This window comes from Vicia villosa, linkage group LG6, assembly GCF_029867415.1.
Source record: "Vicia villosa cultivar HV-30 ecotype Madison, WI linkage group LG6, Vvil1.0, whole genome shotgun sequence".
Classification (NCBI taxonomy): domain Eukaryota; kingdom Viridiplantae; phylum Streptophyta; class Magnoliopsida; order Fabales; family Fabaceae; genus Vicia; species Vicia villosa.
In genome coordinates this window covers 128,465,377-128,537,465 of record NC_081185.1, presented here as the reverse complement: position 1 = coordinate 128,537,465, position 72,089 = coordinate 128,465,377, and the positions used below count along the sequence as shown (strand labels likewise).

The window sequence follows — 72,089 nt, the reverse complement described above, 5'->3', positions numbered from 1 at the left end:
TTATTTTTCATTACAATGTCACTTTGTTGTATTATATTATACTAAGGAAAATGAGCTTTCTGTGCAATTGTACTATATTCTAAAACATCTCAACATTTATCTATGTGATTATAAATATGTCTAATAACAATAGAGTATTGTTACACCTTATGCCTTAAGAAAGACTAGAGGGTTGAATTGAGTATTGTGCTTTAAACAATGAAGTATGGTTTTTAAAGCTTGTTTGGTGAAATTTTCATGAACTGATCAATCAATATGCAAATAACTAAATCCGACTGTTCCGTATTTGTTAACTTATCACCCAATGAATCTTCAGCAGCACAGTGGCAAGTTTTACGCCTTGCTAGTAATCGGGGGTTGCGAAATTGATTCTTGTGGGACCATGATTTGTGTTTTTTTACATTTATTGATTGCCCGCCATGATTTATATTTTTACATTTATTTACTGTATTTTCTTCCCCAGAATAATCTAGTCAAGCATTTAACCTCCACAGAAATGGTAAATTTGAAGTCAAATTAACCACTAGACCAAAAAAGAAAAAAGTATATAAAATTTTTAATAATTTCATATATATGTTTTCCGTTTTTCATGGCCCCAAAAATAAAATCAACCAAGCTCAGCCACTTGCATTTAGCAAAAATAAAACTAAGGATGAAGGTCCAACCAACAACTAAATTGAATTTTGGATACCAAACAAAATAAAATACAGATGACCTACTTCAGTTTCTATCCAAACCACACAAGTTTAAAATGCCAAAATATTGCAAAACTTAGCCCGTAATCCGCATTAAAATATGAAACATAAAACAAATCATGTAATTAATTTGAATTATAACTAACCAGTAATCCTTCTTCCAATGCTAATCTCCTTGCCATTTCAATTGCTTCAACATTTGTAACCTGTGTCAAGATAATTGAATATGCAAAATAATCTACATACGTTAATAATGAAGATGAAATATTATAGCAATAGCATTGCACAAAGAAAATAAAGAAGCCACCAAAGCAACAACTAAATAACTAAGATGAATGAATAACAACTTAATCATATGAAGATGAGTACAGACAGAGTATCACCAAAAATAATGCAAAAGCAAACTATATGCCCAAACAGGTTTGTCTGACCACAAATAAAATGGCAAGTTTGCAATCGAAGGGTAATCAGTTTTTCCATCTACCTTGACAACCTCATCGAGCAGTTTGACATCCAAAATGCTTGGTATGAAACCTGCAGCAAACTCTCCGATACAGTCAAAAACTTAGAAAATATGTTTCAGGTGGATATGAAGGGAGAAAACATGAAATAGTAAGAGCAATTATTCATAAATTTTGGAAAAGATCCATACCTGGATTGTCTCCGGAGATTATACTTCGGTCTGCAGGCTCCACCCCAACCACCTAGTTAAAACCATATATGGCACAATTTAATGCTTGATGAAGATACTAGAGCAGATAAGGCTTCACTTGCACTTTTAATTGAGAAGCATGCAGAAATAATTGTGAAACAGATGTCAACTACATCCAGTTATGTTGCATAATTGGAATCTTTACAATAAGATGTTGGTCAATTTATGGTTTGATTGAATGTATGCTACAAATATAATAGCCATACTAATACTAATAGTCTATGTACTTTTGGATCCTCTTTCTTCCTTTCCTCTCCCCCATCCAAGGGTCCCAACACAGAAGTACAAAAACATGGAGCCAAGTTCCTAGAGAACTAAGTATGAGAAATCTATTACAGAAGTTATCATCACTCTTGATTCAAATTCAATAAAATTTGTGTAAAAATTCCTTTTAATACAAATAATGTGCAGATTATGGAATTTGAATTCACAGCCTGATATAGTGAATTCATCCTGATATAATGAATCCGGTGCTGGAGAGCAATAAGAATATCATTCAATTTGAAAGAGCTAAGTGCATATAAAAGAATAATCAAACCTTTATTTCTTTGTTCATCAATTTCAGATACCGTCCTGTGCCTGTAACAGTGCCTCCAGTTCCAATAGCAGCAACCAATACATCAACATTACCCATGGTATCCTCCCATATCTCTGGCCCTGTAGTTTCGAAGTGGATCTGTAATTTAGGCATATAAATCTCAAAAACATGTAAATAAATGTGTTGCAACTTCTATTAAAAGGTGAAGATCTCATTTAAGATGGATTGAGAATTAACCTTTGTATTATTCTTATTATCAAACTGTCGAAACATGTAAGCATTGGACGTGTCGTAGACAATTTCTTCAGCTTTGTCAATGGCTCCTTTCAGACCCTTCTCGGCATCAGTCAACACAACCTCTGCCCCAAACGTGCGTAAAAGAATTCTCCTCTCAATATTAACGGAGGCAGGCATTGTGACTATCAGTTTATACCCCTTAGTTGCTGCAACAAAAGCAAGGCCAAGTCCGGTATTTCCAGTTGTTGGTTCAACTAAAACAGTCTGCACAAATTCAGAATCAGGAAGTTAAGGAAAATCCAAGGTTCAACAGCTTAGAACAAATCATTACATCATATAATACAAGAATTTTTTAGATACCCAAAAAATATTCACAACATACCTTTCCCGGCGTAATTGCTCCATTCTCCTCGGCATCAGCCAACATGCTATACCCAATTCTGACATTTTGAACAATAATATATATTAACAGATGATGTATCTCCAGTTTGATGGTCAAACTAAAAAAGCAAATTGCAAAATACAACTCTTCTATCAAATCAAATAAATAAATAACAAGCTTCACTTGAATCAAAATAAAAAATAATTGGACAAATTAGTGCTCTTTAATGTGGAGAAATTTCTTATGATACATGTAGTGATATATATGCAAAGAGCCCACTAGGGGCAAGGAGACCATGCCGCCAACAAGGGGCGATGGAAACGTACCGCCCACAAGAGAGATAACCTCGCCCGCGACACTCTTCACTCGCCCAATATCGGGAAATATGGGAAATGACATGTGTTGGTCAGAGATAATCCAGAAAAAGAGTCAAGGGAATAACCCACGTCTCCCTAGAAAATAGGGATTCACCGGTCAACTACCATTCCTAGGTGGGTGGTTTCTATTTTCGAGAAACCCTAAATCCAAGCCCATAAGCCTTTATAAATTCCTCAACTCTAGGATTGAGGAGGATGTTCTAAATTCACCAAGAAATACCCCTAAAATACAGAGTTTCTCAATCCTCGTGAGCTTGCTCTCACCTCAGACCTCACAGAAAACACTTCAAGCAGAGCTTCTCACCAGTTCCATAACTAAAGCACTCATAACACGCACTCTCACCAACATACTCGATTAGTTCCTTCAATTTATTTTAAAAAATGAGCTCTGAGACGAGTTGAAATGAAATTACCTGTCCTTGACACTTCTGCAAGGCTCCATGGATTCGAGTTTAGCAACAACGTCTGCTACACATCCTTCTGTAACGTTATTCAGATATATCATCGGTGTATTCCCAATCAACTGCATTACATTCAATTTTTCAAATGTAAATCAACTATAACTGCCGAAAATTAGTGTTTTTGAAATAACGAATTATTGAAATTAAACGAAATGGATGTAGTTTGTGAAGGTAATTTAAGTACCTGAGTGACGTCTTCGGCAATGTTAACGGCTTCGAGTCCTTCTCTGGTGGTAGAGTGGAGTGGCGGAGTGGAAGAAGTAGTGGATACAGTGGCGGTGGCGGAAATTGTTCGCCGGAAATGGCTGTAGGGTTTGATGTTACAGTGGAATTGAGTAGTGAAAAGGCGGGGACGAGGAAGAAGTGTTGTAGGAGGTGAAAAGCATGAACATGGTGATGAAGAAGATGATAGCGCCATTATCGTTGTTGAGATTTATCATGGGTTTTAAATTTTTATTCTTTGATTATCTATTTCATTTTGAATTAGGACTTTGGGCCAAACGGTTGGGCTCCTTTTACACTTTGAAAAATTGGAAACTTATACCCTCTACCCTACAACTTTACCTTCACCCTATGCAAAGAATGCAAAATATAAGTTTTGGGTGATTATATGATATTGCTCATTAACAAGATGATGTTGATCCCTAAGATGATGATCTAACATAAATTATCCAAATTTATTTATTTACAGATATATCTAACCCAACCTGCAACAATTTATATACTTTTGGTTTAGGTATTGGGTATAAATTTTTCAACTCGTAAAACCTGTTTACTAAACTCTTAAATATAGCATTAATGATTTCTTTTTTAATATTATTATTTTAAATAAAATATAAAACTAACATCTCAGTGCTAACCACAATTTTGTCAAAAAAATAGGATGGAAATGAGTCAAGTCGAGTCGAATTTGTCTCATCTCGACTCGACTCATTAAGAATTGGTTCAGCTCGAAATTCGACTTGAGTTTGACACAAACTCTTTTTAAATTTTAACTCTGACTCATTTTAAATTCACGAACAATTCAATTCAACTCGTTAGGTTCATCTCATTAGGTTCAACTCGTTTGATTCACAGACTTATAAGTCTTTTTTTTAATTTAATTTTTTTTAATATATTTGACATTATAAATTATAATTTTTTAAAAGAAAAAATATTGAAATAAAATAAAAGTCATAAGATTAAAAGAAAATAAAGGGTTGAGATTTGGAGAGTATATATATATATATATATATATATATATATATATATATATATATATATATATATATATATATATATATATATATATATATATATATATATATATATATATATATATATATATCGATCGAGTTTACTCATGAGCCTAACAAGTTGAATTATACATAGTTCAAGTTCAACTCATTTAGTTAATAAATTTAGTTTTTTGGCTTATATTCAGCTCATTTGGTTCATTAACTAAGTTCAACAATTTAGTTTTCGAATTGAATTTCAAATAATATTCGAGTTGGTTCGGTTCATTGTCAGCCTTACTACTAGATAAATGAGTTTAAGTGATTCTAAGACTAAGTGTTTGCTTATTATCTTTTGCATCATTTGCAACTTACTTATTTTATGGAAATAACATGTCTTGTGGAATTTTCTACTATTATCAAATAATATGTTATGTGGATGAATCTTATTAGACATGTTGAAGTATGCCTTAAAATCTTTGTTGATGAAGAGAAAGAAAACATATTTGGAGATTACATAAACAAGAAAATTGGAAAATCCAAGTCAAAGGTTCAGAAATGGCAACAAAAATGATCAAAATGCATATGAGCCGCGACGACAGCCCGTGGAGCTCGAGCGGCGGCCAAAGTCAGAGTAAAGAAGTGGTTGGTCGGAGTTCGGCGGTGGATTTTAAGTAGGCGGCGCACCACGACAGTGGGTTTCCGGCGGGCGGTTGGAGGTATGGTGGAGTCTGTACGGTCCGTGTCAGGTTTTTCCGTACGATTTAGGGTTTTTCTGATATTTCAGCCATTTTTCTCGGTTCGCATGTTTTTTGGACTTTTCGCTTCAGTTAATGGACCCATTTGTAAATGGGTGGTGTTTTGGACTTTATTTGTTGGATTTTAACAATTATAAATATGTATTTTATTCTTTTCTTCTGTTATATTTTTTACGTATTGGTTTTTTTTTTTAAAGGTCATCTATTTTGATTGTTATTGTTCTTGTCCCCACATATCCAATTCTTTGATTTGACTTGAACCTGGTCATTTTCGCAACAAGTGGCGCCCACCATGGGGCAAAGGAATGTTGTTTACAAGTGAGCATCATGGTTAAATGGGAGATCGAGAAATTTTCCAAAAACAACAACTTTGGGTTGTGAAAAGTAAAGATACAAGCAATTTCAATTCAAGAGAAGTGTGGTGATGCTTTAAAGAGTGAGACATTTATGCTTGCAGCCCTTACACAAGCACAAAAGACCGAGGTGGTGGATAAGGCTAGGAGTGTCATAGTCTTGTCCCTCAGGAATAAAGTTCTAAGAAAAGTCATCAAGGCGAATATTGCAATTGCGATGTGGGAAAAACTTGAATCTTTGTACATGACCAAGTCTTTGGCTCACAGGTTGTGTCTAAAACAAAAACTCTACTTATTCCAAATGGTGGGATCAAATCCATAGTGGAGCAGTTGATAGAATTTCACAAGATTATTAATGATTTTGAGAATATAGAAGTGAAGATTAATGATGAGGATAAGGCTCCACACTTGTTGAATTCATTACTCATATCCTTTGAACACTTTAAGTATGTCCTTCTTTATCGTAAGGAATGTATTATCACTTTGGATGAAGTTCATACGGTGTTAGGTCAGTGATTTTATGATTGGCAACAATTTTGTTAAAACATGTATTACGGACAGATGTTGAGCAAGATGTCGTGACATATTGATTAGACATCGTATCAGACTGAGTTTTTACTTCTAGAAAGGTATCGAATTTGAAGAGTGAAGATAGTTGGGTCATAGACTTAGGCTGCTCTTATCACAAGTGTCTAAGAATATAATACTATGAAACTTTGAAGCTAGAGCAAGGTGGAATAGTTCACCTTGGTGATAATAAGGCTTCTAAGGTTCATGGTATTGGTATGTTTACACTTAAATTGTTTGATCATCATGAGTTTCTTCTTCACAACGTAAGTTATGTTCAAAAACTCAAGCAAAATTTGTTATTTATAAGTATGTATGATGATCTATGCTATTGCACTAGAGTTGAATGTGGAGAGTTAATGATGTCACATGGTGAAATTATTATTGCTAAAGGGTTTAAAATATGTGGCCTATATATTTTAGAAGATTTAAATATTGTTGTTCATTTATTATTAACTAGTGGAGACTTTCATACAAGAAAGAGCTAAGATATTTGAGGTCAAGGTTAAATGATAGGCTGAAATTTGTTTTAGAACAATGTAATGAATTTTGTAGAATACAAGGGATAAAAATGCTTATGACTGTTAAGTTATTATTGAGTTTTTTAGGAGAGTTGATGTAAAAGCAACTTACTTGGTTGACAGAGAATTTCTTCAGTGGAAGAATAGATAAAACCAAAGGATACATCTTTTAGAAACATAACGGAGAAAATTTAGTTTGAGGTGGAGTTTCCTACTATAGATACTAGTAGTAGTGAGGAAACAGTTATAGAGGTCCTTGATTATCATTTGACTCGTGATAAGATAAGGGGGAGATTGTAACATCTTAAAGGGACGAGTATGTTAGCCTTGGTTGTTATGCTTTGAATGTGGCTGAAGGGTTGCAAAATTTAGAAAGAAGGACCTTGGTTGAATGAGGCATTTTGAAATGTGAAGTCAACAATGGTTGAAGAACCATGCTTGTGGGCTTGTTTAAATACATAGGCCAAAAAAGGTGATTGGAAACAAGTGGATGCAAGTGGCGAGATCAAGGTTCAAGAGTGTCTTGAATTTGATCAAAATTATTGATTAGAGTTTCAATATGGTAGAGAGCGACAAGGTGGTTGATGGATAAATTCACATCACCACAGTTTCAAGTCAAGGTGGTTATTACTGAAGTACGACTTAAAACCTTTGTTGATGAAGAGAAAGAAAACATATTTATAGATAGCATAACCCAGAAAATCGGAAAATCCGAGTAAGAGGTTTAAAAATCGGCAAAAGGTTGGATCAGGAGGTGCTGGAATCGTACTACAAAAAATTGGCTTTAAAAAGAAGATTGAAGACAAGAAGAAAAGCTGCCAATTCACACTACAAAGCTTATGCTGAAACGCTGCACAATTCTCTTTGATTTATTCTTTGTATAGTTGTGTAAAGCAAGTGACCTTTTGTTCGTTAACTTGCACTAAGTGAGATTTTGTTCATATACTTGCTTAACACTTTTGTGTTATTTTTTTCTACTCAAATTTGTGTAATCTGCTTTCAAGAAGCATTTTTGTAAACACAACCTTTGTAATTCAACTTGTGAGTTGATGGTTCCCTAAGTGACATCTTTGGCAATGTTGAAGGCGTCAAGTTCTTTTTTGGTGGTAGAGTACACTGGCAGAGTGGAATCCATGGCGATCGCAGCAATTGTTCGCCGGGAACGAGTGTAGTGTTTAATGTTACCATTGAATTGAATAGTGAAAATGCGGGAACGAGAAAGAAGTGTTGTAGGTAGGGGTGGCAAACGGGCATGCCCGCCCCGTTTAGGCCTGCCCAGCAAAAGCCCGCGAAAAAACGGGGCGGGGCGGGGCGGGCATATTGAAGAGTGCGGGCCTAAAACCTTGTCCCGCCCCGCAAAAAGTGAGGGCGGGGAAAGCCCGCGGGCATTAAACCTTTTAGGCCTAAAAATAGTAAAATTGTATGAAAAAGCTTATGCCCGCAAAAGCCCGCAAAAAAACGGGGCGGGGCGGGGCGGGCACATACAAGAGAGCGGGCCTAAAACCTTGTCCCGCCCCGCGAAAAAATGCAGGTAAAACGGGCTTTGCCCGCGGGCCGGGCCCGTTTTGCCACCCCTAGTTGTAGGTGCTGAAAAGCATGAATATGGTGATGATAATGATAGCGCCATTATTGTTTTTGAGAATTATTCTGTGGCAGAGTGGAATCCGTGGCGATCGCAACAATTGTTCGCCGGGAACGAGTGTAGTGTTTAATATTACCATTGAATTGAGTAGTGAAAATACGGGAACGAGAAAGAAGTGTTGTAGGTGCTGAAAAGCATGAACATGGTGATGATGATAGCGCCATTATTGTTTGAGAATTATTCTATGTTTCTAAAATATTTATTCTTTGATCATCATCTATTGCATTCCAAATTGGGGTTTTGAGCCAAAAGATTGGCTCGTTTTACACGTGCTAACCGGAAGATTTTACTCCTACGAATATATTTTTATCTATATAAAATATTAAAAAATCAAATCAAATCAAATTTACCCTTTAGTTATTCGATTTTCCTATGACAAAAACGATAGTAAAATCTCAAGTTTTACAACTTAAAAAAATGGTTAGAAGGTGAAACTTTTATCACTTGTGGATAATTATCAGTTGAGTTTATGATAATCACACGTGAAAAAATCAATTGGAAGATATTTTTTTTATCCTCTGATTTTCTTATTAGCTTGAGAATTCACAAGATTGAGAATAAAGATGCATGGTAGTGGGTTAATGTTTAATTTGTTAGCCGGAGATCGACTAATATACGAGGATCTCAACTCAAAACCTTGAATGAGATACCCTCTCAGGCAGGGTTTTAAAAAGCGGACCGCAAAAACGGCAGTACAAAAATGGCATCAGCAAATGCCGATTCCGATACCTTCATCATCTTTTTATATATTAAAGAATAAATTATCGTTAATTAATACCGCGACGGCCAAAATCAATATCGCAACATCTGGATAGACCGAAATCGCGAAAGCCTTAATACGACCGCGGCCGTTTTTTAAAACCTGGTTGTCCGGTCACAAACTTTCACCAACATGTCAACACCAGAGACTAAATATCAGCTCAGATATGAACACGGCTTGAATTTAAATATATTTGATTTCTAAGAGGAAGATAAGAAAGAAATGAACTTCAAAACAAAACAAATTTTTAGATTACGAATAACTGTGCAGCTGCTACATAAAAATCTACGTAACATGTTTGCTCGAATGAAGAACAAAAGAAGTTTTCATTGTATATTATGAGTCCTCAAGTATAAACACTACAATGTCAATGTCACTATGAAAATCACAACTATATTGTACTATATAAAAATATTCTTGCATTCTAAAAACAAAATCTCATGTATCATATCACCAAAAATTAGCTGGTGCTGGTATAGATTTACGCCCCATATCTTTATTATTACCATAAAGGGACCTAAAAAATCTCCTAGACCTGTTTGTTTTCAACTTCATGAAAGGAACCTTACGCGAAACAGCTTGCCAAATCATTTGAACAGCATCACTTTCCTTAGAAGGGAACTGAAAATCAAAGAATTTCTCAACCTCTTTCAACCTGTTCCACATTCTTGTCCATTCATCTTTGTCGATACTCCTAATGAAGTTTATCAGAAACCTCTTTTTGAGGGCGTCTCTTGTGCGAACAAATACGCAAAACTCTGAGTAGTCGAGGACGTCCTCGTACGGAAGCTCAATTTGGTCACTGATTATGACAGGGACACAGTGACTTGCAATGGCATCGAATAAGCGATTCGATGATGGTGTGTCGCCCGCTATGTTGAGGCAGAATTTTGAAGAACGCATGCCTTCTGTTGCTTTCCTTACTCCACCTTTTTGTACACTCCCAAATGAAAAATGTACATCTTTTTCGTCTTTCAGCATATAAAACAGTTCTTGCCTAGCATGGCCTCCCTGTGCATAAGAAAAGCTCAAGTTCAGTACAACTAATTGTTTTGTAAGCTAAAAAAGAAGTAACATAGAAAACAACATATCAGGATAATTCTCAAAAACTATATATTGAACCTAAGGTGTATATGTAATGAACCTAAGGTAACATTTGAGAATAGAAAGTGTATGTATATCATATATGTAATGATCTCAAGATCTTTCTTAATAGTTTCTCTTATAGTTTTTCTAAGTCTTCCTTTATCTCTAGTCGTTTGACTTCTCTCCATGTGCTCTACCATACTTGCAACAAAATCTACAATCTTTGTACCTTCTTCTACATGTTCAAACCACCTAAATCTATTTTCCACCATTTTTTTTATTACACGTGTTACTCCAACACTCTCTAATATTGCCGTTTCTAATTTAATCTTGTATAACACATTCAACGCAACATTCTCATCTCTAACCGTTCTGCATAGCATTTGTATAAGCTGGATTGGATAAATATTAAACTAAACTTGCTGCAATCATAATAAGAATTTTGAACAATAAAATACCATATAGGATGAAAATAGCTTATGCATCTCAACTCAACTGAGAGGTATGTTAGAAGCTAATCCAAACAGAGCCTAAATCAATTATGTCTACCTTAAGAATTTCAATCAGAATGTAAAGACTTAATTCTCAATTCTCATTAAAGCTAAGGAAACAACAAAACCAGCATAGACATGAAACAAAAAAAGAAAGAAAAACATAACTTACATCTTTTCTGTAAATAGCTCCTTGGAAGTAAAGCAAAGTTTTCCTGCTATCAAAACTAGATTGATCATCAACATAAGAACCAACAACATGCTTATAAGGCGCGATCACATCTTTCTCGACATTCGCTATATTCGGAGGATACCTTCCAAAATCAGACAATATAAAAGTCGCAGGCCACAGCTTCATTCTAGCATCCAACATACTATTCGGATGATGAGCCAGAATCAAATGATCCCTCCCACCAGACCTTTTCCACTCCTCTTGACTCATCAAATACCTAACCAAATTCTCTTGTAACACCCTGTTTCTACTCTTCTTTTCATGTGGTCCTATTTTGGAAAGTCTGTTATAACTGAAAGAAGAGAAAAACGGCACAAATATCACATCAGCATCACTCGAGTTCCTAACTCTGATTACCGTTCTAGCATTGTTAGGGTAAATTTGCGGTAATTCCGAAGCGAGAATATCTAGTGTTAGCCAATATTCAATACTGTGTTGTAAGTTCAAACCACCAGGGTAATGTGGTATCTTGGTTTTCATGTCAGGAAAAACTTTTTTGATTTTACCGTCTTCATCGCCTTTCCAATCTAATAATCCGAAATGAAACTCCGGAGGTAAATCGTACATGAAAATCTTTAATATATAGTTACTATTGTTATTTGATACGGTGGTGGTGTGGTGGCTGCATTTTACACTTTGAGGTGTTTGTGTTTGTTTGTTGGTGTTAACGAGAATGGCTCTGTTGCTGAAGGAAGATTCGGAGTTTCGCGATTGAGATGAATCGGAAACGGAATCCATGAAGGTGGTGGAGAGAAGGTGAGAAATGGTTTCGGAGGTAGAATCGGAGCGAGTTGAACGGAGAACGAAGAGCCATGACATGATGAATAGCATGGTTGTTGTTGTGAAGAAAAAGCATAAGGATTTTCTTGAAACGACCTTAATGGCAGAAGCGTTTCTCTCTGCCATTGTAATTGCATCACAAAAGTGAGAGATCAGAATTGTTTGTGTTAGTTTCTTAATTGGACCCACATTTGTTTATGAGTGTTTGGGATGTTCAGGCATAGCGTGAGGGTGTGGGGCCATGGTTGGAAAAGGGGGAGTTAGAGAGAAAGAATTGAAAAAGAAAATGGAAATGATGGTTTGTGTGAATGTTTTGTTGTGTGTGTGACAGTGTGGGAAGAGTTGGAAAGGAGGAGGAAGAAGAAAGCGTGAGAATAGGGTCTAACCGTGGAAGCGTTCTGAGGTCTATATGGTTTTAACTCCAATATTCATTTTTCATGTGCTATTACAATAAATGAATAGTCAGCATTACATAAAGTTATTATTATTATTATTAATAAAAAAATAAAAAGGGGTAACGTGAACTCAATGATCTCAAATTGATGGTGGACATTAGTTGATGTAATTTTTTTGAGATATGCTTCTTTGACACCATAATCTAACACTTACACCGTATTTGATACGGTTTTAAATTTTTTAATATTAATTTCTCTTTCTGAATTGTATCTGCTCTAGATTTTATCAATGTTGCATTGATGTCTAGTTTTAAATAATTTTTTAAAATAAAATTTTATTTCATATTTTTGATAAAATATTTACCATATGAAATTTTAGTTTATGATTTCGAATGAACGGTTAATTTGAAATTTTAATTGCAATTTTGATTTTTTTAATTAATATTCGGATTTTGGTCTTTGATTTCTAAATTATTTATTTTTTTATCATTTTTTTTAATTTTAGTGAGTCATCTAATTTTTAAAATCGTAATTTTGATCCCTGGTTATATATTATATGATGTTTATTGACTTAATAAGTTACTGTCATAATAAATTATATTTAATATATATTAAGTTAAGTAGGAATAATATTAAAATTAGGGAAAAAAGGAAATGCACTCACAGTGTAAAGTATTTTTACACTGTCAATCAATGAGAGACATGCATCAGAATAAAGCCCATTTTTTATTTTAAAAAACTGTAATTACATGGCAAATTAAAGCATTTTGATTGGTTGTATGTGTAAAACTGATTTACACTGACAGTGCACTATCTTTAAACTCTTAAAATTAATTTAAAAATTAAGAAAATATAATAAATAATCTTAGGAAGTTCTTTGTAAAAAACTGTAATAAAATTTAAAAAATTAGAAAAATCCCAAAAGTACTATAAAATTACTTGTTAAAGTTACAAAAATATAAATAAAATTTAATAAAAATCAAAATAATCAACAATGTAAATGAGTGGTTTCCACTTTCCAGCCCATCTTCTACATGCATTTAACATGCCACCCCTTTTATTATTATACATATCACTCCTCATAAGAGAAGGAAATGGGGGTCGTGGAAGAATTGGGGTAATCGTCTTCTGAGGAGATATCTTTTCTTTATGTGTTAGAATACGAGAAAAGTTTAATTATATTTTCTCTCCGCTCGTGCGTGGCACTCCTTGTTGGCGGAGCGGCATACCGTCTAACTCCTCTCCTTTATGGATTGGCTACTGGGGATCCATTGTGGCATAGATTGATGAGGCTACCGGCTCTGTTGCTGATTCAAACAACTCGAACTCAACTTCTATTCTTTCAAGAGCAAGAGAAAGGCACTGACCAAAGAGTCGGGCGGGGGAGAAGCTCTTCGTTCCCGGTTGTTACTGTATCTGTATTGATGAGATGCGACAAAGAGATCCGAGTAAAGGTGGGTAGCGGCACTACACGAGAGATTGCCCTACCAGCTAAACAACTTAATTCCTTATCTCGGATCGAAGATGCTAACGAGGCAGGAATCGAAGTGGGGGACAATTTCTATTCCTTCCTCCGATCACATACTACACATACTTTGTTCAGACGGATAAAAAACTCCTATACCAGTGATATATTGACTATAACTCTAAAGGGTGATAGAGGCTCTAATGCTACTAGCGACGGTTACATTTATTTATTTTAAAATTATCCTTGAATAAATTAGTGGGGTGAAACATGAAATTTTCGGGCACACTCTAAAATTTTCAGTATATCTTTTGCAAAAAATATGTTTTTTTTTTAAATTTCCGATAAAAATTCACGAAAATTTTTAAACATCCGATATTTTTTCGAAATTTTTGATAGAACGCATATTTTTTTAAAATTAGTGACTTTAGGTTGAACTTGAGACTTTGAGGGAAACACACCCTCATAACTCAAGTTTTCACCACTAGACCACACACACGCATAAAAAAAAGACATGCTAAATCGTCATCTTCTATCTACTGTAAAATGAGTTTTGGTCATAGTAAAGTTACTTTATTTTCACTTTAGGTATCACTATATTGGCAACAATTGTCTTAACCTTCATAGGATCGCTGATAAAAAATATCACTAATATTTTTTTAAATTAAATATATTTTTGTCTTTATAAATTATTAAAGATTATTTTTTATCCTTATAAATAAAATTGATATATATTATTTTCTACAAAATTATTATGTAATAGTTTTAAACTTTTTGTTAAATTAATGTTTATTTTTTAACGAGGGTAATTAAACAATTTTCATATTTTACAAAAATAATAGAAACTAAAATTACATACATAAAAATTTTGTAAGAATTAAAATATATATATTTTTTAATAAAAATTAAAAATAAAATTAAAAATATTTATAAGAACCAAAAACATATTTAACCTAATATATTTTATCCAATATATTTATTTTACAAAAACTATAATTTAAATATCTTTACTATATACACTCAATTACATTATCATTATCTTCAATGCTCATGCCCAATGTATTTGTTGCCATTTTGTGAAGAGACGGAGCGGGAGAGATTATAAAGGGATCTTATCAATTTTGGTTCTTTTATGAAGAGTTCTATAAGGCATTTTCAAACATTTGGGGTGTATGTGTTCAATGGATTAAATTTACAATTTTGAGATTGTTATTTCAAAGAATGCTATTGTTAGGAAAATAGTCTCCATCAATTTGTTTGGCAATTTATTTAAGTTTCTAGAAATATTTTAAAATTTTATTTTATTATAGTTTTAAATTTTTAAAAATAAATATTAAAATATTATATAAGTGAGTAGTTGTAAGTGGTTACTTTTTATTCTCATGCGAATGTAAGATTCTCACCCATTAACATGGGAATAAATCTTTAAACTTTTATAAATAAATTTTATTCCAAGGAATAAAAAGTGCATATGAATAATTTTTTAAAACTTCAAACAAACCTCACATTCTCGGGGACCTTATTTAAAACCACGAAACAAACACCCTCTTGATGGAAGTATCACAAGATGCATATGCTTATTGTTGGGGAGGTCTGGGGAGCAAGGTCTGGAAGTGTCAATGGATCAAACATATCGATCAAACACCTTAAGGCAATGGGGTATGAGTAACCTTTCTTATAAACCTAATATTTCCTCAATTCATAATCGATGTGGGACTTTAGCACAACTTTCACACTTGAAATTCAACAATCTTTCTCGCAAGTGTGAGTCACCCACATCACTAGGCTTGATCCACTCTAGGATCCACTTCCGCTCTTCATTGAGCCAATTGAACTCTGATACCAATTTGTTGGAACATGTGAAACAATTAGCCTATTTGTAGCATGTTAGGCTAGGTCATGCTAACTCTAAAGTTAGCATTAATGTTTTTAAAATTTGTAAAATTGAATGCAAAAGTAAAGAGTTAGCAAACTTTTCAATTCTTGCTGTCTTGGTAAATCACATAATACATGCTCCTTTGTCCAATATCACTTATACTCGTGCTTTTGATGTGTTTTATACTGACTTATGGGGTCCTTCTTCTAATCATTTTAGTCCTTCTTCTAATCCTTCTTTTAAAATATGCTATTATAAAAAGTTATTTTAAAAAATATGTGAAAAATCTAATTAAAAGGTAAAAAAAAAACATATTAATCTATTAAAAAAATAAAAAAATTTAAATAAAAAATAGGTGGCCAAGCCTGCCGCCTGTCAACCTGCCATCTTGGCGGGGCGGACATGATTTTTATGTCCATTTTACTTGGCGGGCTTGCTCGTCCCGCTTGCTTTTTTGACGGACTTTAGGCGGGATAGACGCGGGGCGGGGCGGACGACTCGTTTTGCCACCCCTACTACAGACCATGTCTTGTAAGCTCCTTCAAATACTGATCCCACTCAATAGGAACAGCATTGACACGCACTTGGAACACTTATTTCTCTTTTCAAAAAGAGGGTTGCTATTCTTACATCCAAAATTTAACACCGTATCCTTACCCCTAATGAAATACAACAATGATATTTATTTCTTTGTATTAAAAAAACTGAAAAATAATTAAATATAGTAAAGTAATCAAATAGTATAAAAATATAGCGTAAGTTGTAAATTTTGGTGGACAACTATCATTTCCATTTCAAAAACGGCCAAGCAAAATGATTTATCCCTTCTCAACAATACCAAATGCTAAACTAACTAACGCCCTATGTTCTTTTTATAAGATTTAATACTACTTTGCGTTTCTTTTTTAATACAAGGATTTAATGGAAAGACACCGACAATGTAAAGCAGTTTTACACTGTCAGTGAAATCTAAACCGTTAACTTTTATAAATGTTTGACTTTTTCTTTAAATAACATTTAAAGTATTTATTTTCAAGAGTTGTGACTTGTGATGCACTAACATATAAAGTATTTATGTTCCTTTTTATTAATAGTTATTTATTTATTTTTTACATATATTTAAATTATTAATAATTTTATTATTTTTAATATCAATATTCTAATTTTTCTTATTATAGTTAATTATTTATTATTTCATTTTATCTATAACTTTCTTTTATTAAATAATGTTATCGATAAATCATTAATTATTATATCATTAAAATTTGAGAGTATTTAAACTCGAGTGAATGTTTTTCATAATACAGTATGTGAAATCTTGCTTATGATAAAAAAAAGATGGTGGAATTACAATTGAATTAAACTCTCTCCTGTAGTCCTCCCTAGTCTTAGTCGTGGTCTTAGATTTCTGTGTGCGACACATTTTCGTTATTTTTAACGTGCGGAAGTGTGCTAAGATTTGGAATTTGATCAGTTCTATGCAAGGACAAGATTATCCGGGGAAGGTACTCAACCATTTATAATTTTAATTATACTTGTTATCAATCTAGAGTAAATCACAAGAAATAATAAAGTTGATTAAAATAGTAAGTTAGTTGGTTAAACATATAGTTTTACAAGTTTATTTTTTCTGGGAGAATTATTTAAGATTTGTATAGAAATATTTAGTATGTATTAGAGAAAAAGATGTAACATGATAAAAGATACATGTGTAAAGAAATTATTCCTATATAGAACAAAATATTGATGGTGTATTGATGAAGCTTATGTAGAAGCTCTCCAGAATGATAGTGAAAGTCTTATGTACGTGGAGAGAAGAATGAACATGCAATGTTAACACTTCAATGTTTAAGTCAAGTGTAATTTGTAAGAGTATGTGAAAATATGTATGGTATAACTTGGATTTGTTTATATATGGTTCGCAGTTGAAACTACTCCTAGTAGATGCGATGTGGACTCCGAGAGACCGTTGGATTGAATCAGATGGCTTGAAATTATCTCATGGCTTGACTATAATGTGTGGCCTTGTGGGGAGAGTCCACATGTTTGTTAGCCTTGAAAGAGAGTATTCTGGCTTGGGCCTTTCGTATTAAGGGCAATCTTGTACGGCCGTTTGGCCATTCGAAATAGTTGCTCTCATGTTCTTTCTATCAAGCATGGAGCTAGGATGGTGAAAAATTAATAAGACCTCGGCATTGGGGAAGAGGCGGTATATGTGTTGAATGGGGTAATCTTGGAAACATGCGCATTAAATTCTTGTCATGTAACCATAATATGTTGTAGGATAAGTCTCCATGTGTCCCTGGACTTCTACGATAGGGAGTGATGTCTTTAGAGTACTCGAGTGTCATTACAAGATCAAGATAAGTTCAGGGTCATTGATCGTACTTTTAGTTTCTGTTATTTTTGGTTAAAGATTGTGAAATCATTGATCGATCTTTATTTTCATCTTCTTCGTTCACCAGGCGCTTATTCTTCTTCTTCTCTAATTTTTGTCTTTTGATCATCATCTCTTTCTCTTTCTTCTTCTTTTATATTTTATTTTTATGATCAGATACACCTCTTGGAGTTTTAGCAACTCAGTTCCCTTATATCTCGAAAGTTATGGGGATACTTAAGATAGTAATATTTATTTCTTTATCACTTTGTCTTCTTTTTGGCTAGTGTTCTAGATATGGTTATCATGGGGAACCCAAAGGCCGGTGTTATTGTTCAAGAGGATGGTGTCTCGGGTGGTATCGATCTCAAAGAAGTTTCCAGGTCTTTTGCTTTCCCAACTTTGAATTTAACCAACTCCGAATATGTGGGTGACTTCAAGAAACAATTGAAGGCACATAGGCGTGCTTTTGTATGTGACCCGACTGATAGTGAAGTTATGTAGTGGATTTAATCATAAATGTGTACTTATACTTATGGTCATTATTTTTCATCTTTTAAAAGCAAAGTGCTAATGCATCGCGAGGACCAACAAAAGGATAAGGCCCCTGAAATCGAAGATCAACTTCTCTGGGTGGATTAAGAAACATTTGACATGTCATCCTTATTTGATGGTAAAGAGATATGGATAACGCTTTTACTGAGGTGGATCATTTATTGATTTCTAGGAAGGATTTGAATTTGTTGATGGTGTCGAATCACCTAACGTTATCTCCAAAAACCAGAATATGTGGTATAATGAGACTCGCTTATTAGTGGAAGCGGCTACCAAAGAGAAGATATGTAACATCTTTTGTAATGGGTGGAAACATCTTATTTATATTTGGTTATTATGTATCGAGGACACATATTAACTTTACCTTTATTTGCTTTGTATAGCAGATAACAAGAGTTGTCTTAAAATAATGCTCTAGAAGCCTTCAGAGGAAGATTTTCTTGAGGGTGGCCTTCAAAACCCAACCCCTTTAGCAGTTAATCAACCAGAGCAACCCAAGAAGAGCAGTTTTCCACGACCCAAAGATGCTCAATCACTGCCACAAAGTCCTTCATGTCAACTTGGTGGAAATAATATTTCAGGCCTTCTTCCAAGGTGGTTGGTGAAGGTTCACAAAAGAGAGGAACGACTGGTGGTTATTGGAATTTTGGCACTTGTAATACATATGTTATTGTTGATGCCCCAACATCAAAGCATGATCAAGACAAATGTTACAACATCCGTTAATAGACAAAATTTATTAAACTTGAATATAAGTATGTAGACATAAATTACTGAGTGATATACAACACTTAACACAAATCACAATGACATGATAGATGTCATGACATCACCTGCTGACAGAACATACTCTTACCAAACCGAAATCATGCAGGATTAAATTGTAGAATGATAAATCACATGGTAAATTGTTAACATAGTTCAGTGAAATGTCACCTACTTTGGAGGCTACCAAGTCAAGAAGGAAATTCACTATGATAACATTAGCTTAAAGCTTAAACAGTCTCAGCTGACATCTTCTCGCTAAATCACTACCTGGTGTAACTTATACATAGAACCCTCTATATATGAGAACCCCTCTCACTTCCTACAACCAATCACTGTAGTGATAAAACAGTCTCAATCCCAGTTACTGCTTCAAAACAAGTCACAATCACAATGAAAAAACTAGTCACAAACCAGTGACAAAACCAGTCACCAACTAGTTACACAAAGACGATTACACTTCCAATAAAATACTTAGTCAAGAACCTTAACTAAGAAAAATAATTGATCTTGCTTAAAAGCTTCAACCAAGAACAATACTCATCTCTATGCTTAAAAGCTTCAAGAGTGAGAACACTAACTTGACAAACAGTTAAGTAACAATCATTCTACCACATGGTATCAATAGATACATGGATGACTTAAAACACAAGAGACTCTCAAAACCTAAGACTTCTAACTTTCCCCTAATTTTACAATTGTTAAAGACTTGGTTACATTAGGTCTAGATCCCTCTTTAAATACTACTCAGCAATCCATGGGCTTCGAAATCTTCACTCAAATATTACTTTATCCACTAGCTGAGAGTTGTGCCAATTCTGCAGAGAATCTCCTTAAATCTTAGAACACAATATTAAGTTTCCTAAATTGTCTCAATATCCAATTTTAGAAACTTATGTACATCTGGAGATTAGATCAATTGTTCCAGATTAAATCTTCTTGAACTGTAAAAATTATTTATTTACATATATCTGAAATAAATTTCACAAAACCAAATCAAATCTGCCAAGATTTAAAACAGCTTGTATTGATGTTCTGGTTCAGCATGTCACAACATCTGTCTTCAATGCAACCTTCACATTCTGCTATATAAGCTTGATCAAGATGTTATGACATCTTGCTCATCATCTCTTACAAACCATGTTTTAGCAAAATTGTTGTCAAACCTAAAACCATGGTACCAACCATTATTCTTTTGGAGACTTCGCCTTTAAGAGACCTCAAAATAGACGTCGAACTCGTAAAAGTTTGGATATGTTTATTATGCATGTATAACCATCAATTGGTTTTGATGATGACAAATAATGTCTGTTGTCAAAAGGGGAGTTGGTTGTAACTATCTAATAGTTCCTAATGATGACATATGATCAAGAAGAAGATATATCAAGTCTCATCAGTTAGATGATTAAATTTCCATTTGAAATGCTAAGTAAATGTTGAATCAAGCAGAGGAACTTAAGTTTCGAAATTGTGAAAGTGAGGAAGTGTAAACACTTGATTGGTTGTGCGCTTAGCACTTTAGGGTGATCAGTTTATTGTAAAAAGGACAAGTGTAATTCTTGAGGTACTAAGACAATCAAACCATTACAAAAAAAATTGAACCTCTTTTATCTTAAAGAAACTACTTCAGACAAGTATGAAATTGATTAAAGAGTATTTCTAATCAATTAGGAAAGTAACTCATTACTTAATTGATTAGAGATTTATCAAATCAATTAAAGTAAAGAGAAACACCTTATAATCAATTAGAAACATCGTTAATCGAGTAAAGTATATACCCATTTTAGTGTTTTTTTTGGATTAGGGTTCACTACAACAAATAACGCTTTTTATGAAGAAACTTTCACCACGTACAATAAAAAACTACGGTTACATGTGATCGGAGCAACTTGTTTTATTTAAAAATAATAATAATAAATCCATTACCTCAGATTTAAATAAAACTGATATAAATATATGCTCATGGTTCAAGGTTCGATTATTAACTTCTGCTATTTAATATTTTATATGGAACCAAAAGGACGCCTTTATTTTTTTTTCCAGATTTTATGACGGATATGTTACCTCGGCTTTATGTAAAACTGAGATAAAACTCCCTAATTTTTTATTATTTTTGTAACCAAAAAGGCGTCTTTTTAATTTCTAGATTTTACATCATCTATGTTACCTCAGTTTTTAGATTAACCGCGATAAATAGTCTTTATATTTTCTATTCCCTCAGTGTCTACCTAATTCAATTTTCAAGCCCTAACGAAAGAATACTTCTTCTCCAAGGAGACATGGTGAATAAAAAAACTCTCTCACCATTAATCTAAAAACTCTTCTCTGCGGTATGTTATTATTGTTTGTGTTGTTATTTTTGTTGTCGTTATTCTCAATTACTTTTGTTGTTCCCCATTACTGTTGTTCTTGTTGTTCCTCGTTACTGTTGTTCTTGTTGTTGTTAAAAGCTTTATTTTTGTACTATTTTTTATTTTATTTTTAGAAGCTTTATGTGATTATGAATCGAAGTTGGATGAAAACTAATAGATTACGTAAAGAGCATGAGAATGGAGTGTTACAATTTTGTGATTTCGCGGAGAAAAAAAACCTTCCTGACAATAATAGGATTTTTTGGTGTCCTTGTATAAAATGCTATAATACCAAAAAAAACATCCAAGAGATTATTTATATTCAATCATTATGGTCGTGATGGATTTATTCAAAATTACACGAAAATGGGTATGGCATGGTTGAAGCAAATGGAAAACTCATAAAAAACAATGAAGTCGCCATCGAATATTTATTTATCCTACGCGAGGGAATGGAAAACATCGAAGAAAACCAAACAAAACAAAGGTCTCAGAGAAAGGGTAAGTGTGTCAGTTACGCAAGGGGAAGGTATTAGCACCCCTCACGTCTGTGGTACTCCACAGGATCCATTCTTGCTAGTTTCTAATCTAAGGGTGTGTGTAACATGCAATGTGCTAAGGGAAAATGCAATGAAAGGATAAATAATGTAAAAAGAAAAGTCGAACAAAATAAAGAAGAAAAAGTTGCTCGCTAGGGCGTTCGTACCCTATGCCTACTTACCTCCAACGTGCAATGGAGAAATCAGAGCGTTGTAGTTCGGCTAACTACGTTTTTTTTCTATCTCAATCCACGTCTCCTACTAACACGGAATCGAGCGCCTAAGGGATCATACAACGAACAAGTAACGTCACAAAGATCCTAGCAAACATCAGGTAAGCATGTGAACAGGCATCACAGTAAGTATGTGAACAAGTATAATAGGTAAGAAGATAAACATGAACATATAGCAAGCATGTGAAAAGGCATCACAAATAAGAACATGCGAACACGAATCGCAAAATATGACATGTAACATGCATACATGAATATGACATGTGACAGGCATCCGAAATAAAATGAGAACAAACATCGCAGATAAACATGTAACAGGCATACATGAATATGACATGTGAGCAAACATCACAAATAAAATGCGAACAGTCATCACAAATAAACATGTAACATGCATACACTCATATGACATGTGAACAGGCATCACAAATAAAATGCAAACAGGCATCGCAGATAAAGAGACATACACGTAATAGACATACATGCATGGCAAACATGTAGCAATAATACATGTCAAATATGTGAACAGGAATCCCAAACATCATACGAACAAGCATCGTAGACAACATGCATATCAGATAACCTACAACAAGCAAGTACATTGCAATAGCACACTATCAAGCACCGCTCGTAAAGCAAACAACTACTGAAGTAGTGACCTGAGGACTGGGGGTTGCTTTAGCCAACGGGGAAGGTCCTCTAAGGCAAACAAGCAAAGGGAAATAAAAGAGGAGCTTTAGCAACAGGGAAAGTCCTCCGAATCAAAACAACTATCATTAAAAGAGGAGCTTTAGCCAACAGGGAAAATCTTCTGAGGCAAACAAGCTATCAAGAGGAGCTTTAGCCAACGGGGAATTCCTCCGATGCAAACAAGTTATCAATGAGAAAATGGGGGAAATAGTAACTTGTGTGTTTGTGCACAAACCATCAGCGTTTGGTCGATGAAAGCTAGACAAATTGTGGGAAACCGATTCCAAGATCCTTGTCCACTTCACAGACTCGACAACAAGATCAGGGGGACAATTCAAAAGCAACGATGTGTAACACGTGCTAACTGAACATACTCGATGAAACATGCGGGGGTCAATTACGAACCCTCTCCGCTTGCTACCATGATGACTTAACGGTGTTGCCTTCAATGAGGTCTTATTGCACCGCTGACACCCTGCCGCAAAGCACAAAGATAAACACACAAAAACATGGCCTCCTGTGAGGACTTCTAGTATGCCCGCCAAGTGGCAAGGTCTCCCAATCCTACTTCTCCTAGCATTTGAGAAAGGAAAAAATGAATGTTTATCCTGCTTCTCATGGCAATGGATGATGCGGGAAAGAATAAAAGGGAAACAAGGAACGTTACCGAACAAATAGTAATCCGTAGTAAGTAAGCAGCAAAAAGCGAGAAACCCGGAAAACTTCGCGTAAGTTGTCATCAATAACAAGACGAGCCAGAAAGTCTAATCATCTGACATAAGCATCGAGCATCGGTGCAAAAGTGAATCACGAGTTAGAATGTGCGTTCATATACATCCGAACAATACACCTGCAAGAGCATAGAAATCTAGATAAAGCAGTAAACAGTGTATAATCGCAAGCAAAGATGATGTCGTGTCCCGCAAATAAAGAGGAGCACGAAGCGGACACATCCGTCAAAAGTCGCCTTCAAAGCCTAGCTTGCACAAGCTAGCAAACTCATTAGAAATAATAAGCAATTGCAACCGAAGTTGCACAATCGAATCTCAAGCTAAAATAAGAGTGAATTATGAAGAAATAAGGGTGGAACATGCATCGGAACATAGACTTAGAAAACAAGACAACAATGAAGTTATACGAACAAGCGCATGAAAAATCGCACTGGAAGCGAACAAAAATGGCACCAATATCATAGAAACATATCAACAAGAATGATGAACCACATATCATGAATTAAATCAACATTTAACAGGTATTTTGAAAATGGGACAGTACCGCTTCACATGAAGAAAACGCTTACAAAATCGCACCGAAAGCGGAATTTAACAACACGGTTCACCTATAAACGCATAAACAAGCATAAGAATGCAACAAGTGAATTTCTAAACATGAATTGGCACACATTTACAAATTCGGGCAGCAAAGACAACATGAATTGAAAGCTACCAAAATCAAAATCAAACATCACATATGAAGGCAACAAAGCATGTATCGGTTCACATTATTATAACACAAAACGGTAAAACGATTATGTCAAAATACAAAGTATGCATGGAATAGATCCGAATCAAACACACACAAGTGCATTAGTATACAATTGGCTAAGCAAACATGAATACAAGTCAAGTACAAGTCAAAGCACAAAATACATGTCAATCAGAAGTAAAAAACGCAAAAATTGGGAAATAAGCGTAAAAAAATCATCGACTCGGAATTGAACAAAAATTACATGGTTGATTGTAAACATGCCAAGGGACTCTAAAACGGACTCGGTTTTAATTAATTCCTCTCGGAAGTGGGAATTTTCGGTCGGTTTCTTCGGCTGGACAATAGCAAAACAGTGGAAAAAATCATCTGAAATTGGCTAAAAAATTCACCAATGACTCCGGAAACATCAACATACTCAAATTACATTAATCGCATTCGTAAAAACTCAAAACGGTTAGGAATTTACGACTAAAATATAATTGAGTTTATGTCAACACTTTAATTCCACAAAAAATAGCAACAAGTACGCAAGAAATATGTATTCATGAATTGGTAATAACAATTAGCTACAATCATGTTCATACAATCTTTGAATTCAAGCCATATGCACAATTATTCAATTCTCCTCAAGAAACAAATTTAATTTATCATCAACACAACAGTATTTCTCAAGAATTAAACAAAGAAACTCAAGTTTCATGAACCAATTTCCAACAATTACGACCCCAACAATTATCTCAAGTCATGTGAATATCATCATCAATTTCCAATTTGTCAACACAACAAGTATCAACACTTCTCAACCATTTTATATCACCATAACAACAACACAATTTGCTTCATGTTCTTAATCTTCATAGCAATTTGCTTCATGTTCACAACAAGTAGTTTCAAGATTTTATTCAATAACATGATTCAACAATTATCTCATTCAAATATTTTCATCAATCAAGAATAATAATAATAAGTGAACCACCATCATTTTCATTAGAACGTTATGACAAACACTTGATGTGCAGGATTTTCAACAACATTATCATAAACACATCACCAACAATTTCACTACTAATTTTTATCATCAATTCATCAACAATAATAGGAAGTATTAAGCAACAAATCGACATCATGCATCATGACCAATTATATTCCACAATCAACAATTAAAATTCAATTTCACAACAAGAATCAAAGCACAATTTATGAACATAAAAATCAAAAATTAAAGTGTCAAGAAATTACCGGATCAAAGACCAAATCAAGGTGCGATGACAAAGATAAGCACGGGGCTGGAATAGCACGAAGGAGAGAAAGAGATACCCGCGAAGAAATCATGAATCGGAGCAAAAGCGGAGGGAGCCCGCGGCAGACCTAGGCGACAGCAGTGGTTTGCCAGTGGTGGTGGCGGCATGAGCGAGGGTGATCAGAGAGAGAGGGAGCACGTGAGTAGAGAGAGAAATCGGAGGAAAATTGAATGAGTTTTTGAGACTTGTGATTTTGTTCTTGATGAAGATGATGAAGTTGTTGTTCTTGATGAACTTCAAAGAGAAAGTAGTGTTTGATTTTAGAGAGTGAAGAGAAAAAGAGAAAGTGTTTGTAGAGAGAAAAAAATAATTGGTTTGAATTTGTGCTGTTATAATCAATTTAGATATATCTACTTCGCCGATTTGAGATTAATTTCTTATTTAAATTGAAATATCCTGTTCAACTTGAAAATAACAACCAATTATTTCAATTCGAATAGTCGCTAAAGACCGAAGATGCAGCAATGTGCAGCACTTCTTCATTGTTACAGAAATTCACTAGTTGCCATGACCATGAGGCGATGCATAGAGTTCAATCTCAATGTCTCATTAGCACACTAGAAGCAATTATTTCAGATTTCAAATCTCAAGAAAGCTATCTAAATGCATTGTGGATTCAATGTTCCCAGATTCTTAACAAAACAAAAATTATAAGAGTTTCTTAATCACTAAGGCCATGGAATGCACTGTGTGATGAAGCCGATCGATCAAAACTGGAACTGCGTCTCAGGAGCGTATTCCAGGGCTTCAAGGTGAGCAGCCATCGCCTTGTTCATTGGGGGAGGACCGCATCTCAATATCTGAAAATCCTCAAAAACATGTCTCTAATAAGTTATCTCCCCTTTTACTTTCAATATGCAGAAGAAAAAAACATCATTTTGTAGGAATAAGCAAAATAATGGAAACGATTTTACCTTAATATCTTGTGCTGGAGGAGGCAAATGTGTTTGAATCATCTCCTTTGATACAAATCCGACACCACCGTCCCATACCTCAGGAGGCTAAAAAGATTACATAACAAATTCAATACAAGAGACAAGAAAAAGCAACAAATGCTAGAGACAAGAAAATAATCGTTCTTACAAGACATAGCAACTAACCTGATTCAATACATAGTAAATTTTGAATCGGTCCGAATAGTTACTAGCAAGCCCGTCAAGTTCTTCCTGCGAGAGCATATAATTAAATTTCCAATAGGCATTGGTCAGTGACAGGAAATTACAAATCTATGATATCGATGAGGATAGTATATATTGCCTCTAAGAGAAACATTTTTCAAATCATTTTTTGCACTAAATATTTTGAACTTTGAAGGTTAAATTTCAATATCTATTAGCAATATCAAGTGAAAGGAAAAATGATATTAGTATATTACCTTCAAAAGAATGTCCTCGTACGTAACATTGGCGTAGATAAGATGCACCTTGGTCTTGTCATTCGGGTTTTCTAAAATTGCTCTAGCAACCTTGAATGACAACAAGCAAACAAATTAACAACATTCAGAACTACAAAAGAATATTCTTCATAACGACGAACAGAAAAACATCATGTCTTAATAACATACTTGGAACATTGGAGTGATTCCTGACCCTCCGGCAAGCATCCCGAATGCTCTAACCTCACCCGGTTGGTACTTGAAACGTCCCTGAAAGCAATTACGTCTTAAATCTCCAACTATCCAAATGACGATTCTTTCACTCAGTATAAAAAAAAGTTCATTCCTAAGTTGAAGAAAATGAAATTTACCTTTGGTCCTTTAACAGCGAGATACTCACCAACGCGCATCTCACGGAAATGATGGGACATTCTTCCTTGTGGATACATCTAATGAAGGAATATTTTAAACAGAATCAAATGATTAAGGGCCAAAACAAAGAATATTGCATGTAAGTTACAAAAAGCGTTATAAAACATAAAATCGATAATTCAGTAAACACCTTGATAACTAGTTCAAAATGTCCAACATCAGAATCCAATGTTGTAGGAGTATATGGTTTGATAACCTCAGCACCTTCACCGTCCTTACCCCTGTTCGGAAAGTAGCTTGTTCATGTTATAAAAAGAAAACATCGGTATAAAGCAAAAACTCCTACTATACTTACCCATACAAAACATAAATATATGGTGAAATAATTAGAGTGACATGAAAAACGGACACGAAACAGGACAAGGCAACAGAACCTGCAACTTATGTGTTGTCCGATTGGAAGGCCCAAAACAGAAGTAGGTGTTGGGAGTGCAAAAGTGAACTTAGCAACATTATGGCTCAGCTGGTCTTTCTTGACAAGTTTGAACTCCTTGAACTGCTCCGGGTTCAAGATACCTATAAGCACATGCATGACATGATTGAATGTTTAAACTATATACAAAAACAACAAAACCCAACAAAATAACATGAAAAAACTTTATTTTTGAAACAGAAATAGATAATCAAGAGAAAACCAGACTGCAATAAACCTAAACCACCAAGCAAAGCAAGGTTGTCTAGTAACAAGAACTTGATGCAATCTCCAACCAAATCATATGAATCAGCTACTAATTTGTCAAAAACATAAACATCCAATTGCACCATGAGTAGAAAAACATGAAAAATTCACATAATTAACCATTCCAATCAAAATCAAAATAAAAAATTCACATGATTGACAATATTATGTTTGGTATATAGAAACATACAATAGCCAATAGCAAAACAAGTTGATAACTACTAGTTTTATGAACAATATTAACAACCAAAACATCATAGGAAAAACAAAAAACCTTATTAACATCAAATCCTCATAAAAAAAATATCAACAAAACTATGTTGGGCGTTGTTTTAATTATAGAACCAAGACAAAAAAATAGACCCAGAATCCTAAATCTCCATAGAATGAAAATTCAACCGACCCATATGAACAAATCAAATCAAAATCAAAGAATCTAAAGTGGGCGAAAGACAAAATTCAAAAAAGGTGAAACCTTTGGACTTCTTAGAGGAAAAGAGATAGACAGCAGCAACCCCAACAGCTACAACAGCCACAGCGACACCCACGAGTATCTGATTTTCCGGTGTTTGTAAGAAATCCATGATTTGAAAAAATGGGTTTGGGATGGGAGTGAAGGAAATGGAAAATAAAAAGAGAATGGGTATTGGGTAGTAGGTGAGGAGAGTGAGGTAATGTGAATGTGTGTGGAAAAAGAGTGAATCTGGTGCAACTACCAACTTCGGGTGGCTGATCAATTCGCCCAATCTATCAATTTTCCAATAAATCTATAATCTATAATATAAGAAAATATCAGTAGCATATTATTTGTTGATCATTTTACAAGTAAGAAATACTAATAAATGAAAAAGAGAATAACGACAATACTATTAAATGAAATAGAGAATAACAATTTTACTAAATTATTTTGAATAACTATAGCGTATTTAAATTAACATTAATGTTAAAGTAAGAAAATAATAAATTAAAATTATTTATTAAAAGGTACAATTAGAAAATTAAATATAAAATTGTCTTGGTAATTTAAAGTGAATATTAGGACAAATTTTTTTCTTAAATGTAACAATTATTTTCGGACATAATTTGAAGCAAAAAATGTTTTTTTTTTCTTTCAACTTACTTTTCACCTTTTACTTTCCAACTTACTTTTCACTTTTTCACTTTTTACTTTTGTTACTTTATTATTATTATTTTTAATAAATTATTAATTAAAATATTTTAATGAATTATTTTTTAATATAAAAATTATTATGATCATTTTAAATGATTTTTAATTTACATTTAAAATTGTATTTAATTTTTAAAAATTAAATTTAGTAATTAAATAATAATAATGAAGAAATATAATTTGAAATAATTTTTATTTTAAAATATAATATTTAGTAAGAAAATAATAATAATTTTAGTTAAAAAAATATTTCAATTAAAATAAATATAAAAATATACTTGAAAAGGTGTGTTATTGGATAAAATACAAAAATGTGTGTCACTTATCGTTAACTTTAATTTATATGATTCAAAATATTACTATATTAATATATGTCATTAATGAAGTTTATACAATTAAAATAATATTTGCACAATTAAATATTAAAAAAATTATTTGTTATTGATGTCATTTCAAAAAAATATGTGTTATCGATGTAAATAGGATATATATATATATATATATATATATATATATATATATATATATATATATATATATATATATATATATATATATATATATGAATTTTGCTATAATAGACCCACTTGTTTTTATGAAGGTCTATTTTAGCAACATGCACCTTAGAGTGCATTTAAGTATTTTTTTTAGTTAAAACTTGCTAAAATAGACCTTCATAAAAACAAGTGGGTCTATTATAGCAAAACTATATATATATATATATATATATATATATATATATATATATATATATATATATATATATATATATATATATATATATATATATATATATATATATATATATATATATATATATATATATATATATATATATATATGAAAATATGTATTACTTATTCAATTGTAACATACTACTATTATTTATAGTCAAATTCTATTGAGTCAGATATTTTTATAAATGATACCTAAACAAAAATAATATTTGTATATGAAAAAAAATCTATTATTAATCTAAATATTTTTATATACAAAAATGGTATTTATGTTCCAAAAAACATTTAATCAAAAAAGGTATACAAGAAAAAAAAAGTATTATTGATCTAAATATTTTTATGTAAATGATAACTAAACATAAATAATATTTGGAAAAAATCTATTAATGATCTTAATATTTTTGTTCTGGACTGGGCCAAGATTCGGCCCAATCTACTTTCGGCCCACTTAACCTTAGAAGCCCAGAATATCCCTGAACCCATAAAGGGCAAACAGTGCTCGTCTCCCCGAGGACCCGACGACACTGGAGCAGGTTATTTGGTGTCCGACATGAGTGCACCCCGCGAGCACCCCACCTGACGAGGACTCATCTCCTCACCTTGACCCAAGTAGGTCAAGCGTGCTCTCCGCGAGCACCTATTTCGCCGAGGACCCTCCTCCTCGTAGGGTTCCTTCATATCCAACTCACCGAATAATACGGAGTCCACGTGGTCCCTAAAAGACCGCGTCTCCCTTGAACTTCGAAGTGGTTGACCAGAACGGAGAGCACTCACGCATCTCCGATATTTCCGCCTAGGAAACCTGGCAGTCTCCTAATTGGGCCTGGGAATCCAGCCCAGTAGCGAGATCATGGCTCAGCGTTGGGGGCTATAAATACCCTCTTTCACTAGAGGGTCAGGTATTCATTCTCTTCTAACCTTTAGCTCGTACTTGTACTCTAATTGCTCGCTTTCTTACTTTAGCATCGGAGTACCTTACAGGTACACCCCCCTTCACTTCTCAAAGATCCAGTTCCGAGCAGGCCTTGACGATCCGTCTGATCAGGTACGATCAATTTTTATATTCGAAAAAAATTTATTATTGATCTAAATATTTTTATATACAAAAATCTACAATTGATTCGGATATTTTTGTAAATAATACCTAAACATAAATAATATTTGTATATGGGAAAAATCTATTAATGATCTAAATAATTTTATATATGAAAAATGGTATTTGTGATCCAAAAAGTTTTCATTCAAAAATGGTATACGGGAAAAAAATCTATTATAAATATAAATATTTTTATATACGAAAATTTACTATTGATCCAAATATTTTTCTAAATGATACATAAACATAAATAATATTTATATACGGGAAAAAATCTATTAATGATCTAAATATATTTTTATATGAAAAATGATATTTATGATCCAAAAAAAATTTATTCAAAAAAGGTATATGGGAAAAAAACTATTATCGATCTAAATATTTTTATATACGAAAATTTACAAATGACTAAGATATTTTTGTAAACGATACCTAAACATAAATAATAATTGTATATGGGAAAATATTTTTATATATGAAAAATAGTATTTGTGATCCAAAAAATTTTGATTAAAAAATGGTATACGGAAAAAAATCTATTATTAATTTAAATATTTTTATATACGAAAATTTACTATTGATCCAGATATTTTTCTAAATGATACCTAAACATAATTAATATTTATATCGGAAAAATCTATTATTGATCTAAATATTTTTATATACAAAAAATGGTATTTATGATCCAAAAAAAATTATTCAAAAAATGTATACATGAAAGATTATTATTGATCTAAATATTTGTATACACGAAAATTTACAATTGATGCAGATATTTTTGTAAACGATGACTAAACATAAATAATATTTGTATATGAGAAAAATCTATTAATTATCTAAATATTTTTATATATGAAAGATGGTATTTATGATTTTAAAATTTTTTATTCAAAAAAGGTATACGGGAAAAAATTATTATTGATCTAAATAATATTTATATACGAAAAAATCTATTATTGATTTAAAATAAATATATTATGTTAGGAAAGAGGTAAGTTTTGAACATAGTAAGAAATAAGTTAGAAAAGAGGTGATTTTGAATTAAAAAATTCCTTTATAGTGATTCTCGTACCTCTTGATTTTCAAAAAGCAATTGTTGAAAAATGATTATGAACAATTGTCACGATTATGAAAAGGTTTACAAATGAAGAAAGGTAATTGAATAATGCAAAATGTCAGTAATTTTTCAAAAGGAGCAAAGGATAATCGATTAGCACCATAGGGGTAATCGATTATCCTAGTTACAACGTGCAAAAAATAAGGAAACATGGAATGGATAATCGATTAGCGTGGTCCCTTCACCAAGGGGTTAGTCGTTTACCCTTATATGAAAAATCAAATTTTCTTCAATCAGAAGCTTGGATAGAAAATCAAAGTTTAACAATGCCACTTTTTGCTATTTTTGAAACAATGCATAGAAATGATTTTTGAATTATTTAATTTGAGAATATAAGGATTATATCATCAAAACATATTGTACCGTAGGTTATCTTGATTAAATTCCAATTTCCATAGCTCAATCAAATTAATTTCGTTAAACCATATCTTTGAATCATCCTTCCTAAGAGACTTGAAACTTGACTTGAAACACTTATTTCATTGTTGAGTCTTTTTCTTCTTAAATAAATTTGTCTTCATCAAAACATCTTCTTAAGAGACTTGTCTTCACAATCCAATTTTTTCAATGAGCCAACACCAAAGCTTAAATTCAAAGGAACATTAAAATAATAAATGAAACAAACACCTTAGCCTTTAAGGAGGGATGGCCTTCCATGACCCGGCCTGCCCCCTAAAACTATAGCTTTTTCATCAAAATAAAATAGGTTTACGTATTTTCAAATATTCATACTTCATTTTTTCATAGCATTACAAACTAATAACTAAATTAAATAGAAGCATTCAACATTAATTAATAATACAACTTTTAAAAATCAAAATTCTAAATATTAAATAATATTAAAAAAACATATGTTATCTTAATAAGGCTAAATATGTAATAAGACTAATAAATAAAAGAGTAATTTAGTGATTTTGAGTAGGGGTGACCAAACGGGTCCAGCCCCTCGGGCATGTCCTTTTTGTCTGCATTTTAGTGCAGAGCAAGCCAAGGGTTTAGGCTTGCTCCCTCTAATATGTGCGTCCCGTCCCTCTCACTTTTTTGGCGGACTTTTACAGAAATGGATATTTACATGATTTTTGTATTTTTAGGCTTAAAAGGTATAATACTTGCAAGCTCGTTGCGTCGCGCCTTGACTTTTAATCCGGGGAGGGTCAAAATTTAGACCCGCACCCTCAAATATCTTGTCCCATCCCCACACTATTTTTTTGCGGCTTTTGCAGGGTGGGTCTAAATGATGTAGACATGCCCATTTTCCACCTCTAATTTTGAGTAGACCTGATGGGGCATGGGAGATATGTGGTGGATATCGACACCTCACCCCCATTTTGAAGATTCGAGATTTCCCCTCACTCACCCCTATTTAAATTGATTTTTTTCCCGTTAAGTTCGTGGTGGTTGCGGTCGAAATTGACTTGGGCCGAATTTTGTTGTCATGCTTAACAAATGCATTATATTTTGGTGTAGTTGGAATAGTCTACTAAAGCTTTATCCATGATATTTGTCATACCCTTCAAATGAAACTTTGTATCCACCACCATTATCCAGTCGAACATATTTTAGGTTCTTCTAATCTTTCAACACTTGCATGAAAGTGCTTAAAGACATATAATACATAGTCTTTAGATTTAAAAATAAAGCGTGTATGTCATAAATCACTAGATGCATCTTCAACTGCATCAGTTTCCTCCTTGCATATCTTTACATGCACAATGTAAAGAATTGGGGACTTTTCTCCTCTACTACCACTGATAACTCTTTGACAATCTTAAGTATGTTGTGGCCATCAAAGTAAGTGTGATAACTACGGGTGTTCAAAACTAAATCGGTCAAATAAAAAACCGCAAAACCAAACCAAATCGAAATCGCAAAAAACTCCATTTGCTTTGAATGTGTTTGGGCCATTTTTAAACAAACCGCGCGGTTCGATTTGTGGTTTGAATTTTACAAACTGAACCAAACCGAATCAAACTGCATTATGTTACAACCACAAAATTCACTTAACCTATATCCAACCCAAACTTAAACCTATTATGCCTTAGCCTTACGATTACAAATGATTTTCTCTTCTCCATACTTAAAGTTTCAGTTTAAGTCTTCTTAAATCTCTCATAGTGGTATTGCGCCTTCTTCTCATCTTCTTTTCCAAGTACATATCACATACTCTTTTCTAGTCTTTCATCTCTCAAGTTCTTTCTTTTTTAATCTTATTATTTTTATTCTACTGTTCTCTTTCCAATTATGTTTTAATGTTCGTCTTCTTATATAATCTCTCCTCTCTTCTGCTCTTTCTTTTTCATCTTCTCTAATCTTTCATCTCTTCTTTTTTTTATTTCATTATAGTGTTTTTGATATTGTTTTATGCTACTATTTTGTGTTTTTATTCCACTTTTATCTAATTTTATTTTTGTATATTAAATAGAAAGTTGTTATCCAAATATGATGAATTTTGTTGTTAATTGATAACGTATAAATGACTAAATACAAAGTTATGTTGTCATTTATATGTGTATGTATGGTTAATAAATTTTTGTAAAAAAATCGAACCAACCGAATCGTCCCAAACCGCATTGGTTTGGTTTAGTTTAGTTTGGTTCGGTTTTATTTCTAAAAGCCAACTGAACCAAACCAAACCGCACACTTTTTTTCTTGTGGTTCATATGAATTTTTAAGTCAAAATCGTTCAAACCGCACTGCTAACACCCCTAGTGATAACCATCAATATCCAAGACTTTGACCTAAATCAAGTTAAGTCAAATATCATGAACATGTCTCACATTCTTCAAATGAAGCTTGCATATGTAACACCTCAAATTTTTTTATCCAAGATATTTACTCAAAATTTGTATTTACTTTTAAAAATGTAACTTTTTTACATATGAAATATCTATAAATTATAAGACTCTTTTAAAAAAATTTATTAGGGCCATTTCCTAGCGGAGTAAAAATCTAATTTCATAGTTCTAATTCATGTATAATTTAAATAAACCATGTAAAAGATATGTCTCCATTTAGTATGACCACATAAATGACAATTACCCAACAAAAAGTGTCTACTCTTGGATCCTCTACTACAAAATTTACATGATCCTATCACAGAACCTCAATCCTAATACTAGATTTGAAAACTTTCCTTATAAAAAGTCAAGTTTCTTTTTGGCTTGCTTGTCGCATCTTTGTTCTTTCACTCTATCCGCTTTATCATTGAAGCATGATCGCCTGAACTATATGCTTCATTTGTGACCTAGAAAAGAAGTAATTCCTTCATTGTGTTTGTGCTTGTAGCTGACATTAGAAATCTTGTTTTATCTTGATTTTACTCACTTAGGTTTTTTCTCATCTTAGGATGAAGATATAGCTAAAAAATGAGATTCACGGTACTCATCATAACATCTTTTTCACAGAGTTTTGATCGATTCGGAGAATTTAAAACTCTATATAAATACCGCATGAAACCATCATCATGTATATGTCTTTCTTTGGCTGCCACTCCAGGGTGAACTCCTCTCACATTTACTTATGTAAACCTCAAACAAGGCACATAAAAAATTGTTTCATAAAGTGGAACTCCCTCAACTTCTACTTCATTATTAATTTAGATGGAACTTGTAACGACACACAAACTCATATTGCTTTTGGCGGTACCTTTCGTGCCACATCAGGAACTTGGTTGCACAACCTTTTTGAATTCATTCCAAATTTTTCAAATATCTTCCACGCAAAACTTTGTGTCATTCACAAAGGTCTTTCGCTAGCTAAAGATATGAGCATTATTGAATCAAAGTGCTACATAAACACATACTTCTGTATCAAATCAAAGTGCTACATAAACACATACTTCTGTATCAACCTCATCATACTTCTGTATCAACCTCATGAGGCCCAATTGAAAAAATGTCATAAACATGTGGTATTGCCCTAAAATTTTAAAGATAGTTTAATTCAAAATTATTCACACTCTTGGTGAAGACAATTAAAGTACCGATTGTATGGTCAAATTCAACTTATTTACTATGGTTTATCTTCTAACTCACACCTCTCCTTTGAAATGACATAACATTCCCATAGCACTATGCATAAGCCTTATTTTTTTAGTATTATAATTTTTCTATTCTTTCCTTTTATTTTAATCTTGTCCTAAAAAAAGTAACAAAACAATCTCAATTGCAACTTGCAAGTGCCCTAATTAGTTGGTTACAAATTACAAGTGACGCAAACAAGACACATTTATCATGGATCAAAGTATTTGCCCCTTCCTGTGGGTATTGGTAATGTGAACAGCTGGAAAAGAAAACCATGGGTGGTTTATTATTAAGTCAAATCAGAGAATCCAATGAACAAAGCAATGTAGTACCTGGATATGCCGTTTGAAAAAATATATTTATATCCAAATTTATATTTATGTAAGGAGAAACTTTAATATTCATGTGTATGTATTTCCAAGATATTAATTTTAAGTGTGTATATTTTGACTATTTTAATTTTGGTTAGTTTGCAAAGACATCTAATTAAGCTATTGAGATTCATAGGCATGCTTCACACTGTTTTTTTTAATTAGATTATTTTATTCAGTTAAGCTATTGAGGTTCGTAGGCATGCTTCACACCCATACACACTATACACTTGAAATGCAAACACTCTTGAAAAATTTAATAAATATTTTATGATAAAATATTATATATACTATGGTTTGTTAATTTTTTTTTATAAAAATCTATTATATATTTGAAGATGTATTGTTGATTAATTTTATTTTATAAATTAAATTATTACAATTAAATAGATAATAAATTATTAAATTTAAAATATTTTTGAATAACTTAAGCTTAATGTAGTATTTATAAAATTTATCTTTTAGTTAGTTTAGCATATGGGTTTAAGGGTGATGCACTAACAGTGTAATAAAGTTTTACACTGTCATCCAATGAAAATATATCATTCTACCATGTCATCTCAGTAATTTAAAAATAACAGTATGACTTGGTAGGATACATGGTCGTGATTGGTTGACAGTGTAAAACTTTTTTACACTATCAGTGCATGATCCCTTTTCTCTTAGCATATTAAATATCACCTCCTAATAAAATTTCTCTGTATATATTTTATGATTGTACTAAAAAAATGTATATTAATATTAAGAGTAGGTTTGATTTGTTAAAAAATAGGGAATTAACATGATAATTTTTCTTGTATCCTATTTAATGCAAAAATTAATTAGGAAACTGAAGAAAAAAAAAACATGTGTTAGGTAGGGGACCGAACAAAAACTGAATTTTTGTCCTTCAACAAACCATAAGACAACTTTTTGTCTCAAACATAAATTATCAAAAACTATAAAGATATCATATTTTATATATTAATAATGAATATTATATAAAAAATTATATAATTGTATTAAATATTAAAATTTATCAAACATAAAAGATGAAAAAAAGTTATCCAGTGCCCCAATTATCAAACACATTATAATACAAAGAATTATCTTTTATTGTTATACTGTTATGTAGTATTTTGTCTAGTACTTATTATTTTGCAAATCAAACGCACCATAAAGTTTGTAATATAAATTGAATTCAATTGATTTTACGAGTTAGTAACGATTTAAAAAATAGAAAAATTCAAATGACATAAAAGATACGATAATTATAGTTACAGTTGTTGAAATAGTTTTAAATAATTTTTTCTTTTTCTTAGTTTATATGCTATTTAAAATTAAAATTATTTTTTATATTTTAATTTATTATGGGCCGTATTGTTAAAATAGAATAAGACATCTAAATGGTTTGGGTCAGCCATCATTCTCAAAATTATATCTGACACCCTTCAATGATGGATGCTATTACTCTAATGTCCTTACAAATTTATTTACGCGTTTATGAGAAATTTCAAGAAATATTGGATTTTTTTAGAAATTTCTGCTGATTTTTTCGAAAAATATGGTTGTGCATTTTTGATAAAAAAAAATATTTGCACTACCGAGAATTTAGGTAAATTTTTGACAGTATAAAAAAAGTTATTTTGAAAAACTTCATACCAAAAATTTATAAATGCATTACCAGAAATTTAGTACCGAAATTTTAACAAATCTATCAACATTTTTGTTCTTGTCACCCTAAATTTATTCATAAATTTATTCATGGACAATTTAAGAATTAAAAAAAAAATTGGAAGCTGCCAAATATAATTTGAAAATTTCTTTAGCCACCTCCCTATGGGGGTCACCCCCAGCGAAAAACCAAAACTACCCCTGCTTCGGAAATGAACTTCCGAAGCGCTTTTTTTTTTGAATTTTTTTGTCTTCGGAAAAGAACCTCCGAAAATGTCAAAACCGTTAATATTTTCGGAAGTTCATTTTCGAAAATATTTCTGCATATACAAATTTCCCTCCTTCACTATTTCATCATTTTTCTCCAACACTTTTCCAAACCCTCTCCAAAACCCAATCAATCTCCATCCATTTTTCGTCCTAAAATCAAGTTTCAAACCGTTGATCACGTTAAAGGGAGCATAGAAAGCTACAATTTCAGGTAAACATCACTTATTTCATTCCCTATTTCACTACATTGATTCAACAAAATTCTGCTGAATACTGATATAATTCGGAAGTTCATTTCCGAAATATGTTACCTAACATATTTCGGAAATGAACTTCCGAAAATAGGCCTGGCAGTAAAAAAAAACAGTTTTGGCCAACTTTTGATAATTTATTCATTTGTTAGGTATGGTGCATCCGGACAACATTGTGCAAGACGATGGAGTATTAGTTCCAGAAATTGTCAACGATAATAACGATCCGGTTATTGACGTTACTCCTATGATCAATGCGGTCGATGTTCGGCAACATTTTACAATTGATCGGAGCTTCGGCGATCGCGAACAATTGCTTGATTGGGTTCGGAAGGAAGCTAACAAAAATGGATTTGCAATTGTTATTTTAAGGTCGGACAACGGAAATAGTAGGCGGAAAGCTTTCGTTGTTTTGAATTGCGAACGGGGTGGTAGCTATGTACAATCAAACCGGGTGCTAAAACACGAGGACACGGGGTCGAGAAAGTGCGGGTGTCCCTTTAAGTTGCGTGCTACTCGGAGGGTTGATGATTTGTGGCGGTTAACCGTAATTTGTGGAATGCATAATCATGCCTTGGATGTCAAGTTACACGGACATCCAATGGCGTGTCGTTTGTCCCACGAAGAGAGGAATCACTACAACACGCTGGGGCTTTAAAAGCGCTTTTTTTGGGCTTTAAAAGCGCTTAAAAGCGCTGTGAAAGCCAGCGCTGGCGTAGGTAACAAAAGCGCTTCTGAAAGCGCTCTCGTAGACCCCCCCTATAAGAGCGCTTTTCTGGAAAAAGCGCTCTTGTAGGCCCCCCTTTAAGAGCGCTTTTCAAGAAAAAGCGCTCTGGTAGGAACCCCTATAAGAGCGCTTTTTTCAAAAGCGCTTTCGTATGTTGCGTTTTTTTTTTTTTTTTTTATGCTTTTTATTATTTCTAAACCTGCACTTTTGGCAGCAATATTTTAGAACCTGTAATTTACTATTTTTTGGCAGTATTTTTTCATGAACCTATAATTTATCATTTCAAATCGATATATACCATTATAATCGATATCGATTATATACAAAAAAGTATTATATTATATACCATTAATGTAAATCAAAATACATATATACATATTTATAAACCAAAACAACTAAACCAATTCACATATTTCTAAACCAAAACAACTAAATGGGAAACAACTTCCGAGTTCTTATGCAGCCAATGTACGCTTCCTGTATTATCTGGAGCTATGTTGTATTGATGCTTTAGTGGAGAACCAGTAGTCACCTGAGCTATGTTGTATTGTGTCACAGAATATGAATCAAATAACTGTACCCCGAACGATCCTGCCACAGAAGACTTAGCTTCGGGGTACATTACTTGATTCTTATTCTGTGGAACATAATCGGCAGGGGCACATTGTGTTCTATCCTTTACCAGTCCATCCACTGTTTGAAGCTCAACCTACAATAGAAAAACGTGATTATTTACACAACATTCACATTCTCAATATTTTCTCTATCAACCAAAAATTTCCTCATCTCCGAACAAAAGACAAAATAGTTAATAAAAATAGTGCTATACCAGAACAGAAACCAATTTATAAGAAATCAATTAACAACCACATGCACATAAAAATAGTTTTTGATAAAAGAACAAGTCAATTGAGCCAACAACCAAAAACCCTAAAAAAAATCAGCCGTAGAGCCGTAGAGCCAACAACCAGAAACCCTAAAAAAAATCAGCCGTAGAGCCGTAGAGCCAACAACCAAAAACCCTAAAAAAAATTCTGTTCATCATCTTCGAAAAACCTCTCCAGAAACTGTAAATACATTGTTCATATTCATCCAACAACAATCACAATACACAGCCGCAAACACTAACCAAAACCCTAATTGTTCATCTTTCTCATACACGCAAACCATTCATCAGAAACAAAACCATTCACAAATCATCATCAAACATAACCAGACAAACATTCATCAAACCCAAACATTTGTTCATCACTTTCCTAATCAAACAAACCCTTCAGAAATTTGAGAGAGGAAGAGAGAATAAGAAATAAACTCAGAAAGGTCTCACCCGGTTTTGGTTTGTAGATTCAGAATCGAAACCGAACTCAGCAACAACACGAACCTCAACTCACCATAAACTCGTGTGTTTTGGATCTGAAAGGAAGAAGAACGGCGGAGGTTGCTCGTGGTGGCTGGCGACGGAGGGACGAACGGTGGTGGCTGGCGACGGAGGGACGAACGATGGTGGCTGTGAACGGCGGAGGTTGCAGAGAAAGTGAGAAACAGTAAATAAAAAGAAAACGAAAGAGAGAAAGTGAGAAAGTGAAAGCGTGTTTTTGTTTTTAACTTTTACTAATAAAGGCTACTAAAGCGCTTCTGAAAAGCGCTCTCATAGCCTGGTCTATACCAGCGCTTTTTAGCAAAAAGCGCTCTCATTAAACCCCCCTATAGCAGCACTTTGAAAAGCGCTCTCATACCCCCCCCTTACCAAAGCGCTTTTCAAAAGCGCTCTCATACCCCCCCCCCCTTACCAAAGCGCTTTTCAAAAGCGCTCTCATACACCCCCCCTACCACAGCGCTTTTCAGAAGCGCTCTCATACCCCCCCCCCCCTTTAAGAGCGCTTTTTTAGCGTGTTTTTTTATTTTGTTTTTAGTGCAACCTATAAGAGCGCTTTTTACTAGAAGCGCTTTAGTAGGGGTGCTGTTAAAGATTAAATTTGGCGTAGTGAATGTGATATCGGACTTAACGATAGTCAAAGTGGCGCCTCGCAACATACTTGCCGATTTGAAGCGTAAGAAACCGGATAGCGTTTCAAATATCAAGCAAGTTTACAATGAACGGCACAATCTCAAAGTGTTGAATATGGGTCCTCGGTCGGAAATGCAACAACTTTTGAAACTACTAGGCGATAACAAATATGTTTCAAGCTTCCGAACCTCCGAGGACAAAGTTACGGTGCGTGATATTTTTTGGACTCATCCCGAAAGTATCAAATTATTCAACACATTTCCAACCGTTCTTGTGATGGATTCGACGTACAAGACCAACAAGTATAGGCTTCCGCTTCTAGAGATAGTCGGTGTTACCTCGACGGACAAGACTTATTCGGTGGGGTTTGCTTTTTTGGAGTGTGAAAAAGAAGACAACTTTACGTGGGCCTTGGGAATTTGCAAGTCTTTGTTAGTTGATCAAGCGGTTATGCCAAACGTCATTGTCACCGACCGGGACAATGCTTTGATGAATGCGGTCGATACCGTCTTCCCGACATCTACCGCTTTACTTTGCCGGTATCACATAACTTGCAACGTGAGAAGCAAGTTGAAACCCGCGGTTGGGACAAAAGATAGGCCGGATGAAAACGGTAAAGTTGTTAAAGCCGGTGTTGTGGTTGATAGGATAATGGCGGCATGGAGGGAAATTTTGGATGCCTACTCCGAAGATGTGTATACCGAGAAATTGGTACACTTTAGGTTATTGTGTGGTTCCCTTAAGACTTTTTGTCATTATGTCGAATCCACCATTCTTGACAAAGTTAGAGAAAAAGTCGTGTGCGCTTGGACAAATCGAGTTAGACATATTGGTTGCACCACGACTAACCGAGTTGAATCCGCACATGCGGTCTTCAAGAGGTGGTTGGGTGATAGCAAGGGAGATTTGTGTCGGGGATGGGACACCGTGAACCAAATGCTTGAAAATCAACACAATGAAATTCAAACATCGTTCGGTCGGAGCAAGACGGTTATGGAACACCGGTTTAAAGGGCAAGTTCTATTCTCCCAATTGATTTACAACATATCTCGAACGGGTTTGAATTTTTTGTTTCATGAAGCTAAGCGGTCGAAGACGACGGGGCCGGATAGTTCATTATGTGGGTGCACGATTAGAAAGACATACGGCCTACCATGTGCTTGTATACTTGCAAAAAAAAAAGAATTTGAATTCACCCATACGCATGGATGAGGTAGCCGACCATTGGAAGAAACTTCGTTTTGATGATTTTGACCCGCCGAAAGAAAATGACTCCAAAATGCACATAAAAGAACAATTGCGAAAGATCGCATTTCCGGAGACCACCGATTTGAAACCGCCATCTCAACCGGTTAAGACTAAAGGTGGACCGAAAAAGTCCAAAATTACACAAGATGACACATCAACAAAACGATCTCCTTCCTACTTTGAACATGTTGATGCATCGTTACCGGAAATTCATGAGACACCTAAGTCCAAGAGTAGTGGTAACAAAGGTGCCCGTATTTCGAAGCCACCTCGCACACCGCCGATAAAAAAATCACCCATTGTCTACATTGATGAGATGCCACTTTTTATGCACAAATATATCGATAACATCGTTGATGTTGGAGGAGACGACAATTGTGGATATCGGGCCGTTGCGGGTTTGCTCGGTAAAGGGGAAAATAATCACACTTTAGTCCGACGGGAACTTCTTGCGGAGTTGACTTCGTATCGGGATATCTACGGCCGACTATATGAAAATCAAGAAAAGTTTGCAAAAATTCATGATTCACTTGTTCCACCACTTACCGGTATCGCTCCGGTCTCGAAGTGGATGTCATTCCCCGATATGGGTCATCTCATAGCAAGTGCATATGATATTGTATGCGTCGATTTGACGAGGTTTGGACTAAGTGAGACTTTCTTTCCACTTCATAGTCGACCGCCATTGGACTCGTCGGGCCGAATCATATGCATCGGGTATCTACGATCGCGGCACTTCGTCCAAGTGTTTTTGAAACAGGGGTGTCCTATACCGGCTACTTGTTGTCAATGGACCGCACATCGTTCAAATAAGGCGGAGACTTGGCCGGATCCTTTTGTTTCAAGAATGGCGGAGTTTGAAGAAATGATGAGCCAAGAGCGCGAGCAAAATAGAGAGCGGTCGAAGAATGAGCCTATTTTGGACTTAGGATCCACCGATTGGTTCGGTGAATTTTAGTTTGTTCCGGATCATTTTTTGTATGTATTGTTGTTTATCAGGTAAAATCGGACCGATTCAATACATGTATAATATAATTATGTTTTATGACTTGCTTGTCTAATTTATGGTTAATGTCAATTCCATATGTTCAATTTAGACAACACACTAAGCAATCAACAAAATGCAAAATTTATGTCTGTTTCTGCATAATTCGGAAATGAACTTCCGAAATATGCTAGTCTGCCTCCTATTTTCGGAAGTTCATTTCCGAAATGTCCCCTGAGGCAGGATAAGGTTTGTTAGGCCATCAATGCTCCAATAAGTCTATAAATACACACTCTTCTTCATCCTCTCCACACCACAAAACACAAATGACACAAACCTACCCCCACCTAGCATTCGTCTACTTTGAAACCGGCTACCCGATGCCGTTCCAATTTCGCTTCTCGCGCGACACGCCGTTTGCGGAGTTGATACCGTCGCTCAACACGCTTTTGCACTATCCCGAGAATCGAAAGGTTGTCAAGCTCGAGTACCGCTCGCCATCGCTTAACGACGAGGGAGGCATTAAGTTCACACCTTTTGAGATCAAGAACGACGAAGATTTGGCGGTTATGTGGACAACGTTCGACCGATTTTCTTCGAAAGGCCCGATCGAGTTGGACGCGGAACTTCTAAGATCGGCGGACGATGTTATCAAAATGTTGACTCATCCCCACCTACCTGTGATCAACAATATGTAACTTTAATTATATGTAATATTATCGTTGTAATCTTCACCCGATTAAATAAAGCGAATTGTTGTTGTTTTTCATTTTCTTCTGTCCAGACATATTTTCGGAAGTTCATTTCCGAATTCCCCAAGGGGGGTGCGTTCGGAGATGAACTTCCGAAACACCACATTTTCTGAAAAAGTAACTTTATTTCGGAGATGCATCTCCGAAATCAATATTTTATATTAAAAAAAACACGTTTTCGGAAGTTCATTTCCGAAAACACCTTTTTTAAGAAAAAAAGTACAGTTTCGAAAATGAACTTCCGAAACAAGGGGTATTGTGGTAAATTCACCAGGGGTGGGCAAGAAGGTTGAGAGGTGGGTGAAGAAATTTTCTATAATTTTGAATGTGACATTTTAAATTCTCATTTCTTGTTTAAAAAAACATAAACTTGTATATGTTATCGGTATTTTTAACTATCATGAATCAGCAAAAGCTAGTTTAGGAACCAACAACATTCTTTTAAGTTTTTTTTAAAATAAAATCTTGGTACTAACCTTTGCTTAATTCAGAGAATTAATCTCATCGTTCATTTGTATCCAAAACAATTTTTTTGCTGATACATAGTTTCAACATAAAACTGTGAAAGGAACATATTCTAAAAATTCAAACTTTCACCAATAAGTCAACCTTAAAAGTTATTTTTTTAAATTTTAATTTGAGAGTTTAGAAAAGAAGGAAGAAGAAAACTTAAAGAAAAAAAAGAAGATAAAATAAAAAGAATTGAAAGATTTTAGATCATTTCCTTTTATTCATACAACAAGAAATTCAAAGGATTTTTGGATGATTTGCTTTCATTCCATTATCTAATCTTATTTCATTCCACTGAAACATTGTATATTCTAGCATGATATTGCAATTATTTTGGTATAATCTTTCTTGTTTTATTTGATTTCTCAATCAACATATATCTTAATTCAAGAAAACCAAAAATTTCATGTATCCTAATTCCCAAAAAGAAATTCTCATTTTTGACCACTTGAACTAGCTTCTTTCAACAAGAAGAGGTCCATATATGCTCCAAACTTTGTGCAAATTTCTTCTCTCTGCCTAATAGCATACTGCTATGGTCAGCATTTGGAATTATGTTAATTTCAACATTTGGAGCCTTCAACTTTAACTCCCTGATGCACTCCATAGGGACAACTTGATCTCTATCACCTTGTATAACATTTATTCTAACTCCACTTTTTGTCAAAATTTTCAAGTAACTATCCATGAATTTTGTTCCTCCACATATCACATTATGCATGGAATTCCAAGCAGATTGATGAGTATGTCTTGTCATGTCTGTGATCAAGAAACTAAGATCCCTGGAAAAAGGTAAGAGGAAATGCATTATAGACTTTATAGCATCAACACTTCAGATTGAAGGCGTGTTCGACGTCTGACACTATATCAAAACATGTAGTTAAACTCAATTATTCAATTTTCTCAAATTATTACTGATGTCAACGTGTCAGAGTCAGTGTCATATTACGTGTCTCTGTCGAGTCCTTAGCAGCTAACTGTAAATATATGGTGTCTTTTACATTAGTCTTTCAATAAATGGCTATTACCTCTTTCGAGTAATGAACTTTAGAATCCACTCCCATATCCTGTGATTTCTGCAATAGATAAGGCAAACAGTTCGACTCAAATGCTCATACCATGACATAAATGAAGATCCTGCTGATAACATTGGCCACAATTTCTTTCCAGCAAACTTTTCAAGTGCTTTCAAACAAGCATCTTTTTCCTCAGAAGAAGAGTATGGCTGCCACCAAAACCACAAGCATCACACACACAAAATATAAAAACACTTATTTTGACTGCATAATGCAAGTGCTAAAAAAAATAACACAAATTCAACTTGATTCATAGCAGTCCAATTCTGAAATCATGAAAGCAATTATCTAGTTTAGGTCTAAGGTACTTACAGGTGCAACAAGGGTAATTGATTTTACACAATTGGTATACTTAGCAGCCAAAGCCAATGCAATTACACTCCCCATAGAGTGTGCAACCAGATGAAAACTACCTAACTCCAATGGTTGAACCACTGATTTCTCAATCATTTCCACATGATCCTTCAAAGTGTACAAACAATCTCTTGGCTTAGGACTCTTTCCAAACCCCAACAGGTCTATGGCAATCAATCTATAGTTATGATTTACATTTTCAGAGAAACATGGAAACACTGTCTGTGTCCAAAATGAGGAAGAAGACATAAATCCATGCAAGAATATCACATTCTCACAAGGCTCATCCCTGCAATTTTCACCAGTAGCTGTAAAACATAAAATTGACCACAATATTAGCTACACATAAGAGTACATAAAAGGGCCACAAATAGGTTAACTCAAACATGGCCCAAGGTTTTAAAAAACGGTCCGCGACTGCGGAAATGACCGCGACAAAACGGTATCACCAGATGTCGATACCGTTATCACCAGTTTTATGTTAAAGAACAAATTGTGATTAATTCACAGCGCGACAACAACAATCAGCATAGCATCAACACTGACCGGAATTGCAAAAGTCTTTACGCGACCGCAATCCGACCGCGACAGTTTTTTAAAACTCTGCCTAACTAGTACAATTACTATACCTATGAAGGGTTCCTTAACAACAAAATGAAGTTTATAGTCATCATCATCATCAGCATTGACCCATGAAAGACAAGAGTCACACCCACAATCAGACCAACTATTCACTTTCCTTCCACCACATTTTCCATTGGAATCTTCCTGTTTTCTCCTAAATTGAAGCAAACCCATTTCTCTGAACACGTTCTTCCTCTCATACAAACTATCTGAAAGACCATCATCAATCATCATAGTCTTGTTCTTCTGTCTCTTCCATTTAGAGCAACAACAAGGAGAGGCCACACCTTCAATACGCTCATCAAGGTATCTATAGACAACACATAAAACAGCATCTAGAAAATCAAAGAAAAGGAAAACAACGTAACATAACAGTGAGTTGAGAACCATAACACAATTTGTCATCCATTTTTTGGGCGAGGAAGAAACTGCTAGCGACATTAGGAAGCAAGATTCTAGTTTAATCTATTTACAATTACTTTTTTATGAAAAAAAAAGTGAAACTAAACATGCATGAATAATGTTAGTTTACATGAAAAGTAGATGAAGGAGACAAAGACTTAAGAAAAGTATGTAAGGAAGAGGACGTGAGGGCATTGGAAAGTGAACAGTTGTAGAATTGCTATTGGGATAGAAAGAATATATGAAATGGTGATTGAGGTTGGGGCACGTAGCAGGATATTAGCCGCATTCAATTCGTGTGTTTGAAGACATTGAGAAATAGCCAACAACATTGTTGTTTGTTTACGTTGTTGTACACGCCTGGCACACCTTTCATCTGTATCGACATCTTAAATTGGTTAACCGTGTGAAATTGACAGTGTAATATCAACCGTTTGATTTCAAATGAACGGTCAAAAAGGCTTATGAAGTTTTCTTTACCAAAATAGAGTACAATTTTTTTTTCAAACCAATAATAATCAGTGTAAGAATATTTACACAATCAATACATCATAAGCATATATTCCTTTTAAAAAAAATTAAAATAAGAGTAAACATATCAAACAAATTACAATAATTGTGTAAAATATCTTTACATGATTCGTCTGTATCTATCTATCTATTAAATTCTATAATACCATTATTTATAAATATTAGATTAATTTTTTTTCCAAATATTATTTGTGTCTTTAAATAAGACTTTAAAAATAGTTTGAAGGAAACACTTTAAAAATTATACGGTATGTTAATAAAATGAATATTTAGTTCTCCCAATTTATTTAGAGATTTTTTTCTTGTTGACTTCTTTGAGAATATTTCAAATTATTTGGCTCCAACTAATAAGTTTATTTGTCAAAAAAAAAAAAAAAAAAACATCATAATACTGTTGAGTGAATTAATCTTCAACTTGCTGTTCAAACTCACTAATCAAAAACATCAAATTTCATTCAAAACTAGAAAAACAGTCTTAATTTTTCTCAGTTCAATAGTTAAATTTACATCTTAGACAACATTAGCATATATACTTGAAAATAAACTTCGTTTGACCATATAATCTTAAATAGTATTTATATTTCTAGAATCAAAATAGAAAAACTGAACATTATAAAATTGGTTTCCATGCATCACTTATTTCTGAATATAACAAGCTAGTCCCCAATGTGAATATGATACTTGTAAACCAAAGGAGCCTCAACAGCGATAGAGAAATAATTTATGTCAAAATTCTCTTACAGATATCAACCATAATGTTTTATTGTAATGTTTTCCATCATCTTCATTTTCCTTTTGTATAATTGCCTGTAAACCTTAACAAGACCATGAAAAATAAATCAAACAATAACGGCACTACTCTTCAGCTACCTTCATTTTCTTTCTTAACAGGATCTGAGCTCACAACTGGAAGATTTCTTCTATACTGCTGAGATGTCAATCTCCTTTCCAATGGTGTTTTCCTCTTACTCACAACAAATCTGTTCACCCCTTTACGCATAGGCATTATTGAGGGAAAATCTTCGTCTGGAATCTGACTGAGCTCAGAAATATCTTTTATCTGAGCAACTCGACGAAACCACCTCTCTGCTTTCGCCTCCTCTGACATGTCTAAAGGATCCGGTTCCCTGACCGCCGACCCCTCTAAACTCTTTCCTGTCCATTCTGTTCCAACACTATGGTTCTCAGATGCCGAACTTGTGGATGACTTCTCTGTCAAATTTGGCACACTATCTTGACTGAAACTCAGGTTTGAATTTCCACTGCTTGTAGCTCCATAGCTAGAGATAACATGATTATTATTATTATTTGAACTCTGATCAGTAGGTTCTGGCCTCTGTTCGGGTCTAGCTCTAGCGTCACTCGACATCTCAGCCGGTTCAGGTACTGAGGATGATTCAACATTGGACCTATCTGTTGAGTCTGTTCCATCTGCCTGTGGCTTGTCCTTTTTGGCAAAGTAATCTGGGGGGAAGGGTACGAAAGGGACAAAGTTGGTATTTCCAGATTGCTCCATGGCCAAACGCCTCTTATATGCCGGTGTTGTCAAGGACCGGTCTTTTTTCTTGCTAACAACAAATCTGTTTTCTCCTTTACGCATCGGCATTATTTCAGGGAAATCATCATCGGATATTGCACTTGTTATATCTTGAACATCATTCATCTCCGCAATCTTTCTAAACCATCTATCCGATTTTACAGCTTGCTCTTTCTCCTTATCCTTAATGATATTTTCAATTGAAGAGTTATTAGAAAGTTGTGTCCGGTCAGTGTCACCAGTACTGGCATATGATGGAAAGGGGGGAAGAGTAGGAGTGTTACTCCCTTTAACATCGTTGAAATGGGAAGTATTACTACCAATTGAAGGTGACCTTTCGCTACTAAAATTTTGCTCAGCACCCATATTTTTATGGTCAGATTGAGGAAGGCCGGTTGAGCGACCTAGAATATCATCCAGAGTATTGTGAGACTTGACTGATTCCCCAGATCTAAAATCCTCAACTCCAGGAGTATCATTATTTCCCAAGTTTCTCTTGTATTGAGCATTGGTCAACCTCCTCTCTAATGGAGTTTTCCTTGTGCTTACAACAAATCTATTAACTCCTTTCCTTAACGGCATTATTTCCGGAAAATCTTCATCGTCTGCCACACTGTTAATATCAGAATTGTTATCCAGTTGAGAAACCTTGTTAAACCAACGTTGAGCCTTTTCTTCATTAGCGGCTAACCTAGCATCAATATTTGAAGGATTATAATTGTTTCCGTTACCATACCCTGGATGTGACGTGGTATCGGTGGAACCCAAAGATATTTGTCCAGGCCTCTTGCAATCACAACGTAAGCAAGTTACATTCCTCCCATAATTATGGAAATCACACCTTAAAATGAAAATCATGTTAATTGGATGTCTACATCAAAGGTAAGAGGGAAAAAGTTTCAGAGGGAGGAAAATACTTACTGAGGACATTCCCATTCTCCTCCCGTCAGTTGTCTTTTTGGCCTTGCTTCCTCGCATTCAAGACATTTAACATTTCTTGCAAAATTCATAAAATTACACCTGCTCAATATTAGAAAAAGGCGATGTTAACTCATCAGAACGTTATATGATGCTTGTAAAACAAAAATAATCACATCATTTGATTTAAAATCACCTTGGGACTCGGAAAAAGTTGAAATAATTAACAAAATTACCTTGTGCAAATCCAATCACCCCTTTTCATTTCAATGTTTTGTCCAGGAGGCGCTGTATGCCCAAATCTACCGGCAGGGATTTGATTTTGCACTGAATCAAAAGAGTTAGGTCCAGGTGCACTATAACTCAGCTTGAAAAGTTCACCAAATAGGTTTCGGACGGAGGATTCAACAAGATTTCTGTTATAGAGACTGTTCCTTTCTGACGAGACCGAGCAGTTGCTTGCGTAACTCAGAAGAAATTTCATTAGATCAACCATATTGGCTTTATTAGTGTCCAAGGCCTGCATATCAAGCACAAATCAAAAACCTCTAAAATAAACAGGTAAAGAGTTGAAATTGGGTGTAAAGACGGTGTTATGTTCCATACAGTATGCATAATGTTTCTTAAATAGTTTAGTATGAGAAGAAAATTTAAACAGATATTCAGGATTTCAGGCACTTTCCACGTTTCTTCATTCCATGCATTTGAGACCCAAGACAAATATGGATTTTAGAAAAGGTTACATAGTCAGAATTTCCAACCACCAAGTGATTTTTTGAATTACTTTCTATTTTCTGGTTCTATACACCAAATGTATTGTTCTGAAGCTAAGGTGTTCAATAAATGATACAAATAATAGGAATGTAAAAAGATCAGTGACGAACTTTGAGTTTGGCTATAGCGGTAAATTTTGTTAAAAAACTATAGCAACCACATTTAGTAAGAGAAAAGCCAACAGAACCAAAGACTCGGTTTGGGAATTTAGAGGGTAGGGAAGAGCTTTAGGAGGAGAGGAAAAGGGATAGAAATCTTTCACCTTATTTGAGATTATTTTTGTAGAGAATGAAAAAAAAAAATGCTCACGTTTTTTTTAAGAGAGTTATAGAAACATTGAAAGGATTTGAAGAACTTAGCTTTGCCCTTCAAATTCCATCTCCAATACATTTTTTGAGTTTCTTCGTATTCGAGAGATTTTGTATTATGAAGAAAAATAAGCCTCCATTTCAAGTTGGAGGAGGGGGACTTGTCTTTTCTTCCTTTTTCCTAAAGTCCTTCTTTCCCCTCCTAACCTCCCAAACATAGCCTAAAAGATAACTTATTGCTAAAGCTAAGTCTGATCCAGAAGATTCAAGATGAAGGAACTAAAAGAAACTGACATATGTAACCTGTAATCTAGATATGTCATACCCCATTCCCCATTACAAAATATGGAAATAAAAATTGCATACAATATTTCAAACATAAGACAAAGAACTCAGAATTCGAAATAGTTATAAATATATATAACAATTTTAAAAACAGACACACCCTAAAATAAATATTACATAGTGGAAAAGTCTGAAGGTTTATGTTTCTTAAACAAACCTATGGATGAGAAATGAAAATGAATCATTATCAGACCAAACACCAATTGAAGGCAAACAAGCTTTACTTCATTGTCTATAAAAACAATATTTCAGCAAAATGGAAATGAAACCAAAAGCTCAGAATCCGATTTTTTACTCCATTTATTCATTCAATTGTTTCAACTATTCAAGTAACAATTGCATCTTATCAAGAACAACATTAACAACCAAAGGCATCAACTAAAACACAAATAAGTATGAACTTATAGTAATATGAGAAGCTAGCAAAATAGAAGAATATAGCAGTAGATAGCACTAACAGTGGAGTCACCGTTGAATACAAAAGACTTCATCTTCGAAACGGAATCCTCAGAATCCGGGAACAGAAAGGGGGTGCCATGTTCAACCACAACAGCTACGTCTCTCATAGAAAGCAACCTATAGAAATCAATTTCAATTCAATGAGAAAAAAACAACAAAAAAAATCATTGAGCAAAGAATGAAATTCAGAAACACAAACCTGAGAAGGTTGGGTCTATCTCGGGCGAAAGCCAAGCAGGAACAGACCTCGGCCTGCGACAATTCAGCGGGAGGGAGAAAGGAATCGGCGGGAGGAATAGTGGATGTGTAGCCGGCGGAGGAGATGTGTGCGAAAAATCTGGAAAATTCGGGCCATGGGTGGTGGGTTCCACCGAGGGAAGATGAAGGTTGGGTGTGAAAGTGTTGGGAGGCTTTGGGTTTGAGTTTGAGTTTGGGTGTGAGAGAAGGAGAAGGAGAAGGAGTTAGTGAGGAAAATGGAGAGGAAGTGGAAGTAAAGATAGCGCGGTGGTGGCGGCGAAAATGGGAAGAGAAGGTGGGAGGGAAGAGGCGGAGGTTGTGGCGGAGGATAAAGATGAACCTTGGGGCGGCGGCGCCCATTTTAGTCGGAGGATGAGAATCTGTTGGTGGCCGAAGCTGCTACTCAATTACACTCTGAAGTTTTACGAACAAAGCACGGAATTTGCCGATAATTTTTAGAATTGATTTTAGTTTTAATTAATATAAAATAGCTTATTTCTCAACATCTTTATTAAAAAATTGATTAAATGAGAAATTATATCTATAATGAGGAAAATCAAATATTTGAATTAAACTTTATACTTGTAAACTAATTTAATGATATAATTTTACTAATTCAGTTATATAATTTAGTTATATAATACTATAAAAAATGTATGTATGATTGATTATATGATATGACTCAAACTAAGAGAAAAGAATGATGATATCTCTTGTATCATTCAAACAAATTTAGTGTATGTATTCATGGGTATTTATACTACTAAAAAATATAATTATTACAATAATGTAATAATTGATATTTATTATTTTTAATTTAATATATTAGATCACTATAATAAATAATTGGCATTATTATTTTAAGTTTGAAATTAAAATAGATATTTTTAAATAATAATAAATAATTTTTTATTTATTATAACATTCCTCCTTTGAAATATTTTTTACGATTCTCTATTAAAGTCTTGTCATGTCGAAGAAAATCTTATGGGAAGAAATGTTGTCTAGTTAAAAACTTTTGAAATATTTTTTACGGTTCTCTATTAAAGTCTTGTCATGTCGAAGAAAATCTTATGGTAAGAAATGTTGTCTAGTTAAAAACTTTATTAGAAAAAGTTTATCTTGAATAAAAACTTTAATAAGGAAAAAATAATGCTCCCCTCAACCGAACATATTTAGTTCTTAAAAGATTTTTAAGGTGACATATTTTAATATTTTGTACGTGTTTTTTAAAAATTGATGTAGTGAATATCTTTGTGAATGGATCTTTTGCATTAACACTCGAACGAATATATTAAACATCAATCTCTGTGTTTTTTAGTTCTTCTGTGAAAGAGAAGAACTTTGGAGGAATATGCTTGGTTCTGTCACTTTTGATTTAATCTTCTTTCATCTAGATAACACACGCAACACTGTCTTCATATAAAATTGTTTGATTATTATCAATTGGTAAATCAGACGCTCCTTGGATATGTCGAGTTATTGATTGTAACCATCTACACTCTTTGTTTGCTTCATGAAAGACAATTACTTTAGCATAATTTAAAGAAATTGCTACAAGTGTTTGTTTTGAGATCTCCATAATATTGCAGTGTGTGGATCTGACAAATATCTTGCATCTGTATTACCAAACAAAATTTGTCTTAAATAACAATCATGTATCCTGCCAAGTTGGATTGAAAATTTTAAGTTACTTATATGATATGGCAGATTGATATATTTCTATTGGATGACAGAAATTTTTTTTTTTTACACTTTAGTGCATCTCCATTAAACCCAATTTTTAAAAGATAAATTCTATCCTTTTTAGTTGAATATCAAATTTCTTACGGTACATTAATTTAAATTTTAATTAATTTTAAAATAAAATTATATAAAAAAATTTAATTACTATGCATTTTCAGTATAAATTTTTTTATATTATCAATATATCATATTCATTCAAATATATTATTTAAAAAATTAAAATAAAATTAAAAACTTTAAATAAAAAATAATATAAAATATTTTTACGCCGTCAATGCATATTAATTAAATTTATATTTAAATATAACATGATTTGATATCATTGTTTCATTGAATGAAAGCATCCATGTATTTAAATTTAAGAGTGTTCATCTTTTTAGAATTGATTTTAGTTTTAAATAAATTTAATATAAAATAATTTATTTTGGACATCTTTATTTATCAGCAGAAACAGAGTATATTTTGAATAATTTTAAAAGCGAAAATGATTTTATTTAATATTTAAAATAATTTGACCAAAATTTTTAGTTCGAATAAAAAATATAGAAAATTGTTAAATGATAAAAGAATTTGAAATATTTTATTAAGTTTCTAAACAACACCAAATATTAAAAATTTTGGAAATTTTATTTCACTTTATATAATACAACATGTTAAATCATTTATTATTAATATTTTAAATTTTACAAGATAAATTTTATATTATTACTCTCAAAATTTTCAAATAATTGTAAATAAATTCTCAATAATTTTCAAAATTTACAAATCAATCTTTTCAAATTTTCTAAAATTACAAATTAGTTTCTGTTTTTCAAATTTTACTCTATCAAAACAAAAGAATTTAAAAATAAATAGATTTTAATTAAATCATTTGAATTGATTAAAATTATTAAAATTTAAAATTTTCTAATTACAACGTCCAAACATATTCCAATAGTTTTTTAGTCAAATAAATTAACCATGCAGCATGAAATTAACAATTGATTTTTGTCCACAGTATAAGTTGGAATTAAACTTCAAGGAAAACACACCAATATGGCTAAAAGCTATTAACCTGTTTTGAAGTCAAACATCCTACTTCTACATGTGATGTGAGAGGGACACGAAGAAGAACAAAAGCCTCCACAGAGCTAGCAAACAGTTGCCCAGTTTCTAGAATTAGTAAATCAACAAAGGATGGTGGTTGCATTTTGCACAAGCTGTTTGAAGGAATATGAGGAAGCCATAACAATAAATCAAGCACATCTAAACCTCAAATTAGATGCTAACTCACTAGTAGTACCCAACAACAATGCCCATTGCAAATGTAATACTTTAGAACAATAAACTAATGGCAATATGTTTCTACATGAATTCTATATAGAGCTGATTATTTAGAAGATACAATCACTTAATGACTGTAAAAGAACTGGTTTAATTTATAGAGTAAATGGTGGCAAAGGAACAAAAACTGCTTAAAATTACATTTGACGCCAAATGATTATCTCAACATGTCCAATTATTTCCTTTTTAAATATCAAATCAAGATTAGATACCACAATTTCAACAGCTTAGGAAAGAACAATAGGTTTGCCACAGAGCTGCTCCAACTCATCTTCTAAAATTTTATATAACTTTGCTTTGTTTCGCCTATAAACCCAAGCTTTAGTATCCTGATCCCAATCAAACCTAGACGGACCACTGCAAAAGAGATGGGAGGCTTTAAGACAGGTGCAAGAGAATGTAGAACTAGTAGAGATCAATATATAATATATATATACAAGTCACATTTTGATTATTATACCTATTTTGCCCAATGTTAGATGTCCATCTAGTTTAAGCAAAGCAGACTAAGAAGACAAGCAAAATAAAATAGCAAAATATCGTCCTAACAAATCAAACTGTATTTCACTTGAAATAAATAAATATAAAAAAGCTTAAAGCCTTAAAATCATACAAAATTCGAAGTATCACAAATTAAAAACAGCTCCAAATAGCAAATACAAAACACCAAACAGAGAAGAAACAGAGCACAGCACAAACACACATACAAAAATAGGGAAGAAGAATGAAATGTGTAGAGAAGGAAGAGCATTTGCAGAAATGAGTGGAAAAAGGAAGATGAATGGCTTTATCAGAGAATTAGAACACCTAGCAACCTCTCTATAGAACTGAAAAGAAAGCCCTGCAAATAGAGAATGGAAAACGGATAGATCACATAAACGGAGACCCCGCGAACAGAACACAGGACTGTTGCGCAGAGTTGCAAGAGGCTTAAGTTTACATGGCTAACTTAAGTGACTAGGTTTTCTTTTTGCACAGTTTTTGTGCATTCTCACAAAGGTTTTTACATAAAATAAGATAATAACATCTCTTAATGCAAAGGATTAAACCGATATTTTAATGAAATTGCAAATATTAAATATGATACTCCCTCTCCTCCGTGATCTCAGATTCAGTTTACATAACAGGTGGTGGGTACTTTCCTCCTAAATAAAAACATGAAAAACGAACCATGCCATAAAATATATCATATATTCCAGTTTCCTCCCACCATAACTATAAGAGAACACTTCAAACAGAGATTAAACCAAAGGGAAAGTTTCTAGAAATTTCCCAATCCTTGCTACTTTCTTCTCCACCAATAAGACAAGAAAGACAATTACAAAGGATCCTTAATAAATACACAACCATTACCATATAATATAACTTATTTGATTAAAGATTGTTCACGATACCAATTTGATTCATTTTCTCCAATTATTGACTTTTCTCCAGTTCATTCTTAAACATAATGATGCCCTAGGAAATATTAATTAAGCAACACAGTCATAGTTTTCTATGAAGTATTCACATGCCGTGTAATTTATGAATACTGATGACTAACGAGTAAAACCTGAAAGAAAAAAGATTGCACATCTAAAAAGTAAAACCAAAATAAGAAACTAAACCATAGATAAATCTAATACCTCACTGGCGAAGACAGCCAAAGTTGTCTATTTGGTGTTTGTTTATTCAACACATAGGTGCCCAGCTCACCAAGTTTGACAGTCAAAACATCATTCTGAAAAGGAAAGCTATGTTAACAGTTACTATATCTTCTGCACATGGATGACGCTCCACAAAACTAATAGGAATAAATTATTTAAAATCTTAAAAGGGAAAAGAAGGCATTTTATTTTCAAAAGATCAAACTACTACGTTACTGAGCTTCATCGATAAAAAAAATGTTATAAAGTTATCAATGTAAAAGACTAAACTATGTTACTGAGCTTCATCGGTAAAAAAAAAAAAAAAGGTTACATAGTTATCAATGTGATTATTTGAAATAATCCTATACAACAAGATAACTTCTGTGTTGCCTTGTAAAATACATAAGTCGTAGGATATTTTTTTAACAAGTAATTCTAGCTACTTGCTACCTATCTTCTATAACAAACATACTCCCCAAAAAAATTCTCACCCCATAGTCTATGTCAAATCCATCAAGGTCAATAGAGTCTCCATAGTCCTGCCAAGTAACAAGTAATCAAAATAATAACCAATACCAGTATAAACTCTTAAATAATATGAAATGTATACATTATCACTGTCAAGTCTATATTTTTGTTGAAACCCATTTGAATTTTAAGCATAATTGTATCAGAGTTCCATATTTATCAAATAATGTTGGCAGTTATCAAATTCAAAGCAAAATTTGTAATGGATGTTCAAAACCTAGATTGTCATATAATACAAATTTAAGCTCCTATAAAACACAAAACGGAACTAGAGAATTGATACCTCAAATTTCTCTTGAAGGCCTTGTATTGTGGACTCAGCCAGTCTGTGGAACTCAGCCTCCTGTAGTAGGGAACTGCGTTCACATTAATCATTAGCAAATAGCAAAAGCATCTCCATCCATTAGAAAGAATAAACAAAACACAGCACCGGTTTCAATCAACATTGAGCATTAATGGCCAGCAAGGCATTAACAATCAGCATTAACATTCGAATTTTCCGAAATATTATTCAAATATGAACTAAAAAGATAGCTAGAAGTTAAAATTCATTGAGTTTTCATGAATCAAATGAGAGCATATGAACTTAAAAACATGAGGATGTGCCGTCGCACACCTGTAATCAATAGGTGCTGGGCCATGAGATTCAGCAACAAGATTGGACTTTTGAGAGCAGAAGCTTCTAAAAGAACTTGAAAGACCCGAGATTTCTGTTGCTTTCACAGAATGGAATGGAGACCCATCAATAGAAGATGAAGAAGAAAAGGAGCATAAGGAGGGTGTTGACTGTTGCAAGAACCTGAAGAGCCTTCTCTGTAAAAGCACCTTGGAGACCATCATAGCTTGGTTCCCTAAGCTGTAAATACAAAAATCAATACTTTCTCTTAGAACATACAACAAACACCTTGAAGGGACATAAACCAGAAGCAAAAGTGGAATCAAAGTTGTGATTTAAAAGTCTATTCTTTGATGTGAGGAACCAATTCATCAATGTATAGCTTTTCTATAAACACAATTCACGGAGAACGGTCTACAAACATGTTGTGTGCATGCAGGTAACGAAAGAGTGGGAAATTGGTAACGCTTACTGTGAAGAAAGTAGAAGAGAAAAAAGATGAAGCCCTAATTGTTAATTGAGAGTGAAATTGGAAGGAATGAGAGGGGGGTTTGGTGATGTAATGACGGAGGACAGAGTTGAAGGTGTTTGTGACTTCGGGGTGACTGCGTAGCGATCGTGAGAGAAGAACTAAGAGCATCCACATCCATACCACCCAATTTGGTGGTATAAATGGACCCCACTTAATATAATATATTATTTAACACTTTTCAATTATTTAAACCACTCAACTAAAATTTATAAATATCCATACTATCCATCTAAAACTCTAAAATGGGTCCCACTAATCACACAATATACACTAACTTTACATTTAATATATTAAATAATTGAAACAAAAGACTAATGCTACGGTGCTTTCTGCAGCAACGATAGTATATTGATACCCCACCAATTGAATTAAAAAAATATTATTTTCTGACACACAATGGCATAAATATGTAATACTACTACCGATAATTATGCTCTAAGAGATTTTGTTTTATGGTGTGTTTGGTTGGGAGTTGGTGGGACGAAAAAATTCTAATTAAAATCTCCCACTTCCCCTCCCATTTGATTTCCCTATTAAAATTTCTCCGTTCCTCTCTTTCATTTGAATCAAATCTACTATCTACTATTCTATCTACTATCAAACAAATCAAACAAATAAAAGAGAAGTCCAGCACACTTCCTATATTACCCTTTTTTTTTTAAAAAAATTCTAAAATAAAAAGGTTTCTCTCAACTGTATCTCTCACCCAATTTATCTTAGTTTAATGAATAAAATATTTAATAAAAAAGCTGAACCAATAAATATAATATTTTAAATGTTTTTATTTTAATTAATAATTATTTTTATTTGAGACACAAAATTCTTATTTTTAAATGTCAAAATTTTTATTTTTTTCACGGGACACTATCAATAAAGTATTTACATGTTTATTTAAATAAATTTTTAGCGGGACACAATCAGTTAAATTCATACAATTTTTTATATATAAATATTGCTTTCAATATATATTTGAGTATAAAACCACCATACAAAATTATTTCAATTTATGCAAATGCATGAATATCATTATTTTTTATACAGTTATATTATTTAATATTATAAATATCAAAACAAATTATATATAATATCAAATAAATGTACCTGCGATAAATTTTTAATCAGTTAAATTCACGTAATTTTTTTGTATATAAATATTACTTTCAATATACATTTGAGCACAAAACCACCATACAAAATTATTTTAACTTATACAAATTCATGAATATCATTATTCTTTATACAATTATATTTATTATTTAATATTATAAATATCTAAACAAATTATATATATATATATATATATATATATATATATATATATATATATATATATATATATATATATATATATATATATATATAATATCAAATCATTATTTATAAAGTTTGAATTCATTATTCAATTAATTAACATTCATATAGTTACAAATATAGAATAATAGTATGCACCCACTTTTAAGTTAAAAGAACTCTTAAATTAATATAGTTGACCAAGAGAGTATTAAGTCTTTAATGTTAATCGGATTTTGTTAGAAAGATTCTACAATTTAGTAACAAATGAATTTTGTAGTGAATTAATATATATGATCAACAACACAAAGATTTAAAAGATGGATATTAAAATGAACAGTCTACCGTTAGTATCTCATAGATACATTCACATCTACTCGTAGATCTATGCTTGCAAGGACCTTCATTACGATAAACAATGTGCAACTGTTAAAATGAGAAATAAAAAGAACTTTTATATTAGTATATTTGATCAAGAGAGTATTTAGTCTTTAACTTTTTTCCGTTTATAAATATAATAGTATCAACGATAGAGTCTTTTTCGTTTATAATTTTTTTTAACTTATTCCCGTTTATAAAATTTTTATTGATGTTAATATTCATAACTTATTTTCGTTTATAAATATAATTAAATAATTATATATTTTATATAATTTTCTTATAAAATAAGAAAATAATTATATAAAAAATAATTATAACTAATTTCCATTTATAAAAATAATTGTATAAAAATTAGATTTCTTTTCACTTATTGATGATGTAATATAGAGTTATAAAATAAGTATTTTAAAATGAGAGAGAATATACTATTTTTATAATGTCAATAAATAATTATAATGACTTATAAGAACTACAAATTAGAAAACGAAGCTGGAGCTTGATAAAGATAAGATGTGTTTTTTGACAAATTAAATAAATTGTTATATTAAACTCTCTAAAATAACTTTAAAATAAACCTTTGAAGTAGCTAATTAAATTATTAAAAACAGCTTGAATTGTTGTACTTCATGATCTTCAGTGAATAAATATGTTTACATATGTATTTAGAAATATGTATTTACTAAACATCAGTGTGCTTATAAAATACATACAAATTTAAAAGATTTGAGTAGGAAAAAGAAGATTAAAAAACATAAAAATATAAAAGATTGAGTGAAAAACAAATAAAAAAACAAAATATCAAAAGAAACTATTTTAGTGATATAAACCCCAAACATGATAAAGAAGAACAAACATATAAGTGATATAAGTCATTTCAGTGATATAATTTATAAACCAATATTTCAATGATATGTAACACAAACGAGTTTTGATGAATATTGTTTGAAGAGTTTTGATGAGTGGCGATGAAAATCGCCTCTGTTTTTGCAAAGAGAATGACGAAATGACGTTAGAGCGTTGATAGGTAAAAAACAGCATGGGGAACACAAACTGCACACGCAGACTGCAGGAGCAGGAGTGGGTAAAATGTCGTGGGATAGCCCCTTGCTAATATCCTAGTGGTTTATTGGAAGGGGTATTCCCTCGCAAAACTCTGTCAAAAACCTACCGCTGATTAGGCTTTTGAGCACCATTTCCATTTGCCAGGGGTTGCCCCTCGGAAACAATTTTTTCAAAATTCAAATTTTTCTCTTTCTTCTTTGCGAGGGGTTACCCCAAGCAATTTTTTTTGTTTTCCCTAAATTGGACTTTGCGGGGAGCTTTACTCCAAACAACATTATTTTTTTGTCAATGTTTTGCCCCTGGCAAATTCAAGTATTTCTTGTAGTGATATAAAAAATTTATGGAACTTGATTTTCTTCTGTTTGTTGTCTCCTTCCCTCTGCTGAAATCTAAATCTTTAAATTAATCTAATCAGAAATAGACAGATTTTGTACAGAGATGGCAGAATAGAAAATGCTGAAGGTCCATAGGTTGAAACTTGGGATAAAGATAATTCATTTAATTATTTTGTTATTGATCCAAATAAAGTTGATACACAATAGAATTATCTTTAATTTTGAATGAACACTTTCGTCGTTAAAGTTTAAAGGTCTTACAAATTTCTAAATTAAAAAATATAAACTACTAGATTTATACAGTTTCAACAAATACTATACATACGATTTCTTCTGATTTTTCAGACTTACCAGATTTTTTTCATAAAATGCGAAAATTTGATAAACACAGCAAGTGGATCCAATGACATAATTTCATTAAGTAGATGCAATCATCACTTACACAATGATAACTAAATCTCATTAAAATAGGAGGTTTAACATGCAAAAAAGAAAGTAGAATCTTAGCATAAATATATACTATGGATTATCCTTTTGGTACTTGTATTTTATCCAACTAACCAAGAGACTCGGGCAATCTTTTGAAGAAACAATCATGGCTCTATTTTCTATATCTTTAAACAATTCTAAAGAATATCCAAAATATATTTCAGCCAACAAACGTGATGTCCTTAGTTCTTTCAAGATATGAGAACATTTCTGAACAGAGTATTCCCCTTTATCATAAGATGAGACTGCAATGTCCATCTCTCTTTCCTTTTTCACCTGGTGTAAAAACATAACAAGAACGTAAGATGGAGACAAAATTTATGGAACTTATTATAATCACCGAAAAAGTATGAATTTACAAAGCACAAAAAATGGATTATGAATTTATGATACTGTAAACGTTCCAAGTCATCCATATATATATAGAAATTTAGAAGAGCGATGGAGATTACATTAAACATTGAGGCATCTGAGGTGGTGTCACAGTTACGCACTCTACTTACTTGGGATGGTATATCACAATCCCCTTTAAATAAGCAAACATGTTTAGCCCCTTTAAATCCCGACTAACACTCATTTGGAATTTTTTCATTACCCAAAAAATTATTTAATTAATCGATTCGCACCCCCTTTCTTATTATTTCAATTTAACCATTCAACGTTTTTGCTTTCTTGGCTTCCTTAACAATAAATTGCTTTTATTCCCATTTCAAATACTCCACCCGTTTTTAAAATAAGTGGCATAATCTATGTTCAATAAAAACAGTTGTTGATTCATAAGTTATTTCATATTATCCTTAACTAGCGTGATACCTGCGCATTCGCACGGGTATTAGTGAGGTACTTACAATTTTGTTTTCAAAACATAATAAAAATGTAAATATGAAAACCAAAATTGTTTTAGCAAAGTGGATTATTATTTTAAAAGAAAAATATATTTTTTAAAAATAAAATTATTTTACATGAACAATATACATTTCAGTTTTTCATATATTATCTTACAATAGTTTTTATATCTTAAATTAAAAATAATTTTAAAATAAAAACATAACATATGTAAATGATTAAAAAAATAACACATTTTTTGTGTGTTTGAATTCATACATTATTTTAAATATTTTTTTCTTTAATTGTAAAACAAATATAATAATTTATGGGTTTGCACGAATTCTGATCTGCACACCCGTGCTTTCGTACGGGTATTGGTGCGTTACGCACTAAAATGTAATAAAAATGAAAATCAGAAAGACAAAATTATTAAATAATTTTTTTTATTATTTTTAAAATAAAAAATATTTTTATTTTAATGTGAAACATAAATATATTTTTTCATATATACAAATATTTGGATTAACCGTATATTTTCATATATGTAAATATTAAATTTATTTTAAATATGTTTGTTTTTATTTTTTTTAATTGTATAAAAAATGTAATAATTTGAGCATTCGTACATATTTTGGTATAATTACTCGTGCGTTCACATTGTACTGGTGTGTTACCCATGCGTTTTCACGAGTACTTGGTGTCTTACGCGCATTTGTTTTTCAATGATATAATAAAAATGAAATAAAAAATAAAAAATTGTCTAACTTAAATGATATAATAAAAAATTGTACTGGTGTGTTACCCATGCGTTCTCACGAGTACTTGGTGTCTTACGCGCATTTGTTTTTCAATGATATAATAAAAATGAAATAAAAAATAAAAAATTGTCTAACTCAAATAATTTATTATTTTTAAAAGAGATAATAAATCAGTTTTTATAATTTCTTTCGTATATAGTTTTTTTTGAATCAACAATATAATTATTTCTATATATAAATATTTTTGTTTTAGAAGTATTATAAAAACATTTAAATTAATAATAAACTTGTTCCGTTATTATTTAACATTTAAATTAATAGCTTAATATCAATATAATAAGCATAATCAAAGTCCACCAAAAGCAATAGAAAACCGTAAGGAACAAAGTAACATGCATTGATGTCATATTTTCAATAAAAAAATTGATATGACTATGCATGAGTTGTAGAAGACAAACCGGGAAAAAAAATCTGTTTTGTATGCTGCCCAGAAAAATATAATTGTCATCATTGCCAAGTAACTTCCGAGCACAATAACAATAATAAATATCTCGGATAGCTTCCAGCTATCTTGGTTTTACCCAATGTTTGGATATTGTCATAATAGTACCTACATGTCAAAGAAATATTAGTCACTAAAAAATACTCGGGATATTCAACAATCAATTAACAAAAAAACAAAATCAATTTACAAAAAAACGAAGGGCCTACATGTTAAGAAGATATTCTGCAATCAATCAACAAAAAACTAAATCAAATACGTTTAATGGATGTTTGAGTTATTTTGAATTCTTATGGTTGCATTCATTTATGTAGGGTGGAAGATGAAATACTTTAGAAGCATAAACATTACAAATGCATAGCACATGACAGAATATAGATTATGAAAGGTTGAACATAGAGAATGCAAAAATATGGTTTCCAAAGATCATGTCATTAATTTAGTCTAATAAAAAAACTTAAGAGTGCATAGCATTAAATTGGAATTGGGGCAACAATTTTAAGACATGAATTACCTTCATAAATTTAAATTTTCCGTGTAAATAAAAAAGGGTACCGTAGAGATTTTCAGAGCATATTATTTTCTTATATGGTAGATTATAAGATCCTCTTGAGTTTTTTTCTTATCTTTTTTTATAAGATCCTCTTCAACTTTCAAAGTGCATTAATTATTTTTTTTTCAAACACACCCCTAATTATATCACATCTTTTTTTGCAATCAATAATAAATACACATGTATGAAAATCAATTATTTCTCTCTCCTAAGGATAAATTTTTAAAATTGTACAAATAGTCAATAAATTTAATACTCTAAACAACTTTCTTAATTAGCGTAATTTTGTCTACTGGGTCTTATATTTAAGGACGGAGGTAGTAGTAGTTTATAATTTATGGGTGATGGTTAATGATAGATAGTTTATAGCTAATAAGATAATTGAAATGTTTGGTAAAATTAACTATTCAAATAGTTGATAAATTTAAAATAATATTTCTTAATTAATAATAAAATGTATATTTAACATACCTGTATAGGTCAAAAAGTACAGGTTTAAGTGTTCTTCCAGCAAGGATAGAGTGACACAGAGGCCTTAGTAGGTGTACTACTGTTTGAATGAAAATTTTAGTCTAACAATTTCGACACGTGTGATAAAAATGTAGGAGATTGCTAAGTGTAAAATAATATAGTGATAGTTTCGACATGTTGGTTACTTCAACTGAGGTGGTTCAAATTCTTTATGACATAGCGTATTTTTGATTTCAAGGCTTAGACGTCCTAGAAACCCATTAATCCTAGTTTTAAGGAATCTCAAGAACAAATCTACAAGATAAGGATCACTCTCTCTTCAAATATGTTCAGAATCTCAAAAATGTTTGCAATGATTTGACATTTTCGACAAAAGTATAAGATAAATACACAGGCTAAAACACAAGTAGCTCAATTATTTTTGATGATATGCTCCAAAGTTCCACAAAGGAAATCTTCGACAGAAGCAGATTGGAGATTTAAAAGACATTTTTTTGATGATTGAAGCAGTTAGATACAAGACGATGACCAAAGTTACGTGGAATTGGATTAGGAGATAAAACTCCATGTAATAATATATGTGTCGAGCGATGGAGATTTGACCATTATCGAAGATTATTGATGTATTTAGTATACAAGTTAATTTCATTCATATATTAAGGGTTCACAATTATCATTAGTATTCTTTATAGAACTCGAGTATTCAAGTCATAAAGAAAAAAGAGTTTGAGCGAAATATATGAATATGTGTCCTTTTTCTAATTCTTTAATAAAAGCTTTTATTTCATTACTCTACATGAGTCTTACTGAATATCAAAATTCCTTACATTCAAACATCAATACCCAAACACAAACACATCTCATCAAACTATTTTGCACAAATTGTCCATATAATTTTATTCGAGTTTAATCCATTAAGTGAACAAAAACTATACTTGTTCATGTTCAAGATATTGCCTCCCTGTAGTCTACTGTGGATATGATTAATAAGTTTCGCCATGGCATCAGATTTTCCAATATAGGTCGAGAGAGGTATGCGATTATGGAACTTTGTTAAAAGGATGAGAGAGCCAACATGGATACTTTCGATTAGTCTTACTCCCATATTTATTGTCCACCTTACCATTATTTATGAGCTGAGGGTTTTGATTTTGTTCACTTCTTTCAAAACGGAGTTCTTGACAACCATCAACACTGCCCCTTTTGAGATTACCCAAAACATATAGGGCATACTCAAGGATTTTCAAATTGTCTGTTTCAACATGGGTGTATCTCTTATCGTTGGAGTGCTTCTTTATTTCTTTAAGGCAGAAATCCTTCTCACCAAAGGTTAGGTGACATTACATCCTTTTCCTGGTGAATGTCTTCTGGAGGCCTTCGCAAACCCTTATAAGGACTGAAAAGATAAGTTAATGGGGGTAAAGGGGAGATCCCGTACTTCCCTGATCACTTCAGAAGCGAGGGGTGACCCATTGTTTCCTTTATCCTAGACGTCACATCCTCGGATTACCAGAAGGTGGATCCAAGTGTCCTTTCTCCTTTTGATTGTGAAGCAATTTTGATTTAAAAAATGCTTTCGCTATCTAGAGTCGAGCTTCCTTATTGATCGGGAATACGAGGATGATGATTGAGTAGTGGCATACTTAGGTATGTGGGTACATCCTTTATGGCCTAATCCCGTGTTTATTGCTTTTGTAACTTATAATATTTTGATATGCAGGTGAATGACAGACATCTCTCTTGAAGAGGGAAAAAAAACGCCTAGTGAAAATGAATATGGTTCAGCAGCGGGTGAGGCTTTCTCTTTCACTTCTCGAGATGTGACTGGGGACAGGAGGGCGAGGCAATGCAAGACTTCACAAGATGCTGAGGCTTGCCCTCCCAAGGTTATATGGAGGGAGGAGGACTTCTCAATGCCACCGACAAGTCACGAGGAAAGATCAGGGGAGAAGGTATGAGGCAAATCTATCCCTCTGGAGCCTTCTTTGTGGAATAACCAGACTTTTAAGATGATCGAGTTTTTTAATCGCCATTTCTCCTTTCTTAAAAAATTTCTCATCGTCTATCATTTATAGTCACTCCCAAACATGCATGAAGTACAACTTGCACACCTATGCAACTTGCATGAAGTACAACTTTTAAGGTTCTACTTAGTGGAGAAAACGCAGGGGACAATAATCCATGTGATATATTACAATAGGCTAAGGTGATCATCGTGATAAGAACATTCACGAGGGAGAGGTAGCTACATAGTTGCTGCAGATGGAGCGGGAAGCCCTGAAGGCACTTACTAAGGATACTTCCATTGAGGCTCTTGTCCATTTTAAAGAGGTGGAACGTTTAATCCAGTCGCTTGAAAAAGCTCAAAGCTCATTGGATAACCTGGAAGAGAATGTATCACAACTAAAAGATGAAGTTGTATCAACCTCCTTTCATCATTTTGAGAAGGCGAAGAAGCATGCCTTCTTTCTTTATCATGGTCTAGATTTAAGTTTGATGGATCATTTCCATGTAGTTCGGGGTGGACAACTAATGGATGAAGAATATCTTTTCTTATTTTGGCTTCTTTTGTTGTGCTCGTATGCCTTTCTAAGGTTTTTTTTGGCAATTGTAATTATTCGCCCCTCGGGGGGCTTTATAATTGTAATGAACTACGGCACCCCTCAAGGGTATTTTCTAAGTTAACTACTCTTTTTGTTATCTTCTATGAGTGTCTGGTGTTAACCTTTTTGCGTTGTGTGTTTCTCATTGTCCCCAGCTTTGCAGTAATTTAATTGTCTACAAGGGGATTTTGACAAAGATCTTCGTTTGTGGTTGTCTTTAAGGACGACAAGGATCCCTCTTCAAGATTCAACAAAGTAATTTCCCCAATGGATGACAAGTATCCAACTTAAGGATCTATCGAATTGATTGCCTCAATGGGCGACAATGATCTTGCTTGAGGATCCAATGAATATGATCGTCTAAATGGAAGGCAAGGTCCCACTTGAGGATCTAGCTAATATGATCGCCTCAATGGGAGACAAGTGTCCCACTCGAGGATCTAACTAATATGATAACCTCAATGGGCGGCAAGGGCCCCACTTGAAGATCCAGCTAATATGATCGCCTCAATAGGCGACAAGGATCCCACTTGAGGATCCAACTAATGTGATTGCCTTAATAGGCAGCAAGGATCCCACTTGAGGATCCAGAAAATGCGTTCACCTCAATGGGCGGCAAGGGTCCAACTTGAAGATCCAATTAACGTGACCGCCTCCACAGGCGACAAGGGTCCCACTTGTGGATCCAGCTCATATGATTGCCTCAATGGGTGACAAGTATCTCACTTGAGGATCCAACGAATATGATCACCTTTATGGGCGGCAAGGGTCCCACTTAAAGATCCAACGAATATGATCGCTTCAACGGACGATGAGGATCCCACTTGAGGATCCAATGAATACAATCATCTTCATAGGCGATCTTCCCTTGAGTCTTTAAGTTTCCTTAAAAGAAAGGAATAGCCAAACATACATACTCTAAAACAATAAAAGTGAGGTGCGTTATTAAAAAGCCTTGCCTTATGTAGGAGCGTAAAGGGAAAAGAGTGTACCCCACAAAATAATTTTTTCTTAAAATGGGCAGAGATGTAATACTTACCTATGAAAATTATTAATAATGTAATTCAACAATAATAATAGAGAAAAGTAAATGACTATTATGCTGGTGTCTCCAGAGGAATTCCCTTATGGGTCTTTAGCCTTCAATATCCTCAAATGGTTTGAGAAGAAGTCTCCTCGCTTTTACAGAATTCCTTCAGTGGCTTTATTCCTGAACTCATCCTCTAGGCTTTTCTGTCTGAAGGGCGAATCCTCTTTAACTTGAGGCTTTCTGCATAGAGGCTTTTCTGTCCGAAGGACGAATCCTCTTTAACTTGAGGCTTTCTACACAACACTACATAGAGATCTGTTGATCTTCTTGTACAGCTCCCACTCGCCCATTGAGGAGAGGAAACTTCATGAATAAATAGAGAGTGGACAAGGCGACTCCTATTCGGTTATAGGTTGGTCCCCCTATTGTCATATTATAGAGGGGACATCAATAACTAGATACCTAACTCTTTAGGATTAACTGACAGTACGACAACCAATTCCTTCTTGCACCGGTTTTCATCAGTGTAAATGTGATGCTATGCACTAAGATAAAAATTCCATTCTTAAAGATCTAACAATTAAATTTTTAACTGGTTTAAATGATAATTTTTCCGTAGTTAAGAAACAGATGTTGTCAATGGAATCTCGGTCATCCACTAACAAGATATACACCAACAATATATACTCATTAGTTTCTCCAAAATAAAACAACATTTTTCCTACACCTACATTTGATGATTCCAGCTTGTGAAAAAAAATTTAAATAACAAGGTTTAAAAAAAATTACCAAAAAAATAAGTTATTCAGAAAATTTACCAAAATGTATAGGTTTTGCAGGACCCCCTAGAGTATGCGCCAAATGAATTGGTGCATTGGTACAAAATTAGGTGTATGTGTCATATGGTTTGGCGCCTATGTGAGTATTTTTTTTTCTTTTCCTATTCCTATTACACTCATACGCCAAATGAATGAATTGGCTAATTGAGTAAAATAGTATACTAATGCGCCAAATAGTTTGGCGCATACTCCAAGAGGTCCCGCAAAACCTAGACATTTTGGTAAATTTTTTGAAAAACTTATTTTTTTGATAATTTTTTTTTAAACATTGTTATTTAAATTAGCTAATACTTTTAATGCTTAAAGAGCACATGGTCAAGACAGAGGATCATATGGCAATAACAACTCAAGGTTATGCACATACAATATGGCAATAACATATAATTATATAATCATATATTATTGGAGATTAACAATAAGTTAAAAACACAATTTAAAAAAAAAATTATGAAGAACTATACAAAATAGTTACAAAATTTTAATTTTTGAAAATTTAATATGCCACAAAACAAATAATTAAACATCTAAAATAACAATGAAAAACAACTTTAACAAACTTATCATCTAATTTTATTATATAAAATATCAGACTATGTAAATTATCATCCAAGGTTGATACTTCTTATCACACAAGTAAATACTTATTGAACTTCAAAAAATTATGTTGTTATCGTTACAAATAAGGTTGATACCAACTACAACAAATCTTAAATTTGAAAGAACACCTAAACAAGGTCGGCCTAGAAGTTCCATTCTAACTTAAAAAATTGGCTCAATTTTTCATTAAAAATATTTTATTATAATAATTAAAAATAAAATATAAAAAATATAATAATATATTAATAAAAACAATTATTTATAATTATTTTGAATTTGATCAATCTCTTATTTTTAATGTATTGAATTTTTACCATATCATCATTTTTATTTATCAGATTTTTTTAATAACATTTTTTATATTTAATAATTTAAAAATAAAAAAATTAAACTTTTTAAAACTTTGACACCCTTCAAAATTCGAGACCCTGTGCAGCAGAGAGAGACTGCTGCATCTAAACGGGGCCGAGGATTCACCTAAACGTTCAAAGTTTAAAGGTATCCCAAATATCTTATCAAAATAATGTGTACGAGTTAAATTATAAAATTTCAACATACACTTGGGATTTCTTCTAATTTTTCAACATAGATTTATTTTTTCTCATTAATAGCTTGAATCTGATAAACATAGAAAGTGGATCCAACAACATAATTTATTTAAGTGGATTTACTCATCCCTTAAACATTGAAAACTCATTCTAATCTCAGACAAAGCACTAGATTTCAATACAGTAGGAGGTTCAGCATGCAAATAAAAAGTAAATCTTAACATAAACATACTAACGATTTTCCTTTTGATACTTGTACTTTATCCAGCAAGCCAACATATACAAGGAATCTTTAGAAGAAACAACCATGACTCTATTTTCTTTATCTTTAAGCAATTCCAAACAATATCCAAAATGTATTTCTCCCAACAAACCCATCATCAAAAGTTTATTCAAGATAGTAACACAATTCTGAAAAGAGTTTTGTCCATTGTCATTAGATGAGGATGCAATGCCCATATCTCTTTCCTTTTTCACCTGGTGTTAAAAAACAGGACAACAATGTAAGATAGAGGTAAAAATTTATAAAACTCATACTAATCATTCAAAAACTATAAATTTACAAATAACACAAAGTAAAACTTCCAAGTCAACTTTGTTTCTACTTATAAAAGAAAATAGGT

The 72,089-nt window shown here is 32.9% G+C and overlaps 6 protein-coding genes across 6 annotated transcripts in view; all 6 read right to left on the bottom strand.

Annotated features, from left to right (window-relative positions):
* LOC131609964 (S-sulfo-L-cysteine synthase (O-acetyl-L-serine-dependent), chloroplastic-like) overlaps positions 1-3,863 on the bottom strand; it is a 5,482-nt gene extending 1,619 nt beyond the window's left edge. The window contains exons 1-8 of the mRNA XM_058881810.1: positions 3,587-3,863; positions 3,355-3,464; positions 2,565-2,622; positions 2,183-2,446; positions 1,946-2,083; positions 1,348-1,399; positions 1,180-1,229; positions 842-901 (exon numbers count right to left, since the gene is read on the bottom strand). Coding sequence (XP_058737793.1) covers positions 842-901; positions 1,180-1,229; positions 1,348-1,399; positions 1,946-2,083; positions 2,183-2,446; positions 2,565-2,622; positions 3,355-3,464; positions 3,587-3,820 — 966 coding nt within the window. The 5' untranslated portion in view covers positions 3,821-3,863. The remainder of the gene's footprint in view (positions 1-841; positions 902-1,179; positions 1,230-1,347; positions 1,400-1,945; positions 2,084-2,182; positions 2,447-2,564; positions 2,623-3,354; positions 3,465-3,586) is intronic.
* Positions 3,864-9,536: 5,673 nt separating this feature from the next.
* Positions 9,537-12,237, bottom strand: LOC131612352 (probable arabinosyltransferase ARAD1). Its single transcript, XM_058884147.1, has 2 exons — positions 10,967-12,237; positions 9,537-10,228 (listed from the first exon to the last, which is right to left on the bottom strand). The coding sequence occupies exons 1-2, from the start codon at positions 11,930-11,932 to the stop codon at positions 9,668-9,670; spliced, it is 1,527 nt and encodes a 508-aa protein (XP_058740130.1). The 5' UTR covers positions 11,933-12,237; the 3' UTR covers positions 9,537-9,667.
* A 14,009-nt stretch (positions 12,238-26,246) lies between these two features.
* On the bottom strand, positions 26,247-29,070 carry LOC131612351 (NADH--cytochrome b5 reductase 1). The gene is made up of 9 exons (XM_058884146.1): positions 28,803-29,070; positions 28,023-28,164; positions 27,779-27,869; positions 27,588-27,665; positions 27,406-27,486; positions 27,217-27,306; positions 26,942-27,007; positions 26,756-26,842; positions 26,247-26,641 (listed from the first exon to the last, which is right to left on the bottom strand). Exons 1-9 carry the CDS (start codon positions 28,909-28,911, stop codon positions 26,549-26,551), a joined length of 837 nt encoding a protein of 278 aa, XP_058740129.1. The 5' UTR covers positions 28,912-29,070; the 3' UTR covers positions 26,247-26,548.
* A 16,407-nt stretch (positions 29,071-45,477) lies between these two features.
* LOC131609963 (probable lysophospholipase BODYGUARD 4) lies at positions 45,478-48,019 on the bottom strand. Its single transcript, XM_058881809.1, has 4 exons — positions 47,302-48,019; positions 46,631-46,980; positions 46,271-46,467; positions 45,478-46,024 (listed from the first exon to the last, which is right to left on the bottom strand). The coding sequence occupies exons 1-4, from the start codon at positions 47,735-47,737 to the stop codon at positions 45,706-45,708; spliced, it is 1,302 nt and encodes a 433-aa protein (XP_058737792.1). The 5' UTR covers positions 47,738-48,019; the 3' UTR covers positions 45,478-45,705.
* Positions 48,020-48,833: 814 nt separating this feature from the next.
* On the bottom strand, positions 48,834-53,260 carry LOC131609962 (zinc finger protein VAR3, chloroplastic). The gene is made up of 5 exons (XM_058881808.1): positions 52,770-53,260; positions 52,570-52,687; positions 50,921-51,204; positions 50,688-50,786; positions 48,834-50,607 (listed from the first exon to the last, which is right to left on the bottom strand). The coding sequence occupies exons 1-5, from the start codon at positions 53,165-53,167 to the stop codon at positions 49,092-49,094; spliced, it is 2,415 nt and encodes an 804-aa protein (XP_058737791.1). The 5' UTR covers positions 53,168-53,260; the 3' UTR covers positions 48,834-49,091.
* Positions 53,261-55,851: 2,591 nt separating this feature from the next.
* Positions 55,852-59,301, bottom strand: LOC131612350 (frataxin, mitochondrial). Its single transcript, XM_058884145.1, has 6 exons — positions 59,121-59,301; positions 58,649-58,888; positions 58,316-58,388; positions 57,996-58,043; positions 57,502-57,596; positions 55,852-56,233 (listed from the first exon to the last, which is right to left on the bottom strand). Exons 2-6 carry the CDS (start codon positions 58,870-58,872, stop codon positions 56,104-56,106), a joined length of 570 nt encoding a protein of 189 aa, XP_058740128.1. The 5' UTR covers positions 58,873-58,888; positions 59,121-59,301; the 3' UTR covers positions 55,852-56,103.
* Positions 59,302-72,089: the final 12,788 nt, after the last annotated feature.

What these genes read in the sequence shown, in the direction of transcription:
- LOC131612352 (XM_058884147.1), bottom strand. Translation starts at nt 11,932, where the DNA reads ATGGCAGAGAGAAACGCTTCTGCCATTAAGGTCGTTTCAAGAAAATCC. An exon ending in GAGCTATTTACAGAAAAGAT is followed by an intron (nt 10,229 to 10,966) that starts GTAAGTTATGTT and finishes TCTTATGCACAG; the next exon opens with GGAGGCCATGCTAGGCAAGA.
- LOC131609963 (XM_058881809.1), bottom strand. Translation starts at nt 47,737, where the DNA reads ATGTCGCTAGCAGTTTCTTCCTCGCCCAAAAAATGGATGACAAATTGT. An exon ending in TGTTAAGGAACCCTTCATAG is followed by an intron (nt 46,981 to 47,301) that starts GTATAGTAATTG and finishes TATGTTTTACAG; the next exon opens with CTACTGGTGAAAATTGCAGG. An exon ending in CAATTACCCTTGTTGCACCT is followed by an intron (nt 46,468 to 46,630) that starts GTAAGTACCTTA and finishes TTTTGGTGGCAG; the next exon opens with CCATACTCTTCTTCTGAGGA.
- LOC131612350 (XM_058884145.1), bottom strand. Translation starts at nt 58,872, where the DNA reads ATGATGGTCTCCAAGGTGCTTTTACAGAGAAGGCTCTTCAGGTTCTTG. An exon ending in CCAGCACCTATTGATTACAG is followed by an intron (nt 58,389 to 58,648) that starts GTGTGCGACGGC and finishes ATGTGAACGCAG; the next exon opens with TTCCCTACTACAGGAGGCTG. An exon ending in GCCTTCAAGAGAAATTTGAG is followed by an intron (nt 58,044 to 58,315) that starts GTATCAATTCTC and finishes GTTACTTGGCAG; the next exon opens with GACTATGGAGACTCTATTGA.
- LOC131612351 (XM_058884146.1), bottom strand. Translation starts at nt 28,911, where the DNA reads ATGGATTTCTTACAAACACCGGAAAATCAGATACTCGTGGGTGTCGCT. An exon ending in ACGAGGACATTCTTTTGAAG is followed by an intron (nt 27,008 to 27,216) that starts GTAATATACTAA and finishes ATGCTCTCGCAG; the next exon opens with GAAGAACTTGACGGGCTTGC. An exon ending in CTCCAGCACAAGATATTAAG is followed by an intron (nt 26,642 to 26,755) that starts GTAAAATCGTTT and finishes GAGGATTTTCAG; the next exon opens with ATATTGAGATGCGGTCCTCC.
- LOC131609962 (XM_058881808.1), bottom strand. Translation starts at nt 53,167, where the DNA reads ATGGGCGCCGCCGCCCCAAGGTTCATCTTTATCCTCCGCCACAACCTC. An exon ending in TATTCAACGGTGACTCCACT is followed by an intron (nt 51,205 to 52,569) that starts GTTAGTGCTATC and finishes CTTGATATGCAG; the next exon opens with GCCTTGGACACTAATAAAGC. An exon ending in GGAGAATGGGAATGTCCTCA is followed by an intron (nt 50,608 to 50,687) that starts GTAAGTATTTTC and finishes TTTCATTTTAAG; the next exon opens with GTGTGATTTCCATAATTATG.